Below are 57829 nucleotides of genomic sequence, written 5' to 3'. Positions count from 1 at the left end.
TTAAGGACACATGACGTGTGTGGCATGTCATGATTCTTTTATTCCAGAAGTTTGGTCCTTAAGGGGTTAAAAGACTTGGCTCAGACAGTTGGAACATCATCATTGGCAATGCCGAATAATGCCTACCTCTGTTTCAGTGTGTTATGTAAATACTGGAATGTCCCTTAAAGTATGTAGCCGTTACTATATCCTCTGTTTCTTTGTTAACTTTCTGTAGGACTTGAGCGTCTGTGTGTGTCATCATTCTTAAGTGTTATTTATCTAGAAACCCGAAAATGTAAGCCATTTTCTTATCCTGAAAGACTGCTCTCAGAACACTTCGAACAGACAACTGAATAGCTTGCCTTTTTAGTGGCTCCCTGTTCAGGTCTTAAACTAGTTTTAGCTCACTTGTGTTATTCTATAGAGAACAGAATGATCTGCATATTCCACTGATCCACCTAGAAGGGCAGTCCAGATCCAAAATGCTTGCAAGTTTCCTCTACACAAGAAATGCAACAACCCAAACATGATGGTTCTGGGCTTTTGTACTGAGGTGTGAGCTGTACCCCTCTGAACACAGTGAGCAAAGGATTCCATGTCTGGATTAACCTTAACTTCATCCTATTGGGGGAAGAGGAAGGCTGGGTATGTGCTTTATTTTATTTATTTTTTAAATATGTAGTTTATAAAGCTACAGCCTGGAATGTCCTTCTCTTTTTATTTTTTTATTTTTTTTGGCATTTCTCAGTTGCTGGAGCATTCAGTTTTATTTGCTTTAAGTGGAACTGGCACTACTCTGGAATTTACACCATTGAATAAAACACTGAAAATCTATAACTTGTGTTTAAATTTTTTTTTTTTTTTTTTTTTTGGTGATGCTTGTTTTCTTTTAAAACCGAAAAGATTTGGCAAGTGATAACACAATCTATTTTAGCCAGGGTTCACAAGTAACATGGGAAGAAAAATTTTTTTTTTTCAGTTTCTCATCTTCGATGAACGATTTTCAGTGGCCGACAAGGGCAATATTTATAATGCTGATGTGGAGCTAAGATGGGAGAGCCCATTTCCAGGATAGATTTATGGATTTATACCTGTAACTTCAGAACTCAAATATTTTTGTCGTTTGCTGAATATTGGATACGGAAACTGAATATTAAGAATCCTGGAAAGTGACCGTTCGCCACCTACACCTAAAAACGCAATAGTGTGTTAAAGGGGAACTCCAGAGATGGATATGTGGCTTTCTTTCTCCTACTGATCCAAAACACTTGTGATTTTTTTTCAAATGAGTCTTGTATATTTTAAGCCATTTCACCTCCTCTTATAAACCTGAATACATCTGGTAAAAATAAAGATCAGGTTTTATTCTCTTTTTAAAATTTGAATCCTTTATTTCAAGTCAAGTTCTTTTCTGTTAATAATTCTCAAATATTTGCTTCAGAGGGGATATGATAACATTATACAAATATATTCAGGGCCAGTACAAACCATTATCTGGAAATATATTCATAAATAGGACACGAGGTCACACATTTAGGCTTGAAGAAAGGAGATTTAATCTAAGGCAAAGAAAAGTGTTTTTTTTTTTGTTTGGTTTTTTTTTTAAAGTAAGAGCAATAAGGATATGGAATTCTTTGCCTGAAGAGGTGGTTTTGTCAGTCTATACAGATGTTTAAACTGCAATTGGATAAATACTTGCAAAAACATAACATACAGGGCTATAATTTGTAATTAGTGGGGTAATAGCTGCTTGATCCAAGGAGACATCTGACTGCTATTTTGGGGTCAAGAAGGAATTTTTTCCTAGTTTGTTGCAAAATTGGAAGCACTTCAGACTGGGTTTTTTTTTTTTTTTTTGCCTTCTTTTGGATCAACAGCAAAAGCATATGTGAGGAAGGCTGAACTTGATGGACGCAAGTCTCTTTTCAGCTATGTAACTATGTAATCTGATAGTTAGGAGAATTATTATTTTTTTAATCACTTCCCTTATCAATCATTTATTGGCATAATTAAAGTACACTAGTCACTCTGAGGATGGCTTTATGCTTTCCATGAACAACTCCTGTATGCAAAAGCCATTTAGGGCCAAGGTGCACAATAAAAAGACAAACTGCTAAATATTCTGAGCTGGAGATAGTGAAAGTTTACTATATGAAATTTTCCAGCGCTAGTAAAGTTCTTGGGGGGGGTAAAGGCACCAATTATAAATTTTATTCATATGGTCCAGAGAGTGACATACTAGCATCGAGCTGCAGATAATCCAGCAGACTACTTCCCTATAGTTGAAAACCATAACTTTGTATTATAAATGGGTCAATAACCAACTCACCTGCCAGTATTTTAAGTGCTATTGATACCGGAGAAACTGACGGAAGCCAAGCACAGAGAGATGGACACAGGTTTCTTCAGGAAGGAAGAGATTCTTTATTGGATCACCGATCGGGACTCAGAGGGACTAATGTCACCAAAATACAGCAAGTTCTGAGCCCCGGACAATAGTGCAGGCTCCTTATATAGGCACATAACTCCTCCCATATTAAGCTCCACCCGCACATTCTCTTAACCAATCAACACAAATAAGAATTAACTTCCTGTTTGACCGCATGGCTTGTCCAGCACAATGGAGGAGGGGGAATACTACATCCTGTATTCTTGCACATGCTCCGTACACTACTGATCGTATCTTGCCTCGTGCAACCAACTGATCGATACGTCAGCATATGCACGTACACATGCCACGTGGTAATCTCGGCCTACTAAATTTATTTTTACCGAGATTCCACCACATTCCCCCCTTTGATGCCTCTTGATATTTCACAATTACTTGAGGCATCACTTAACCTTGGTTTGCATACACCGCAAGTTACCTTGAACCAGACCAGACTTATCTTATGATGTGAATCTTCAACACTCATCTTCCTGCATTGGTTCTCCCTGATCTAGAGCCTTATACTTATAAATCGCCATTATCTGTGCAGCAGCCTTCCTCTCTGCTATATTTTCTATCAGGCTTTGCACAGACCTAACTACTAAGGGTATAAGACACGGCAGGAGTAGACACAACATTAAAATCAGTAGGACTCCACCTACCACTGCCTTAAGCCCTCCAAACCACTCATACCAGCTACCAAACCAACTACTTGGATTATACCCTTTCCATACCTGAGTAGGCACATGCGCTAGTTTAACCATATGGCTAGTAAGCTCAGCTATTGCTTGCCCTTCGTCATCTATTTGAAGACAGCAATTGCTCAGGTTAAACTTCCCACATACACCTCCCTCTACTGCCAAAAGGTAATCCAAGGCTAATCTATTTTGGTAGACTGCTGTCCTCATCCTGGTGTTATGCTTCGCTAGAAGATTGAGCGCTTGTGATGTCTCGTTGGTGATAATCTCAACCACCGCCTGTAATCTTATAATACGGTTGAGCATATAAATAGGGGTTCTGTAACCAAAGGTACCATCCTCAGCCCACGTGGCTGGCCCATAATAATCTATGATACGCTGGGGAGGCCATTCATTATCTTCCCAGGTGCCTATCTCTATGGGTCCCCTTTTCTTCCTATGATTCACATCATACACTTTAACACCTAAAGTCTCACCTGTTTCAATCGGTAACAAGAAGAAGGATGGTTTGAGCATACCCAACACACATGCCCCTTCCCAGTCCTGTGGCAACTCCGAATAGGCTTTCTTACCACAGATCCAGTACAAATTTGCTGGGGCTCTCCAGGTAGATGTGATGGATAAATCAAACCACACATCCTTTAAATTGGCGTATCTAGCAAACGGGTTAGATGGTTCTGAGACATTTGAAGCCGACCACCAAGTTGTATTCTTTGTATCATCATCATAAGCTTTTTGCCCTAGACAAGTTAATTCTCCTACAGAAGTATTATACATTATTCCTTTCCTTGCTATGCAAACATAACCTATGATGGAGGTCTTTAATCTCCACTCAGATTTACCTCTAACACTCATATGATAATCGGCTTGTGTAGATATTAGTTGGTCAACTGCCTCAGAACTGGACATTACCTCCTTTGCTTCCCAAGGCCATTGGTCTCCCATGTTAGTACCTCCACACACATAGCAGTTGGTAACATTAAGACTACCGGCAATACTTTCAGCTAAGTCAATGAACAGGTTTTTAGCATTATGGGGGATCTTATTATCTATACTCATCTCTTCATAAAAGGAATGGTATACTTGATGAGTTTGGGAGGATACCGTATCAGTCTCTATCCCTATAAACAATACTGTCCCAGGGTCTAAACCCGTCCCGTATATCTGAAACCCAAATAAATTGCCATATTTGTCTAAGAACTTATCGGGGTTATTTATAAGTATATGGATGGGATTACATTCCATAGACTTACAATATGGGCTAGTCGGCAACTTAGTCACTATCATGTCTTTGTCTACTGTCTGTCCCCAAGTCGCCCACCCCACACAAGACCAATATGGGCAAAAGTTATAGTCTTTATTTGGGCATCTAGGACTCACATATTTATTTTTACTACTGGGACAAATATATTTATCATTAGACCCATACGTCCTCTCCCATCTAAGATCCCCACATACATTCCACGGCTTTCTACCACTCGATATCGCTTTACACGCATCAAATAGCAGAACACCCGAAGAATGTACGGATTCTAACACCGTCTTATTAATTAGGGTCCCCTGAGGATCTCCATTCCTGAGAGTCAACCAAATTGTACGAGGTTGATACTCCGGACTGAAGCACTTAGGTTCTCCTACTCCTAAATTGCACACACTATAGTCTATATTTAGGTATCTACATCTCGATACATCTCCTTTACACTCGTATTGTGAATGCCAAATTAGGGTTTGGGAAATATGGTTACCTGTTCTCGTAGTCTTAATGCATACCTCACAGCTAGGAGTGTCGGTACCTCTACCTTCCTGAATATAAAAACACATGTAAATAAACACTATCAAAAACACATCTTTCGCCGTCATCCTCAGTCTTCGTCCGTGCGAAGGCACCTCAGCTTCCAGGATGTAAGGGCTGCAGGGAATGGAGTTCTGCTCGTCTTCACAGGAGTCCCTTCGAGACTTTCCCTGGCTTATAAACTATACGTCGGTGGGCGGACAGGCTTTATTATGGCCTTCTCACTCACGCACCAAATCCCAAAAATAATAAAATTTGTAATCCACAATAGTTCCTCGTTACTCCGACTGAGTAGTGCGTTTTAACCGGATCTTGCAGGGATTCTCTGGATCTGCTGTAACTTGCCAAGAATCGACTGCTGCTGGTTTAACCCTGGAGTGATGTATCCACGGAGTCACTTCGGCTACTTTTATCGCTGTAGGGGTAGACAAAAGAACAACATAAGGACCTCTCCACTTGGGCCCTAACGGTACATTATTCCACTCTTTAATCCACACTTGATCTCCTGGATGATAATTATGAACAGGGGGATAAATATTCACAGGTAATCTATCTTGTACCCATTTCTGTACCTCCTCCATAGTCTTACCCAACTCTACAACCTGCTGCCGGGTAATTCCTTCTCCCAACTGACTCAAATCCCCCCTTAAGTTACCAAGTACGGGAGGTGGTCGCCCATACATGATTTCAAAAGGAGAGAGGCCCATCCTTCTGGTAGGGGTACTGCGGATTCGCAATAGAGCTATGGGTAAGAGAACGTTCCACTTAAGTTGGGTTTCCTGACACATTTTAGCCAACTGGTTCTTAATAGTTCTATTCATTCTCTCTACCTTACCAGAGCTCTGGGGTCTATATGCAGTATGAAGCCTCCACTTTATACCAAGCATATGAGTCAGTTGTTGTAGGCACTGATGAACAAAAGCTGGACCATTGTCCGATCCTATAGAGCAGGGTAGTCCATATCGGGGTATTATTTCTCGTAGCAGGAATCTCACAACTTCTCCTGCTTTCTCTGTACGAGTAGGACATGCTTCTACCCAGCCTGAATAGGTGCACACAATTACCAACAGGTAACGATGTCCACCCGATTTAGGCATCACTGTATAGTCAATTTGTAAATCGGACATGGGGAGTCCCCCCATAAACTGGACTCCTGGTGGCTTTACTGGTCCTTGTCTTGCATTATTTTTAGCACACGTTACACATCTTCGTACAATGGCCTGAGTCAAGTTGGACAATCTTGGTATGTAGAAATGTTTTCTGAGAGATTCTTCTGTGCTGTCTCTCCCAGAATGTGTCCCGTTGTGATAATTTTGGACAATTTCTACCGCTAGTGATGCTGGTATGACTATTCTTCCATCTTCTAGCTGATACCACTTGTTCTCCAAATACTTTCCTGGTTCAGTCTTTAACCACTCCTCTTCTTGAGCTGTATAAACTGGAGTCCATTGAGACAGTGGAGTTGGTATAAGAGCAGCTATATGCCCCACATATTCCTGTCTTCCTGATTCAGCAGCACGCTTAGCTGCACTATCTGCCATCCGATTTCCTTTGGTTACATCACCATCTCCTCTCAGATGCGCTCGACAATGTATGATACCGACTTCTTTCGGCTCCCACACTGCTTCCAATAGTTGTAGGATTTCAGCTGCGTACTTGATTTCTTTGCCTTCTGAATTCAGTAGTCCTCTTTCTTTATACAAAGCTTCGTGGGCATGAGTGGTTAAAAACGCATACTTGGAGTCCGTGTAGATGTTCACTCTTAAACCTTCAGCCAATTGTAACGCTCGTGTCAGTGCTATCAATTCTGCCTTTTGTGCTGATGTTCCTTTCGCCAGTGGCCGAGCTTCTATCACCTTGTCTATTGTTGTTACTGCATATCCTGCATAGCGGATCCCTTCTTTCACATAACTACTGCCGTCGGTATAATATTGAACATCGGGGTTCTGGATGGGAAAATCACGAAGATCTGGTCTACTTGAGAATACTTCATCCATTACTTCCAAACAATCATGTTGACTTTCAGTAGGTTGTGGCAAAAGGGTAGCTGGATTTAAGGTGTTTACAGTCTCTAAATGCACTCTTGGGTTTTCACACAACATTGCTTGATACTTGGTCATACGGCTGTTACTAAACCAATGATTTCCTTTGTAATCCAACAACGTCTGTACTGCATGTGGGACTCGTACATAAAGTTCTTGACCCAGAGTGAGTTTATCGGCTTCAGCTACTAGCAGGGCGGCTGCAGCTACGGCTCTTAGACAAGGTGGAAGTCCGCTGGCCACTGCATCCAATTGCTTAGACATGTAGGCAACAGGTCTTTGCCATGATCCCAAGTACTGTGTCAATACTCCCACAGCCATTCTTCTTTGCTCGTGTACATATAAGTAGAATGGTCGTGTGTGATCAGGTAGACCTAATGCTGGGGCACTCATCAAAGCCTTCTTCACATCTTCAAATGCCGCTTGTTGTTCTTGAGTCCATAAGAAGGGGTCGTGCTCTGTACCTTTGATAGCTGCGTACAGAGGTTTTGCCAGTATCGCGTAGCTGGGAATCCATATCCTACAGAAGCCTGCTGCCCCCAAGAATTCTCGCACTTGTCTTCTATTCTTGGGTATTGGTATTTGGCAGACAGCTTCTTTTCTCTCTGGCCCCATAATTCTTTGACCTTCAGAGATATGGAATCCCAGATATTTGACGGTTGGCAAACACAACTGAGCCTTCTTTCTAGACACCTTGTATCCTGCCTTCCAGAGAATGTGTAGTAGATCGTGCGTTGCTTGCTGACAGATTTCTTTTGTAACTGCTGCTATCAACAAGTCATCTACATACTGTAACAATACACACTCTCCTGGGATGGACTCGAAATCCAGTAGATCTTGACTTAGGGCTGAACCAAATAGGGTAGGTGAATTTTTAAACCCTTGGGGCAGTCTTGTCCAAGTCATTTGGCGTTTTGAGCCCGTTACAGCGTTCTCCCATTGGAAAGCGAAAATACATTGACTTTCTGCGGCAATTCGGAGGCAAAAGAAGGCATCTTTGAGGTCTAAGACTGTAAAGTAAGTAGCCCCGCCCGGAATTAAAGCAAGCAGGTTATATGGATTGGGTACAACTGGATGTATACTAACAACCGCATCATTGACTGCTCTCAAGTCCTGCACAGGTCGATACTCATCTGTACCGGGCTTTTGAACAGGCAGCAATGGGGTGTTCCAGGGAGAAGTACAGAATTTTAGGATACCATACCGTATGAACTTATCCAGATAGGATTGGATATTCTTCTTAGCCTTCTGCGGGATATGGTATTGTCTTAGGCTCACTGGATAAACCCCAAGTTTTAGTTCAATTTTTATAGGTGGAATATTGCGGGCCAGTCCTGGTGGGTTGTTCTCTGCCCAAACTCCTGGTATGTTAAATAATGTCTCATCACTCCTAGGGTTTTGGCTAGTCAACACTGTATAAAGTCGCCACTCTTCTTCCTTTGGTACGGATAATGTCATGATACCTGAAGGTCCATTAAACTTTAAAGATGTTGTTCCATTTGGTAGGAACGTAATCTGCGCTTGTAACTTAGATAGCATATCACGTCCCAGCAATTGGACTGGACATTCAGGCATATAAAGGAATTGATGTTTTACTACGTGGCCTCCCAATGTACAGAGTCGACTTTTAAGAACCGGTTTTTCAGCACTTCTTCCAGTTGCTCCTATCACAGTAATAGTCCTTCCAGATGGAGGAGCAACTAGATTAGTCACCACTGAATGTTCAGCACCAGTGTCGATCATGAACGCACTCCTTTTCCCCCCTATTGATACCTCGACCATAGGCTCCGCTCGACCAAGGGGGATGGAGCCCGGTCGGTATCAATAGTCCTCCATGACCGTGTCAGCCAATCCTACAAAGTCCCTGCCTTCTCTATCGCGGGACCTTTGCGCTGCTGGAATATACCTGTCTTCCCTAACACTTCCTCTGTTCCCATTACTCCCTCTATTACCATTACTCCCTCCTCTACCTCTCGCTCTGCCTCTAAAGTTTCCGTAACCTGTCCTAGGTCTGTCTCTCTCACACTGTTCTCTTCGAGGACACTCATTTCTCCAATGCCCTTCTTCCCTACAGTATGCGCACTGATTTCTACTTAGAGGTTCCTCATTCCATCTACTATCGCCTCTATCTGGGCCCCGTCTATCTACGCCTGCGATCGCTACCGCTAGCATATCAGCCTTTTTACGCATCTTGCGCTCTTCCTCTTTCTTACTTTCTGTTTCCCTATTCATATAAACCTTATTCGCTACCTCCATTAGTTGGGTGATTGACATACCTGCAAACCCTTCTAACTTTTGTAGCTTGCGCTTAATATCTCCGTAAGCTTGGCTGACAAAGGCAGAGTTCACCATTCGGGAATTGTCTGCGTCTTCCGGATTAAAGGGGGTATACAAGCGGTATGCCTCCAATAATCGGTCATAAAAGACACTGGGCGCTTCATCACTTTTCTGAATCACCTCAACTGTCTTCGACATGTTAATAGCTTTCTTTCCTCCGGCTTTCATGCCAGCAATTATAGCGTCTCTATAGGCTCTGAGTTGAACCATATCAGCACCATTTACATTCCAATCGGGATCGGTGTTGGGATAATGTGTTGCGGCCCATGCTGATGGATTGGCTTGGTTTAAAGTACGGGCTTTATCCTCTAGTGCTTTAATGGCCGCTTGGTTAATCCTTGTCCTTTCCTCATTGTTGAATAAAGTCATTAATAACTGCTGGCAATCAGCCCATGTCGGGTTATGTGTCTGTACTATTGAGGTGAACAGATCAGTCATAGCTTGTGGTTTCTCAGTATACGAGGAATTGTGGGTCTTCCAATTTAAAAGATCGGTTGTCGTGAATGGGACATATACAAAGACTGGGTCAGCATGTGCCATTTGACCTGCGGCATCGATATAGGCTGACCCAGGATTCAGACGAAGAGGCATCTGATAGTGTTTTAATTGTTGGGCACCGGTCAACTGTCGGGTCTGTATGGGGCTACGTGGAGGGGCGTCAGTCATAGGTTCCAGTCGGGGAGAAATAGGGTATGGGGATATGGGAACTTGGTTTTGGGAAAAGGTTGTAAATAAAACACTTCGAGCCGAGCTAGATGAAGCTTGACCGGAAGTCTGAAGTGGCGCCAAATCAGGATATTCGTTTTTAATGGGGGTTGGTTCTGATTCCGGAAGGGGAGATTTAGTACGAGGGGGGTGGATCCTGTACTGGAGGAGGAAGCGGAAGTGGATGGGGGTAATGAGGGGAGGGTTGCAGGACTTCCTGCATTTGCGTCACTTCCTCTTAACGGAAAGTAAGGGGGCGGCAAAGGGATCTCGGACTCAGGGGGCGTGTCCAAAATGGGCCTAACACCAGTCCTAGTGGACGAACAAGTCCTAGCTACCATGAGGCGACATTGCTCCTCGTGGCATGTCTGGAGCCATTTTGGCGAGTCATTTACGGCCTGTCTCCAACAATCAATATAAGGAAACTGGCCGTAAAGTTCAGGCCTACCTGATACAGCCACGTGTAAGCGCTGTACCAGAGTTGGATACAAACTGCCACGTGGCGGCCATGCCGCAACCAAAGTAGGCCACTCCCTAGTACACAAAGTGACCAAACGTACAGGAGACATTTTAACCCCAAAATCACATGTCTTGAATCCCTTTTTAAAATTCTTCACCATACAACCTAAGGGATCCGGAATCGTTGACTGCTACGCACCCATACTTAACAATGGAACGTCGTCGACAACGAATACTATACACGCGTACTATTCAACAGTCACACCCGTTTCCTCTGGCAACAGCACCACGTGGTACGGTTACCAAGTGAAACGTACACAATAACACAATAAACACTCAGGGAATTCCCGTACACACACAGCTGTTACACCAGTCACTAGATAATCAATATTATGCCCTTTGGCGTAACTATACAGTCACCCACGCTATAATTCTCTATATACGAATTACCCGTCTATAACACACCCCAGTAACATCGTCTTTTACAAATAGCGGTTACAGTACGGTTAGCATAGGTCAAAGCACAAGTTAAGGTCACAATACAATTATTAGTGGTTATGGTGTTAAACATGCAATGGACGACAATGATTAGTACTTATATACAGTGTCAGTAAATATACAGGGTTATGGTACCGTGCACTATAATACAGCAACGCACTATTAACACTCTCGCTAGACGGCTGAGCTCACGCTATCTAACAAGATATACACTTTACTAAACAATCTTTATCACATTTACAATTCCCAACTAAACTATTGGCCAGTACCTTGAATGGACTACCTAAAAACAATCTACATACGTTTTGGTTAGCCACACTGCCCAAGCACCACATATATAGCGAGCTAGAGGACCGAATTTACACAGACGCCTCTTAGTCGCACTATCAAAAGTCTAGTGGGTTCCAAATTTACACGCCTTCCCACTTAGCCCAGATAGGATGAGAGCTAGCGAACCGAATTTACACAGACGCCGCTTAGTCTCCCGGTCCCTCCGACCTAGCGAACAAAATATACACCCTAGAACGCTAGTCTAGACAAGACACCGGTGTCCGGCTAGGGCTATTTACACCAGAGCCCCGCCTGACTAACAAAATCAAACGGTCTGACTAAAGAGCGTTCGATCGAGCGGTGCGCCTTCGCTCCTTCCCTCCGACAGAGGGGGCAGATACACAGATTCAAACCCCTTTGGGCCTACCGCACAATCGGTATACCCCTAGTGGGTCCTGCCGTCTAAAACAGCAGTTGTCTTACCTCCTCGTTCCTGAACCTGAGTTCACACTCATCGACGGGGACACCCCAGCACTTCTCACGTAGAGGCCGATGATCTCCTGGACAACAGACCAGTGGCGCCGAGACGAAGGGAGGTCCACGCAGAAGTTCAGGGGTGCAGCCGTAGAGAACGTGGGCAAAGATAGACCGTCTCACGCCTCTGCCTCTCAGCTACCGTTGAACGATGAGCTTCCCGGCCAATGCACCAAATGATACCGGAGAAACTGACGGAAGCCAAGCACAGAGAGATGGACACAGGTTTCTTCAGGAAGGAAGAGATTCTTTATTGGATCACCGATCGGGACTCAGAGGGACTAATGTCACCAAAATACAGCAAGTTCTGAGCCCCGGACAATAGTGCAGGCTCCTTATATAGGCACATAACTCCTCCCATATTAAGCTCCACCCGCACATTCTCTTAACCAATCAACACAAATAAGAATTAACTTCCTGTTTGACCGCATGGCTTGTCCAGCACAATGGAGGAGGGGGAATACTACATCCTGTATTCTTGCACATGCTCCGTACACTACTGATCGTATCTTGCCTCGTGCAACCAACTGATCGATACGTCAGCATATGCAAGTACACATGCCACGTGGTAATCTCGGCCTACTAAATTTATTTTTACCGAGATTCCACCACACTATAACTTCGGGGTCCCGAAGCCAACTAATAACAGGACCAGAGAGTCATTTTGGTCTTGACAACCTTCCTTATGTTGCTGCAAACAGCACAGTAGTTGCTTGGGCAGTTTTGTAATGAATCTTTATTAAAACTACCAAATGACAATCCTTTTGAAATAACCACATAAAAATTAGAAACTGCTTAGGCCCTTAAAAGGAAACTATAAAACTTGTTTTCCTGGCAGTATTGTGCCCCCTCCCTCACGCCTGAAGTTGCTTAAACATCTTGTAGTCCCCCCTCTATTTGCAGTCTGGTAGATGGCCACAAAAGGTGGAGTTAACCCTCCAAGGCAAATATTGCAGTTTCCCTTTACCATTGCAGGGTAAAGGGACACTGCACACAGACCACTTCAATGACCTGAAGTGGTCTGGGTGCCTCTAGTGTACCTTTAAATACTGTAGTTACTATACCATGTCAATGGGTTGAAGTGGTTAGCGTGCATAGAGTCCTTGGGCGCAGAGTAAGGCATCACTGGGAAACTATATACCAGTAGCTAGGTCCCTGGCAGACAGGCCTACAATGATATAGCAGAGGTTGAGCTGTGAGTCTACCTGCACCATAGCAATTCATACCAGGGATTGGGGCAGTGATTTGTTAATTGGCCTATCACTGCCATTTACCACTGGTATGGCACAAACCAATGCTTAGTGCTGCCTTTGTCATTTCCTTATTGAAAGATGGGCTTCTGGTGAGTAAACCGTTAAACAGATTGCAGTTCTGGTGACTAGAGTCTGTAGGTGCCAGGTTCTGATTATTGTTAAAGTGTCCCTTTTAAGTAACAAGCTGCTTATCGTACCTTCCTGATAAATGTAACTCCCACTAAATCGGGAATTATCACTTAGATATAAGACTTTCTTTCTTCTTTTTTTTTTTTGCTGGTTAAAAATACGTGTGAGATCTTCTCATGGACCAGCAGTTTCTTACAGCATACAATAAAACATAATTGCTTTTGTGCAGCTGTGAAAGCCATCTTCTCACTTTTGTGGGGTAAAAAAAAAAAATGTATTGCTTGACAAAGTGTCATTACAATTAGTCATACCGTGTTTAGCTCACAGTTTAAAATTACAATCTAATCTATTGAAGTCATGGAAGCCAATTGTTTTATAGAGCTTTTCACCCACTATCCAGTACTTTCCACCCACTGCTTCTACTTTTGTCCTTTCTTAAGAGGTTGAAAATATAGCTATGTTAAATGTGATTCCTGGATTTAACCTATAATCTGGCATCTAAGAAAACAGGCTTGTACTGAGCAAACTGTTCTACATATTCTTGGCCATTTAACTACTGTACTGCTAAAGGTGTTTGATAAAAATTAAAGCCCGATTTAAAGGGAAACAATGGTTAAAATTAACACATTATATTGAAAATATTTATTGTATAGAGCTTGTGTTTTTTTTTTAAATGCATATTTGCAAATGCAGGGGGAAAAACCAATCTATATACATTTATATTCAATGATCAGGAAACTGTTCATTTCCAGTTAGGATCAATTCTATTTTATGGGTCCTTAATTTATCACACAGGATCAGTGGAACTGCTCTATAAGCTGATAGCAGCCATTCGTTTACACACTGATTGGATTGTGTGGTTAACTAGACTGTTCTGTGGTCTGCAAAGCCACAGCTTGGCTTTCTGAGTAGTAGACTTCCTACTCTACATGTTAGCATTTGGGAGTATGCCAAACACCCTTGTTGAAGATGTGCTAAGACCCGTTAAAGGGACACTCCAGGCACCCAGACCACTTCTGCTCATTGGAGTGGTCTGGGTGCCAACTCCCACTACTCCTAACCCTGCAACTGTAATTATTGCAGTTTTTTATAAACTGCAATAATTACATTGCAGGGTTAACTCCACCTCTAGTGGTTGTCTACTAGACAGCCACTAGAGGTCACTTCCTGATTTCTAGCAAGGATTTTTCTTGCTAGAGCATCGCTGGACGTCCTCACGCTGTGTGAGGACCTCCAGCGTCGCTCATTTCCCCATAGGAAAGCATTGAAATTTGTTTTCAATGCTTTCCTATGGGAAGACCTAATGCGCATGCGCGGCATTGCCGCGCATGCGCATTAGGCCTCCTCGGCCGGTGGGCGGGATCAGTCTCGCCCACCGGCCGACAGAATCAGAAGGAGGAACATCATCGCTGCCTCAGGTAAGTGACTGAAGGGGTTTTCACCCCTTCAGTAACCGGGGATTGTTTTCCTGGCACTGGAGTTTCACTTTAAACTTTTATTTATTTGTTCATAGAAGCTTTTTCTCCTCTGAGGACTGGAAGCAGTACTATTTCTCAATTAAAGTATATTTTTGCTGATTAAGCTATGGCAGCATTAATGTATAGTTAGCACCTCCCCTCATCGCAGAAAAGGCAGGTAACAGACCTGGAATTTCTATAGTATCAAACATGTCCAATGAGGCTTTTTTAAAGGCATATGGGTCACATTTGGGAGGTTGTTCGGGAGTATTTAGGTAAGTTGTATATGTCCAATAGTATTGGAACTGGATAAGAGTGCAGCTAACGGCTATAGTTTATGGAAAGTACAGAGATGAGAGCTATAACAGGACTAAGACCTATACTTCTCTATAAGTATATAATATATATATTTTAGATGGACATTGTAGTCACCAGAGCTACAGCTTATTGTATGCTTTTTGCAACAAACACTGTCTTTTCAGAGAAAAGGCAGTTTACACTACAGCACTGGCATTCATACCGCGATCGCAGCTGCGACCGACTATGTACGCCAGTTTGCCAGCTTCCTCTCCTGAGGCCCCCCCCCCGCGGCTGGCAATGGTGTCACTTGGCGGGAGCGCTTTCTGCACAGCTACCTCGCGCACACCGCAGTGATGCCAGAGCCAGAATATGACGCCACTCCGGCATCAGTAAGCGGTGCACGAAGGAGCTGAACAGGAGGATCAGTGCTCCCTCGCCGCCTGCAGGACCGGCCGCCCAGCAGCCTCACTGGACCCCAGGGAATCCCCTCAACACTCCCAAAGGTAGGGAGGCTGGGGGATTTAAAAAAAAAAAAAAAAAAGTGTGAATTTTTGTTACTGTATGTGTCTGTTACTGAGTGTGTTAGTTGTGTTTGTGTGTGTCTGTTATTGAGTGTGTGTCTGCTAGTGTCAGTGAGTGTGTTGGTTTTTGTGTGTGTCTCTGCTAGTGAGGGTCAGTGAGTGTTACAGAGCGTGTTAGTTTGTGTGTTTGTCAATGAGAGTGTATGCTTTGTAAGTGAGTGTATGCATGTCTGTCACTGAGTGTGTGTGTGTGTGTGTGTGTGTGTTTAAAACCCCTTCAGCACTTACCTTTCTCCAGCGCCAGGCTCCCTTGGCACTGGGGATCTCTCTGCCCCCCCGATCCACCTCTCAATTTCGCATGCACTGCGGGAGCACCACTCGCATTCAAACCACCCATAGTAAAACATTACTCAATGCTTTCCTATGGACGTCCAGAGTCTTCTCACTATGCTTTTCAGTGAGAATCGCGGAAGCGCCTCTAGGGTCAGATTAACCCTCAGTGAAACATAGCAGTTTCTCTGAAACTGCTATGTTTTCAGCTGCAGCATTAAAACTAGAGGGACCAGCTGAAGTGATCTGAGTGCCTATAGTAGTCCTTTAAGTGTATGAATCTGCATGCAGTGGCGTACATATCGCAGTTGCAGCAGCCCTGCGAGCAGGTGACTGCCGCCATGTGTTGCGGGTTTGGCAGGGTCTAGCAAGCTTTTAACATAGCATGCGAGGATACAAAAATCTAACTTAACACCTTAAGGACCAAACTTCTGGAACAAAAGGGAATCATGACATGTCACACATGTCAACAGAACTTGCAATCAAGGAAGGATAAACAGATGACTCTTTACAGGAAGTGTTTATGAAGGCTGTGCAAGTCACATGCAGGGAGGTGTGACTAGGGTTCATAAACAAAGGGATTTAACTCCTAAATGGCAGAGAATTGAGCAGTGAGACTGCAGGGGCATGTTCTATACACCAAAACGGTTTCATTAAGCTAAAGTTGTTTTGGGGACTATAGTGTGCCTTTCATTTAAATCTGAGCATTACAATACCTGGTGCTGTTTTCGAATGTTCACAAACTAAGTAACATGTTTGTTTCTGAGGAAAAACCATATATTTTATAAAAAAAAAAAAATAATTTTGACATCTCAAAAGGTTTTCAAATGCAGGAATCAACTTGCACCTTTCTATTGGCTTCCATTAGTCATTTGTGTTTTAACCTGAAGTACATAGTCAGCATGCTCTGTACTTTTTATAGTAAAAGTATTTGTAGATCTTTCAAAGATTTACTTCCACATAACCTATCTGATGAATTATGGATATTCAGATTAACAAGTTCCATTTAACTTAATACAAGGATGTAATTGTCTTAAAAAGGCTGTTTCAAATAATTATTTTCAAAGGATACATTCAAGATATAGAAAATATATCACAAATCACCTGTTGAAATTAAAATGACAATTTCCACATTAGAGAAGGTCATCTTAAATTAATCTGCACAAAAAAAAATAATCAATAATAAAAAAAAAAAAAACACGTATATATATTTTTATTAACCCCTCAACTCCGCAGGACGTACTATTACACCCTGCAGGAGCCGGCTCTAAATGCCGGCAAACGTAATAGTACGCCCTCGCTGTAATGGCTGCCCACGTGGCCGGCGCTAATCGCCCGCTGCAGATCGCGGTCGGGGGGGATGCCCGGCTCCCCAGGCAGCCCCCCCCTGTGGCCGGTGACCGCGATCTGCAGTCTCTGATCGCAGTGACAGGCTGTCACTGCGATCAGTATTTTCCGTGTGTCAGCCGATTTCAAACACGTGGCCAGCGGCTCTCCCCTTCTGCAGGTCGCGGTCGGGGGACATACCTGGCCCCCCAGGCAGTCCCCCTGGGGTTAGTGACCGCGATCTGCACTGTCTGAGATCGCAGTGACAAGCTCTCACTGCGATCTCAAAGCGCTCTGATCGCAGTGACAGCCTGTCACTGCGATCAGTGTTACATGTGTCAGCCTATTGGCTGACACATGTAACTGGCACAATGATCCCCCTGCAGATTGAAAGGGGGGAGTGCTTGTACCACCCAGGCACTCCCCCCTGTGGTCAATTACCCAATCTGCAGGAGGTGATCACAGTGACAGGCAGTCACTGTGATCACTGATCCTGTGTGTCAGCCAGTGATGTGAAATCACTGGCTGACACTGTCTCTGCCCCCTGTCCTGTAATAAAAAATTAGTAAAAAAATAAATAAAATTAGTTACAAATAAAATATACTTAGATCATTATATATATATATATATATACACATACATACATACATATATATACACACACACACACACGAAGTGTATTTAAATATTAATATCAAATTACACGTAGACTGATACTGATTAAATATATATATATATACACACATATAATTATTGTTATATATATTTATATATAATGTAAAAAAATATGTAAATATGTAAAAAAAAAATTAAAAAAAAAAATTAAATAAATAGATGTGTGTTATTTCGTTCTAACTGTATTGTGATATTAATATATACACACACACATATATTTATGTAATATTTTTACATAATTGGGTATCTAATTAATTACAATTAGTGGGACCTGCCTAACAACCCATGCCGAAAGTATAGGGAACTTAATTTGCTAGCACTATATTTAACCCTATAACTTTCCAAGACACCATAAAACCTGTACATGAGGGGTACTGTTTTACTCGGGAGACTTCGCTGAACACAAATATTAGTGTTTCAAAACAGTAAAATGTATAACAACGATGATATCGCCAGTAAAAGTGAAGTTTTTTGAATTTTTCACGCACAAACAGCACTTACACGGACGATATTATTGCTGTGATACTTTTTACTGTTTTTAAATAGTATATTTGTGTTCAGCAAAGTCTCCCGAGTACAACAGTACCCCTCATGTACAGGTGTTATGGTGTTTTCAAAAGTTACAGCGTCAAATATAAGGCTTGTGTTTCATTTTTTTCACATTAAAATTCGCCAGATTGCTTACGTTGCCTTTGTGACCCTATGGTAGCCCAAGAATGAAAATTACCCCTATGATGGCATACCATTTGCAATAGTAGACAACCCAAGGTATTGCAAATGGGGTATGTCCAGTCTTTTTTAGTAGCCACTTAGTCACAAACACTGGCCAAAATTGGCGTGTTTTGCATTTTTCACACACAAACAAATACGAACGCTAACTTTGGCCAGTGTTTGTGACCAAATGGCTACTAAAAAAGACTGGACATACCCCATTTGCAATACCTTGGGTTGTCTACTATTGCAAATGGTATGCCATTATAGGTGTAAATTTATTTCCTGGGCTACTATACAGTCTCAAAGGCAACGTAACCAATCTGGCGAATTTCAAATGTAACGTGCTATATTTGACCCTGTAACTTCCCAAAACAAGATAAAACCTGTACATAGGGGGTACTGTTTTACACGTGAGACTTTGCTGAATACAAATGTGTATTTTATTGCAGTAAAAACAAACAGTATTATGACATTGACAGTTAAAATGTCATGTAGAACTAAAAAAATAACATCTTATTTTCTCCCATTTTTTTCATATTAAATTATGTTTCATAGCTAAATATTTGACATTAAATGAAAGCCCTGTTTCCCCTGAAAAAAATGATATATAATAAGGGGGGGGGTGCATTTAATATGAAAGAGGTGAATTACGGTTGGACAGACATATAGCGCAAATGCCAGGTTTTGTTTACGTTTTTTTCTGTTCACAACGTGTACATTTGGCTGCGGTCTTAAGGGGTTAAAACCCTATTGTGATTCATCCATCTTCTCTACCTTCAAAATTTCAAAAAGGAAACTTGATGGTTGATAAAACTGGATAAACTACTCAAACTGAGCTCTTAACAAGAATTCGATTGAACTCCACATTTTGAGACACTGCAGCAATAGATACATAGTACCCAAAACTGATCAAGAGATAATGTCACATGTTAAAGGAAGATAATACAAAAATATTAGGCACAAATGCAAACAAAAGCGAAAGATAATACCCGCGATTCTCTGCCAGACTCCCAACAGTTGCATTGCAATCATTAAATAATATGCTGTCAAAATTTTAGTACAGTTCTAAACCAACATTTGGAATGCCACCCAGGTACTATACAAGTCCAGAGAAAATGCGAAAATAAAGGTGCAGTTTGATACAGAACGGTTTAATGTAGCAAAGCTTCACAATTTAAAAACCCACTATTACAAAGCTGTAATCAAATTAGTCTGGAACCAAGTGTACACAGTGGTATTGCCTGATTTCTACACAAATCCTTATGAAAAGAAGGCTTGATGTGATTCCACCCTCTTCCTTGGAATCTCACAGTTAATATGTTAGAAAGCTGCAGATTATATATAATGTGTCGCTGGAACAACCGATTCAATTGTAAACGTGGTTTCCAATTCGGATTCACTTTCGGAATTTCTTCTTTTTTCTGTTCTTCTTTCCTTCTGCCTGAGCTCTCTTTTCTGCCATAATCTCTGTGAATTTCTTTTTGTTATATCTAAAAAAAAAAGTAAAAAAATAAAAATAAGAATAGAAACAAGAATAAAAAAAAAAAATAAAAAAAAAAAAAACCAGATACAAGAGAGAATATGAAGGGGAGATACAAAAGAAGCAACATTTGATGTGACTAAGACTTAAAGTCCATATATGTTTTAAGAATTAATAAAATCAATGCTGCTTACAGGACAGCTATGGAGTATTAACACTACAACCGCCACATCATGCGTGTTTACTGGTTGTAAGTTTAGTGACAACATAGCTCGCAGATCATAGTTAGCCAACCTGCTAGTTAAAGCATCCCCTCCTTCCCATCTTGGCAACATTTTTCCACATCTCTGCAATGTCTTTCTCTGTAGTAGTTTGAAATGAGAAATGGCAAGGATATTATGTTTAGATGATACCCACATCAGTTTATGTAGTTTTGATACTTAGAGGACTCTTTCAGTCTATGCATTTGCTTAAGATTCACTCTGTATAAATTTGGTCTAAACTTACCTGAAGTTGAAGATGTCCATCCACATAATTTGTGGATGACAGGTTCACTTTAAATAGAAATGTATTAAAGCAAATCTGTAATTTTTTTATTTATGAATATTTGCAAAATGATACGCAAGGAAAAGTAGGGACTATTTTTCTGTATGTATAACTTGAAGATGGACAAAGGGTGAAGCTTTAGTCAAACACCACGATATTTGTCAATTGCCGATTTTTCTTCCCCATACTCACCTCCTTCCAGCGGCACATCACTTCTTGAAGTGGCGCATCCGTGATCCTCATTGTTGACTCTCACGCTATTATGAGAGTCCATGTTGAGATCAGTAAAAGCCGCGGATCACCAGGGCACGTGCTTGATGTCACACGCTTACACAGGAAAGGGCAGAAGATATTTCAGGCAACCTCTATCTTTATCTAAGGATGGTGGCACCGAGAAAGAGGCAGCCGAGGGATCTCTCCAGGTACAAAGAGACTTTAAATAGGGTATTTGTGGGGATAGCTAGAACCACATGGACCATGAAGAACAAATGTTAAGATTGCATTACCTTCTAAATTCTGAGTCTGCCAAAAGTTCTTCCACAATTGTTCTCTTTCTTTCTTTCTTTGGGATTCGGGAGTGATAGAAGTCTATAGAGTTGTCCACCACAGTGCCAACCTAGATAGAAAAAGAAAAATCATAATTTGTAACATAAAAGTTGACATCTATGGTAACATTTAGAACCAACATGTTTGGTTCATTTGAAGTGAGTTGGGATCAATAGGGCTGCCAATTAAACAACGAGAAGACTAAAAAGTAATAAATAAGGACTTCAACCACCAAGTGCCAGAATCAATCAATCAATACATACACAATATGGTATATAGTGGAAAAGTGCCAGGAAAGTCCTTTTAACCATACATGCTTAAAAAGAACAGAAATGAGATAATAATGGCTCTGATTCAGAGGTCAGGTAAAGTGGCCAATGAATCAGTGCCAGGGAGCCTTCAGAATTACTCTCCCAAAATAGGGAATAACCATCAGATAATGGTAAGAGAAAAGGAGAGAGAAAGGGCTAAAGGAAGCCCAAGTGGAGAGTAATGAGGGAAGGGGGGGTCCCTACCTTTTAATAATCCTAAAGGAAAACACAAGTAAATAAAATAGATAGGCAGGGGAATAGTACTAGACCAATCCTAGGGGAATTATACAAAGACAGCTGCTCACTAGACAAGGAAACAAACTGATCATTGTCCTAATTAAAAGGAATCCCCCATACGGATAAAAAGTCTCACAGTAACTTAATACAGAGTGGTAAAGAGGACTTGAAAAGGTAGGGCTAGAGGAAAGGCAGTCTTATGAGAGAGACCCTACTAAACCCCAAGATTGCTAAGCCCAAAACAGAGACTCCTTTGGTAGGTAGACTGTCCCTAAATACCTCAGCACAGTGGATAATCCACTCGTGCCTACCAAGGTCCAAGTCCCTGCCTGTCTAAATAATTTAAGTTAAATTAAACAAAAATCATAAGTGCTACCTATAAAGTGCAAAATCGATAAGAAAATAAAGAGGCTAGCTCGACGCGCGTTTCAGCACGCCGTCGTCAGGAGCAATGAGCTTGTGATGGTCCTTGTAGCCGTTTAAATACCTTTACATATCATGTTAGTTGGTGCCGGCTGTGTGCGGTCACGTGTGTTCGTGCGTCATCCGTCACTCACTGGGTACCGCCTCCCCGCTGGTCGCGTCATATGACGCGGACCGGGAGGCGGTGTCCGGGGTGGGGAGTGTGTGCGAGCGTGTCTCTAACCACGCCCCTGGTCAGTCACGTCACTAATATGCGGTAACTGACGTGGGCGGAGAGGCACGTCCACACACAGTTGCGGAATAGTATCCGCCCCCATGAGAGAGGACGAAAGCGAGCACGGTACCTGGAATTGCAGGCAAAGACCTATGATTAATGTGTAATGCCCCAGTGTCATAAAGGGACACAGTCATCAATGTTAATAGGTCTGCTTGTGGTACCAATTATTATGATGGATGCAAGATCCTGCATGACAAAGAAGCAGGACTTGGTCCATAACGGTGGCAAAAAAGAGAAGAAGAAAAAGAAACCCATGGTTACTGTATACTGCCCCAATGTCATTAAGGGACATAAATCATCAGTATTGATAGGTGTACTTATGGTGCCGGTTGGTCCGAAGGATGCACGCTCAGGTGACTCATATATGACCAAAGAAACAGGACCACGTCCTTAATAATGACAAAAGGACACCTATAATAAGTGTATCTTGCCCCAGTGTCGTTAGGGGACATATGCCCCAGTGTCATTAGGGGACATATTCATCAATATTAATGGATGTACTTATGGTACCAGTTAATTCAAGGGATATAAGGTCATGCGGCCCGTATGTAAAAGGAAAAGGAAAGAAGGAGGAACTGGTTCACATTAATGGCATAAAGAACCCTAAGGTTAATCTATAATGCCCCAGTGTCATTAAAAGACATGGGCATCAGTAGTACCAGGTATACTCATGGTGCCAGTTAGTCTGAAGGACACAAGAACATGCAGCCCCTATATAGAACTCTAATAATGTCATGTTAGTCGCATGGTACCTGATTAAAGGTATAAACTTGCGAACGGACATTACAAAACATAAGATAAATATATACATATAAATATAAATGCAAAAAGTAGTGTATTTACAGTGTGATGTATTCAAATTGCAGGACTAGTAAGGACGTCCCTCTAATTTATTAACATCCTGAGTGAGTATAGAAAAATTAAATTAAGGCACTTTTTAAAGAAAGGCTGAAAAGGAGAAGCCCTCATTTAGGCCTGCAGGAGATAAGGTTTTGAGTTTGTAAATCCAATACAATTCGCGTTGTCTCAATTTTTTATCCCAATCTCCCCTCCGTATGGTTTGTGGGATATATTCAATCCCTATGAATTTCAATTTGTCCGCAGAATTTTGATGGTGAATTTTGAGATGGCGCGAGATCGGAGTCTCTAAAGGTCTCCTGACCGAGTTGACATGTTCTCTTATTCGTAGTTTAAAAGGTCTGAAGGTTTTGCCAACATATTTTTGGCCGCATGAAAAGGTGAGTAGGTATATTACGCCCTCTGTCCTACAGTTAAAGAAGGAGCGTATCGGGAAAGATTCCCTATTCTCACGGTCAGTGAATTCCTTCGTTTTTTGGTCTATGAACTCGCATGCACTACAGTGTCCACACTTATATGTTCCCTTTGGTAAATAATCTTTGCCTCCTCTTTTTAGGGGGGCTAGATGACTGTGTACCAAAGTGTCCCGCAGGTTCTTACCTCTCCGTGCGGTCACGGAGGGGAATGTAGTGACTACTTGTTTAACATCTGGGTCCGATGTCAGGATCGGCCAGTAGCGTTTAAGGGTTCCCATCATGAAGTCCCAACCTGCATCAAAAGTGGCAATACACCGAATTAATTTCTCATCTTGTTTCTTTGTTGTGTCATCGGTAAGGAGACATTCACGCTCAGTACTGATTGCTCTGGTGTAGGCTCTCCATAAGACCCTGTTGGGGTAGCCCTTATCCTTGAAGGCGCGTCTGAGTTCCCATGCTTTAATTTTAAAGTCCTCTAGGGAAGAGCAGTTGCGTCTTAATCTTAGATACTGTCCTATTGGTATGCCAGCTTTTAAAGGGTGAGGGTGGTGACTCTGCCAATTCAAAAGGCTATTCGTAGCCATTTGTTTCTTGAAGAGGGTTGTTGAGACACCTCCTCCCGGCTGGATGGTTATTGATATGTCCAAAAAATTTAGTTTTTTGCCACCCATCTCGCTAGTGAATCTTAGATTCAGATCATTTATATTGAGAAGGTTTTCAAAAGACTCAAAGTCTTTTTCATTGCCGGTCCAGATGATCAGTACATCATCAATGTACCGTTTCCAACAAAAAATCATCCCCATATAGTGACTCAAATGGGGGGCTGATCTAATATATTTTTCCCAGGTACCCAAATACAGGTTTGCGTAGGATGGGGCACACGATGTCCCCATCGCAGTCCCCCTGATTTGCTGGTATAAAGTGCCATTAAAGAGAAAAATGTTTTTGGTGAGGACAGTTCTAAGGACGTTAGAGACAAATTCAGTGTATGCAGCTGGGAACTGTAATTCTTGTTCCAGTATAGTCTTGATGTTATTAATTCCCTGTGTGTGGGGTATAGAACTATAAAGGGACTGCACATCTAGACTACATAGTGATGCCTGATCTGGTGTGGGGATGTCCTTCAGGAAATTGAGCATTTGTTTCGTATCTCTTATATACGATGGTAACTTAGAGACAATAGGTGATCTTATCCAGAAAAATACTCAAGTTCTGGGTCAGGTTTCCACATCCTGATACAATCGGTCTACCTGATGGTTGGTCAAGGGACTTATGAACTTTTGGTAGACTATAGAAGGTGGAAAGTATAGGCTGTCTTACCAGCATAAAATCAAATTCATTTATTTACTTGTGTTTTCCTTTAGGATTATTAAAAGGTAGGGACCCCCCTTCCCTCATTACTCTCCACTTGGGCTTCCTTTACCCCTTTCTCTCTCATTTTCTCTTATGCTTAAAAAGAAGTAAGCATTTTTCTCTATTTTGGTGTCAACTTGTCATCTTGACCTGCAAGGTATAACTTCTTAGTCAGATGTCCCTTACCTGGAAATATTTAGGAAAACCATCCCTGTCATTTTTCTTGTAGAATCGTTTTGGGTCCATTGCGGATCTCATTTTTAGAGCCTTGAGGTCATTCTTCAGCTCATCAGTTAGCTCTGGAGCTTTCATGTCAAACCAGCCACAGCCACTTGACTTGTCCCGTTCTTCCTACATAAGGGGAAAGATGAGAAATGGAGAAAAAAAAAAAAGTTTTATCATCCTTGATCAGACCTCATAATGAATTTGGACAACACTAGACAACTGGAAGTAGGGAATACTGCATGATACCATTAATGCAACAGCTAGAAAGTTCAACATGGCTTAGAATTCCTAAATGTTTCTCAGCAAAACAGTGGTGCAAGTCACACCGTAGCTGTGCTGATAACCGTGGCTTCACTTCATGTCACTGGTAGGTGCTTTTAAAACCTTCAGGAGCAAAAAAGCGTAAACTAAAAATCCAAACCCCTTATTTACTAGAATGTTTATTGTTCTTGTTCTATTAAACATCATTGTCATACAACGTAAGTTGCATTTTGAAAAAAAAAACCAAAAAAAAAAAAAAAAAGGAAACCAATAATTCACGTTAAATTGTTTTGGAAATGTCAGTTGTTAAAACAAAGTCCTGTGATTCTCCTACTAGGACTGTGAGGTCTCCAAATTTAAGTAGAAGCCGACTGTCAGGTGTTCTTAGTTTTCTCCACTAGAACCATGCATGTTCCGTAACCTGGCCCATTAGGTGTTTGTTGGATATATAGTTCAATTTATCTGATGAATAGAACCGCTGGAGAATGCAGAATAAAACTACTACCGAAACGGACAGCAGCTGCCACATGACAACAGAAAGCTCTATTCATGGAGCCAGCATTCCCATTTGGCGAATATGAGGACTTGTACTATTATTCAAGTAACCAGACAGGCAAGGGAAAGCATAAACGTCCACCTTGACATTTGTTGGTGGGTTGTACTGTCCACATTTTTTAATTCTTTGCAATAATTGTAGTCCTAAAACACTGTGAACAGGTGCAGGAAGATAGGTCTTTATAGTTTAAATACATTACACAGACAGTATTTAACACTAACCTTTCTCGCTTTCTTCAGTTGTTTAATTTGTTCTTTATGTGATGGGACACATTCCTTCTTTTCAAAGTCAGGAGTTATGACACTATTCTTCAGAAGCTGAAAAAAAAGAAAAAGAAAAAAAAAGGGGGGGTGGGGACCAGGAATCATTAAGCAGTAATACAATTATAAATATAGAGCAGTATAGGTAGTGACATGGATACACACTTGCAAGGACTGGCTTGCCACAGTTAATCAAATTTGTTGCATAACAAAACATCTACCTATATAGTATATAGTATATAGTATATACTGTCCTGTGGCACAAAACGGTCTATCCTGTATGTACACACTTTCTACCCTTACAAATATTCCTTCATTGAGATAGCTCAGTGGGCTAATGCATCATCAGTAGAATCTGTTCAACCGTTGGGTCGCATCCTGGCAGGGTTGACTCAGTCCTTCATCCTTCTGAGGTAGATAAAATGAGTACCGTTAAATTGGGCAATGGTAACAACACCTGGATGTTGGGCTAAGGTAACATCCTCAGGACGTACTTGAAAACCAGAGTAATCTAAATGTGCTTCTCCTGGTAAAAGGATCACTATAGGGTCAGGAACAAAAAACATGTATTCCAACCCTTTATGAGGAAACCCACCATTTAGGTGGCTTGCCCCCTCCCATGGTGAAATCACAGTACTGGAGACCATATCTTCAGAAGGATATTGATACCTTAGAGAGAGTTCAAAGAAGGGCTACTAAACTGGTTCATGGATTTCAGGATAAAACTTACCAGGAAAGGTTAAAGGATCTTAACATGTATAGCTTGGTGGAAAGACGAGACAGGGGGATATGATAGAAACATTTAAATACATAAAGGGAATAAACACAGTAAAGGAGGAGACTATATTTAAAAGAAGAAAAACTACCACAACCAGAGGACAAAGTCTAAAATTAGAGGGACAAAGGTTTAAAAATAATATCAGGAAGTATTACTTTACTGAGAGGGTAGTGGATGCATGGAATAGCCTTCCAGCTGAAGTGGTAGAGGTTAACACAGTAAAGGAGTTTAAGCATGCGTGGGATAGGCATAAGGCTATCCTAACTATAAGATAAGGCCAGGGACTAATGAAAGTATTTAGAAAACTGGGCAGACTAGATGGGCCAAATGGTTCTTATCTGCCGTCACATTCTATGTTTCTATCATTGGGCGGGGCCAAACACCGATTTGGCCAATCAGCACCATCTCATAGAATCAATGCATCTCTATGAGGAAAATTCAGCGTCTCCATGCAGAGCGTGGGGACGCTGAACGTCAGGGCAGCTTACTGTGCAGCCCTGAGCCAGGAAGCCCCTCCAGTGGCCATCTGAGGAGTCCCTAGGGGCAATGTAAACACTGCCTTTTCTCTGAAAAGGCAGTGTGTTTACATGAAAATGCCTGAAGGGAGTTATTAAGTTGATCTGGTGACTATAGTGTCCCTTTAAGTACTTTGTTATTATTATTCAAAAGAGTAGCACAATAGACATGGTGGTTTCAGAACCAGAGTAATGGATAAAGTGCCATTTACATTGCTTAGTGCAGGGTTCGACAAATCCCAGGTGCCAGGTCGACTAAGAATTTTGTCCTGGCACCTGGGATTTGTCAGCCCGTTCAGACATAAATGTGGCCGGCTAAGAGACCAGATGAGGATGGCCAGCCTGTTCAGGGAGCATTCTCCTACTCTCTTGTCTTACGCCCTCCAGTGATTCTGGTAGCCAGGATGAAGTCACTCCGCCCCAGGCATGACTAAACAGTGCACTGGAGAGCAGAGCTTGGAGAGGACGACTGGATCACAGGGAAACTGATCCACTCCAGCTTTCCCAAAAGGTAGTGAGGCTGGGTGGAAACATTGAAATAAAACAAATAATGTGAGTGTGTGAGAAAATGTGTGTGCGTCAAATCAGTGAGTGTGTGACTGTATGTGTTTGTCAGTGAGTGTCTGTTTAGGTGACCGGCCCCCTCCAAATCACATGGGAAAGGAGATGGCAGAGATCATCAATCCAACAATTTCCCCATGGGAAAGTATTGGGACTCTATTGCGCAGGTGCAGCAAAACGCTGCGCTGCACCAGAAAGTGCGGAGCATTAAGTGTCTCCATGCAGAGTGTGTAGGCGCTGCATATTGTGTCGCACTGACCCAGGATGCACCTCTAGAAGAAATCTGAGTGGCTGCCACTAGAGGTATTACTGGGCAGCAATGTAAACACTGCCTTTTCTTGGGTTTACATTGAAAAGTGTGCAGGGACTGGCTATACAAACCAGAACAACTACATTAAGCTATATTGGTTTTGTTGACTGTAGTGTCCCTTTAACCCCTTAAGGACACGACATGTGTGACATGTCACGATTCTCTATTATTCCAGAAGTTTGGTCCTTAAGGGGTTAAAAATAGCATTTTTTGACGTTGAAAAACCTGGCTCCTAACTTTTTTAGCTGGCTCCTAGATTCCAAGCAAATTTGTCAAGCCGTGGCTTAGTCTATTAGACTAGAATTTAATGAACTAGACCAGCTGATGTAAAACTAAATATAGTCAAATAAATTTACCTCATCCGTCTTCTTGTACTCCTTTTTCATTTTCTGAAGCAAACTTGGGCCAGGGTCTGGCTTTTCAGCATTAAAGCTTATATATAAGCCTCCTAAATCCTTAAGTTTCAGCCCAGTGTCTATGTTGGTTGATAGTGACCTATAAAAACAGAACATGATTAAACATGTATGTATAAAAAGTGTAGTGTTCATTTTACATGCAGTTTCAGTTTTTCCTGTTTGCATCATCTAACCATAACAACTTGCTACGCGGTTGCACCTACTGTATGGACCTTGAATGTATTCTATATATCAAACATTTCCAAAATATAAACAAGGATACTCAATAAAGTGAGAATTATCAAAGAAAAAAAAAAAAAATCATAGTGAATTACAACTTTCAACCAAACTAGTCAAACTGAAAACAAGGTGGTTTCCAATTCAGCTACTTTGTTCTATACTTTAAAATTCACAAAAATATACACTTGAGTAAATGATTAATAAAATATATATAGCCAGAGAGACTGTTGACTGTTTTTTTTTTTTTTTAGAAAGAATTTAGACACATACAAGCCATGTTTCGGTTTGTTCAACAGTGCATCATCTTCATCTTCATCAATAAAATCTTCATCAGATTCATCTGGTTCCTCCTCTTCGCTCGTTCCATCTTTTTCAACATCGCCACCACCATCATCTTTTTGTTCAATAAAATACTTTTTACTAGAATCTGATCCAGGTTTGGTGTCAATAACAAAAAAGCCATCTTCCATTAAATCCCCTGAAGGCTGTTTAACATTCTGTCTTACATCCCTTTCTACAAGTGGTGTGTCGATCTCTATTTCATCATCTGTTTCATCTTCTTCCACATCGTCTTGTTCAGATTCTGAACTGTCATCACTTTCAAGTAACAACAGTATTTCATTTTCTTTAACAGATGATTTACTTGAAATCTCTGGACTCATTATGTTAGCCTCACCAAATCTTTTTTCCGAACCTGGACTTTGATCATCATCATCATCATCATCATCAATGATGAATGTGGAGATGGTCTCCTTCGTGTTACTTGATTCTGGAGGATCTTGTTCAACATCCACCAATTCTACATCTGATTTGCCGGTCAGATCAATCTGTTCTGATACATTCCCGCTTACTGCAGAAGACAATGTATTTTTTGTTGAAGGCGATGCAACAATATTTTTAGCGGTAAAAACTATTTCATCTTCTTTTATGGATGTTTCTGGGTGCTCCACATCAGAAGCCTTGTTGGATGTCTGCTTAGTTTGTTCTTTCACCTGTAGTTCAGTAACAGAAGTATTCATGATATCAATCTTCAGATCAATTTGCCTATTCCTTAATATTCTGCGTGGTGATATGTTGGGGTCTGCTTCAGGACTTCTCTCTACTGGCATAGGTGAACTAGATGTTTTCTTTAAAAGAGTTTCCACTACCTCAACAGTATCATTGTTTGTTTCCTTTAAACGTTCGTCATGAACTTCTTTCTGTGATTTACATACATTTCTTCTGCTTACTCGCCTTGCAAGGGGCTGGGAAGAAATACCAGAACTACAAGATTCGGCATCAGATATTGCAATTACTTGTGATTCCTTGACAGGAGACTGTATGCGATTTGTCATTCTTTGTCTACTCCTTGTCACTCGGGTTCTTCTAACATTTTGCACCCCTGAAACAGAGGAACAGTTTGATTCTACCTCTGAAATATCTTCATCTTCCTTAATGACAATCGCAGACTCAGAAACTACAACAGACCTACAGCTTCTTCTGAGTGTATTGGAAATAGTTGAAGACCGTCTGTTTGAGGCTCTCATAGAAACTGAAGAACAATTTGATTCTGCTTCAGACAACTCACTATCTTCCTTGGACTCCTTAATTGGTTCAGTTGTCAAACGAGACCTGTGACTTCTTAGTTTCCTTGAAGATTCTGTTAGATGTCTATTCTTTCCCGTTGAGTGACTTGAAGTAGTAGAGTCGGCTTCAGAAACATTCCCATCTGGTTGTCCACTTCTACGTCTGCTTCTGGTAACAATCTGTACATCTGGCTTAAGTGACTCTGATGGATCTGTGCTATCATTAGCATCATCTTTTGATTCAGAGGTCCTCTTTACTCGGTTCCGTGTTTGAACTTGGGATGCAGGAGTGCCGACTTCCATGAGGGGCTGAAAAAAAAATAAAATAAAAAAAATTTACAGGTAAATTCAAGAATAGATTCAATGACACTGGGGGTGGACAGTTGCATACCCATTTATGAAAAACAGATGGATGTTTTGAGCGCCACATCCAATATCCATTGCAAAAGGATGCCAGGGGAGGAACTTGTAACTTACCAGCAACTAGCCAGAATCAGGAAACTGAGGAAGTAAACAACGTGGTTGTGACCAATATAATGGGCTAACTATTGATTCTGGTTTTACACTAATGGCACAAGTGAATACCACCCATCTGTTCTGAATTTGGTGCGACAGTCTAAATTTAAAACTTATGTTCTGGTTGTCCAGAAGCAGGACACAAGTGAACAATGCCCATAAATCAGAGGGCAGTGCTGCAACATGCTTGCAACTGAATAAAAGTCATTCCAGGATGATTCCACCCGTACAAGAGTGCTTAGTTTGCTTTAATTGGCAGACTGTTAATATTGTGTGCATGCATTCTAAGATGGCATGCCCTCTTTATGGTCAAAAAGTAAACTGGAGCTCTTGCACAAAAGCATTCTGACCCTGCCTGTCAAAATTGCCAAAGCGGAAAAATTGTCAGCTATGTTTCCAGTTTGGAAAAAAGGGCTAAAATGTTAAATCCACTAAAGTGAACATCACCAGGAATTCAAAGTGAATTTCAATATTTAGGTCAAAATGGCAAACACTCAATTTTAGTGTTCAGTTTGGCTACTTTGGCCTTACATTTGCTATTTACTTTGAATACCCACCAATTCTCACTTTAATAAATAACCCATTTACACTGCTGGCGATTCACACTTCTGTAAATAATGCTGGTGGACCCTTTTCCTCACTAAGCTGAACTATCAGCTGAACTTCACTGAAACGATCATCTGGGATTGCTATATTAATGTCAGAGAGAAGACCTGGCAAGTATTTTGATTCTGAAATGCTTCTCTGGGTGAATTCAGTCACATATATAGTAATGATAGGGATGCAGCTGTATAATCTGAAAAAAATATATCAACAGAACATAGTGTGATATTGTTAGAAATAAAGTGACACACTTTTTTCAATTGCACTCACAAGATATAGAATTTAAAGGACCACTCTAGTGCCAGGAAAGCATACTCGCTTTCCTGGCACTAGAGTGCCCTGAGGGTGCCCCCACCCTCAGGGACCCCCTCCCGCCCGCCTCTGGAAAGGGGAAAGGGGTTAAATCTTACCTTTTTCCAGCGCTGGGCGGAGAGGTTTCCTCCTGCTCTCCTCCTCCGATCCTGCTCTTCTCCTCCCCGTCGGCTGAATGCGCACGCGCGGCAAGAGCTGCGCGCGCATTCAGCCGGTCACATAGAAAAGCATTCATAATGCTTTCCTATGGACGCTGGCGTGCTCTCACTGTGAAAATCACAGTGAGAAGCACGCAAGCGCCTCTAGTGGCTGTCAATGAGACAGCCACTAGAGGACATAGGGGGAAGGCTTAACCCATTCATAAACATAGCAGTTTCTCTGAAACTGCTATTTTTATGAAAAAATGGGTTAACCCTAGAAGGACCTGGCACCCAGACCACCTCATTAAGTTGAAGTGGTCCGGGTGCCTAGAGTTGTCCTTTAAGATTGCCTTGAGGGTGGCTCTCCTGATTATGAGGCTTTATCGACCTCCTCAGTGTCACTGATTTTTATTTTTTTTTCAATCCAGGAACTGAGAGAAGTCAGGAACCCAGTAAAAGATTAAAAAAAGTGATTATACCACCAAAAACAAAATTATTTAAAATAACGTGAATAAAAAGTATATCATTAACCTGCCTGTGCCTACCGTCGTGGCTCCACAGGCCCGTCTGTAAATCATTTGCACCAAAAAAAAAAAAAAAGAATTAAAAAAAAAAAAAAAAAAAAGAATTAAAAAAAAAAAAAAAAAGTATATCATTAATCCCAGGTCCTATGCGTTTCGTTCATTCAAGAACTTCCTCAGGCAGGGCCGGCCTTAGGCATTTAGACGCCCTGTGCGAAAAATCTTCACAGCGCCCCCCCCCCCCCCCCCGTCATCCATGTATGCTGTAATGTTTGTGTTGTCTGTGTATGTGATAGAAGGTGTGATGACTGTGTGTGATATGTATGCTATGTGTGATATTTGTAATGGGTGTATTAACAGTGTGTGATATGCGTGTATTGGTTGTATGTGACACACACAGAGTCAGACGGCCATACACACACACACACACAGACACACAAAGGCAGACAGTCTCACACACACACACACACAGACAGTAATACACACAGACACACACAGAGGCAGACAGTAATACACACAGACACACACACAGTCATACACACAGACACACACAGAGGCAGACAGTCATACACACACACACAGGCAGACATAGGCGTGCGCAGCCTATTGCATTAGGGTGTGCACCCTAAAGCACAAACACACGCCGCATGTATATGTATGTGTGTATATATATATATATATATATATTTATTTATACACACACACACACTGCTGTGTGTGTGTGTGTGTGCGTGTAAGGGCGCTGTGTGTGTGTGTGCTGTATGTGTGTGGGTGCTGTATGTGGGTGTGGGTGCTGTGTGTGCTGTATGTGTGCTGTGTGTGTGGGGGTGCTATATGTGTGTGTAGGTGCTGTATGTGTGTGTGTGCTGTATGTGTGTAGGTGCTGTGTGTGGGTGCTGTATGTGTGTGTGTGCGCGCTGTGTGAGGGTGCTGTGTGTGTGTAGGTGCTGTGTGTGTGGGTGCTGTATTTGTGTGTGGGTGCTGTATGTGTATAGGTGCTGTGTGTGTGGGTGCTGTATGTGTGTAGGTCCTGTGTGTGTGTGCTGTATGTGTGAAGGTGCTGTATGTGTGTGTGTGCTGTGTGAGGGTGCTGTATGTGTGAAGGTGCTGTGTGAGGGTGCTGTATGTGTGTAGGTGCGTGTGCTGTATGTGTGTGGGTGATTGTGGGGGGTGGATGTGGGGGTACATGACTCAATATCCCCCCTCCCTTCTTACCTTATGTAGGGAGGGGGGATTCTTGTTCCTGCTGCCTTCCCTGGTGGTCCAGTGGAGGTGAGGTGAGGTGCCGTTTAGTTAATATCCCCCCTCCCTTGTTACCTTATGTAGGGAGGGGGGACCATGCTACCGCCATCCCTGGTGGTCCAGTGGAGAGTGAACTCTACCCTGCGGGGCTAGAGTTCACTCTTGCGAGATTTGAGCGTTGCTGCGGCAACGCTCAAATCTCGCGAGAGGAACCCGGCGGAGCTGCTGGCAGGAGCTCCGCCGGTCCTCTCCTGCCTCCCTCCCTGCCTGTGGGTCGGTGGGGAGGGAGGCTGAGAGCAGAGCCGGCGCTCGGATAGCACCGGCTCTGCATGAGCCGACAGCGGAGATCCTGAGATCTCCCCTGCCGGTCTCAATACATAGGCGTGCTGCGGGGATTAGGGTGTGCCCAGGCACACCCGGCACACCCCGTGCGCACGCCTATGCAGGCAGACAGTCATACACACAGACACACAGAGGCAGACAGTCATACACACACACACAGACAGTAATACACACATAGAGGCAGACAGTCATACACACAGACAGACAGTCATACACACAGACACACACACACAGGCAGACAGTCATACACACAGACACACACACACAGGCAGACAGTCATACACACAGACACACACACACAGGCAGACAGTCATACACACAGACACACACACACAGGCAGACAGTCATACACACAGACACACACAGGCAGACAGTCATACACAGACACACACAGGCAGACAGTCATACACAGACACACAGAGGCAGACAGTCATACACACAGACACACACAGGCAGACAGTCATACACAGACACACAGAGGCAGACAGTCATACACACACACACACAGACAGTAATACACACACAGAGGCAGACAGTCATACATACACACACACACACACACACACACAGACAGTAATACACACAGGCAGAGAGTCACACTCACCTGACAATCACAGTTACCTGTGGAGGCAGTGCAGCTCCTGGTGACTGTTTGGTGGGGAAGCAGGGACTCCTTCCTGCTTCCCCTGCATCAGTTTTCCGGCGCTTTTAGCTCCGCCCCCGCCGCACGTTAAGCTCCGCCCCCGCTGCAAATTTAAAAAAAAAAAAAAAAAAAAAAAAAATTTTTTTTTTTTTAAATCCCGGCCGGCTGTGCGGCCGCACGGCGCCCCCTACTCCATGGCGCCCTGTGCGGCCGCACAGCTCGCACACCCCTAAGGCCGGCCCTGTCCTCAGGGACATCAAATGATGTAAACCAAGCACAGTCAAAAATATCAATATACAATAAAAACTGTGGTTTCTGCACAGAGTCTATGCATTAGAAGTGATTAAAAAGTAGAGAATTACCTATTTTAATTTTTTTCCCCACTTTGTATATTTACTAACAAATCTGCTAGCACAATGAAAGGAAGGCTTTCATTATATCTCAAAAGAGTGCAAGTTCCGATGAAGTTGTTACGGTGACCTGAAAATTCCACATCTCTTATTTTTTTTTTTACATTTATTTTGCATACAGAGAGTTGGTTTGCTCCCCCAGGTAGCATGTAAACATAAAGTACAGTGCCAGAAAACACTAACATAATACACACAAACAAACAAACATACTGGTTTTCTGCAGACGAATGAATACACTTCAGCTACAAAACTATGTAGCACTTTGTCAAGGTGCATCCCATGTGCTCAGTTACATGGACTCACCGCAGTTGGCACACATTGAAACCCTATTTGTTGGCACAGTTAACACTTTGTAGTTCACATTTACCTGCCCGGTGGTGTCCTCCTCCTTTCCTTCCCTCTCCTCTGGCGGATCTACCGCCATGCCTCTTCTGGTGGCTACCATCTTCCTATCAGGACCCCCTATATGCCGTCAATACACTAAACATGCGCAGGACAGGCACCGGAACCACATGGTTAACTGAAGACGATGCGTTTCCCTATGGTCCGGTTCAAAAAAAGATCCGAATGGAAACTAACTTCGAGAACAAAGGTTCCACAACCGCATTCAACAGTTGTCAAATGACATCACCGTGCAGTACAGTCTTGTTAAAAATTGCACCAACATCTTACTCTAATAAAATAAAATAAAACATTATAGGAACATGTTATAAAAAAACACCTAGGATTAATTCACTAAATCTAGAATTTAGCTAACTTTACAGGAAATAATAATAAAAAAAATGTTTAAGCAAAGGAAAACAAAAGTCAACTTAGATAATTATTCAATTCAACAATTTTGTAACTCAACAATTTTGCCTTAAAATTTGCAAAATTTACTATTATTTTAGTTATTAGTCTATAATTATAGTTAATAAGCCAAAAGGGGGAGGTATGGAATTCGGCACCACTGAAGGGTTGTGACAGCATGGCAAGATCTTGCCAAGCTAACAAACAAACAAACGCAAAGGATGAACATTTTACTCACACAATTGAGTGTGGATGTTTTGGGTTTTTATCCAGCACATAACTAAGTATAAACTCAAGACAGAAGGTTGGCTGGCCTAAAAGGGCATGGCATTGGCACCACTAACAATTCCCAATAAGGGCAGCCCTGCCTGGCAAGAGGTGGGGCCACCAAAAAAGAGCGCATCTCAGCCTGGCGTGAATGCATATCAGGCTGATGATAGACTGCCCCACTCAAGGCAGACCATGTACGGAGCGCTGCTGAAATACTCTCTGTATAGTCATTGTGTTCTCACCACAGTAGCCCTCCCAACCCTTCCACTTTCAGCAGGACTGTCCCAATTTCAGGGACCTATTCTGCTTTCCCAACTTTCTTCCCTGGTGTCACACTTTTGGTGACACCAGGAATCTGTCCCCAAAAAGTGTAGCAGCAGTGGGACTCTTACACCAAACCTGAGACTAATGAGTTGCATATGATTTGAAAAGTCCAAAGTACAGTATGGGTATGTGAAAAACGTGCTCTCACACTGCACTTTGCCCTAGCCTCATGATACCATGTGACTGAGCTACTCTGACGAGTGTTCTCTTGATTTTCTTCCTTAAAGGGAAACTATAGTCATCAAAAAAACTTTAGCTTAACCTCTTAAGGACCGTGGACGTACTAGGTACGTACGACAAAAAAATGGTCCTTAAGGACCGCGGACGTACCTAGTATGTCTGTGGCAAATATGAGCACTGGAAGTGATCGTGATCGCTCCCAGCCGCTCTAAGGGTATTGCAGCGATGCCTCAATGTTGAGGCATCCTGTAATACCTCTCCTGATTACTGGGACACCGAGTGATCACTCCCCAGGAACAAACACTTCCGGGTTGCCCTACTACGTGGTGCCCGGCAGTGTAGCAGAGCGTCGAAAGCCATCGGGCAGGATTCTAATGTTCTGCCTGTGTGCTGAGTACCTCGAGAGGTCAAGGCACTCAGTGAAGACTTAACATGAATTTATTAAAATTGCTACACATAAAAGTGAGCCAATCTGAAGTATAAAGAATGTAAAGTGAATTTAAAAGGTTAGGCATCATAGCTTGATTGAAAAAAAACTGTTTTTTCAGTTGGTCTATTTTGACCCAGAAATTTGCTTTTAATTCCTGAGAATTCACACTTCTTTGCATAATTCTTAAATTGTTTAAGAATTGCTGGTAAAAAAAAATGTATCCAAGAAAATATGTTTAATGAAGCTGTTTTAGTGTATAGGTCATGCCTCTGACTTCTCACTGCTCAATTATCTGCCATTTAGGAGTTTAATCACTTTTGTTTCTGTTTATGCAGCCCTAGTCACCCACTCCCCTCCTGCTGTGCCTACATAAAAAAAAAAAATGGTTTCATTTTCAATCACATCAACTTACTGTTACTCACATACAGAAGGCTACTGCAGGGTCTAGCAAGCTATTAACAGAGCAGGAGATTAGAAATTCAAAATTAAACAGAATTAGCAATTAAGGAAGTGTAAATTAGCTGACTCTTTGCAGGAAGTGTTTAGGAAGGCTGTTCAAGTCACATGCAGGGAGTTGTGACTACTATTGCATGAACAAAGTGATTTAATTCCGAAATGGCAGAGAATTTAGCAGTGAAACTGCAGGGGCAAGATCTATACACCAAAACTGCTTCATTAAGCTGAAGTTGCTTTGGTGACTATAGTATCCCTTTAACCCAGGGGTTCTCAACCTTGTCCTCAAGGACCCCCTACCAGTCCAGGGTTTAGGGATTTTAATCTTAGGTGTTTAGAAAAAGGGAAAAAAAACACCTTAGAGTCTAAGGTGTTTTTTCCCCTTTTTCTAAACACCTTAGACACACCCAGATAATCCCCAAATCCTGGACTGGTAGGGGGTCCTGAGGACTGGGTTGAGAACCCCTGCTTTAAGGATTTCAACTGTTCAGATTGCAGGATGTTAATTGTCTTGTACTGCCCTTCTTCATTTATATGTAATATATGTCTAGGAAAACATCATGCCTCTGAAAACCTTGCATGCATTGCCTATAGAATAAACCTGTGACATTTTTGCTGTACTGTTCGGATGGTTAATGATCACAGTCTACCATTATACGTTGTTGTTAACTGCTTTTAACAGTTTGGTACAACAGGGATTTTAACTGATGGTTGCCGCACATATATGGGAACATCCATTGTACTGTCTTTAAATATCAGATGATTCCCCCACGCCCAAATCCTGAGTGTCCCTTTTAATGTACACTGTCCATTCCTTTGCACGTATCAATTGCAGTCGAAAAGAGATTATTCATACGTTACAGTTATATTGGATTTTACCCACAGATCTTCATTTAAAAAAACAATGTACATTAATTATTGTATTATTTTATCAAATACGGTTTCATTACAAATGATCATCCACAGATATTGAGTACCTGGCCCCAATGTCCAATGTCATGAGGTACAATGTCCATTCATTTACATGTACTCACTGCAGTCAAAAACAGAGATTATTCATGTATTTCAATAATATTATATTTACCCACTGATCTTCATTAAAGAAATATATCCATGAATTATTTTATTAATTTTTATTTTTTTTAATTCATAACCATTTTCCTATATGATATATATACAATTTGTTTTCTATAGCATTGAGTTTCACTCCTACTAGACACTATCAGTACTGATTCTCAATGCCTTGCTGTCCCTATCCATACAGTACTACCAGTAACAGTCTTTGTGTTACTCGGCCCTGATTGGTTGATAGTTCTATTCGCGTTCTAAGTTCTATAGCTGTTGTTTCACCCGGAACCTTATAGTCGCGCTCTAAGGAAAGAAAGGCAGGAGGGGAAGCGCACTCCCGGCATGCCTTGGGGCCGGAAGTTGAAGTCAAAGTGGGACTTGGTGAACGCGTTACTCTGACAGCCATGGTCTCCATCCTGTCTCGTGGATTTGGCCACCTTGTGAGGTCCTTGGCCGAGCTGAGCTTCACACCGAGAACAAGGTGGCCGCCATACTGCTCCTCCATTTATACAGTGTGACCCCTGATACTGCTAGACATCCTCACACCCCCTGTACTGGGCTGCTCATTTATCCCACTCACTAACACTGCAGGAATATCCCATAAACCCACACCTAATGGCTAATTCAAGGGTCTCCAAACTCTGGCCCTCTGTATGGTGCTGAACTACCACTCCCATGATTCTCTACATGAAATACATAGCCAGAGGATCGTGGGAGTTGTTGTTCAGCAATATTTGGAGGGTCAGAGTTTGGGGGAAACCTGTTCTGATCTAATTTTTATTATTTATGTCCATAAATTCAATTCACTCTTATTCTGCTCAATACTCATATAGTACTCAGATTTACATTATGTTCCACAAATAATGTCTGGCTTTAGTGTTTTGGGTTTGGTTTTTTTGTAAAGAAAATTTCTAGATAGCCTTTCCTGTCCTAGTAAATGTCGTCATGGTGTGTGCATTATGTAGTGTTATTTACAAAAGTTTATATTTTTTTAATTCTTTATTTTTGTCTTGACATATCAGGCGTTACATCGACATTGGTCTGCTTACACAGGTGCCGAGATTCTAGCATATTACTTTTAATAAACAAAAGCAAACTTAATAAATGCTTTACATATTGTGCACTATATATGTACTTGAAGGATAAAGTTGTCCGTGCAGAATAACTAGCGATTGTATGGTACACAGCTGCAAAGAGCAATCTTTGACCCAAATTAAAAAAAGGTTGTTTTCAGTAGTATGTGTTCTTAGGAATACAAAGAGAATTTCATGTTTTAGGCAGAAATGGCTGAACTTAAAACACAGCTGAGTTGGAGAATTTTTTTCAGTTTACCATTCACTAAAATGAGAATTCAAAGTAAATTCCAAATGTAACTTAACCCCTTAAGGACACATGATGGAAATATTCCGTCATGATTCCCTTTTATTCCAGAAGTTGTGTCCTTAAGGGGTTAAAGGACCACTATAGTGCCAGGAAAACAAACTTGTTTTCCTGGCACTATAGCGTTATTAGGTCCCCCTCCCGCTGGGCTGAAGCAGTTAAAACCCCCTTAGCCATTTACCTTTATCCAGCGCCGGGCTCCCTCGGCGCTGGTGACCTCTCCTCCCCCGCTGGCATCAGCTCCTGAGTGGAGCCGCGCGTGCATTTAAACCGCCCATAGGAAAGCATTACTCAATGCTTTCCTATGGACGTTCAGTGTGCTCAATGCGATTTTTGCATTGAGGATCGCAGAAGCGCCTCTGGTGGATGTCTCCCGGATTAACCATCAATGTAAACATATCAGTTTTTTCATGACATTATTCATGGCAGCATTTACTCATGGGTTAGCTCCTCCCCTCACAGCAGAAAGGACAGGAAATAGAACTCTGAAACTGGTATATATAGATCCTCCCCCTTCCCATCAGGCAGTCCAATTTATTCACAGCCTTGGTAGATTTAATATATACAAATGATCTAAGGTCTGTTTTGCGCTGAAATGTAATACAGCCCAATTCTAGCAAATGCACTGTTGTACTGGGTAAGTAACTAGTGACTACTGTGGATTCTCTATTTCAGTTTTTTAATAAAGTAGATAAGGAAACATGCTGCTTTGTAATAGATTCCTTCTACCACAGGTGTTTCAGGATAAGCAATTAACACATTTTACCACTTCAGATGGATTACAGGTGTTTCTGAACCTGTCTGAGTGCCTCTCCCAGGAGAGGAGACCTGAATTTCCAAAATGGAGCATGGTACTGTTTAACAAATTTAAGGCCTTTTTGTGTGCACTCCTATGTATTTATACATGAGACCATTTCTCAAAAGTTTTTCTATTGCCAGATATCCTTTCCTCTCTTATCCCTTAATTACATCCGAGAAGTAATTGGATTCTCAGTGTAATTCTCCCCGTGTTGAAAAGCATGGTGTGTTGTTCTCATCCAACATTCTGTTATGCCTTTGTCAAGGTTCTGATCTGATGAGGTCATCAATTTGGTTTTAAATTTTATATCAAAATGGCATTATCCTTATATAACGTAGGCTATCATGGCCTTAAGTCCTTTCGGACTCTATCATTATTCAGGATATTTCAGATATTGAATGCCAGGAGGTTGCTGACCTGGCAGCCTCTAGGTTAATTTACTTGTCTGAGCAGAATGTATGACAATATCCTATGGATGTCTTGTTTGGCTTTTTTAAAGTCTTCTAAGATTTATGCAGCTCAAGAATGGTTTTATAGCTATTAGCTGTTTTTGAACTCTGTCCCTCCCTCTATATATATTGCTTGGGTATTCCCCATGAGTAAATGCTGCCATGAATGTCAGGAAAAAAGGAAAATTTGCTTCATACTTACCGTAATTTTCTTTTTCTGATCATTATTCATGGCAGCATTACGGTCCCACCCATATACTATAAGATGTGATGCTAGTTACTAAGACTGCCTGATGGGAAGGGGGAGGATCTATATATACCAGTTTCAGAGTTCTATTTCCTGTCCTTTCTGCTGTGAGGGGAGGAGCTAACCCATGAGTAAATTCTGCCATGAATAATGATCAGAAAAAGAAAATTACGGTAAGTATGAAGCAAATTTTCCTTTTTCTGAAACTGCTATGTTTTCAGCTGCAGGGTTACAACTATGGGGACCTGGCACCCAGATCACTTCATTGAGCTGAAGTGGTCTGGGCGCCTATAGTGGTCCTTTAACGGAAAGCATAACTGACAGGGAGAATTTTTCCAGTTTGACTACCTTGACTGTAAATTTGAAATTTACCTTGAATTCTCCCTTTAGGGAATAACACAATTAATGAATAAACTTGTAAAATGTTTAGACAACGTACCCGAAGAACCCTCTCATGACATGTCATTTTTTTAATAGATTTTAAAAAAAAATGGTTTTTTGCTAGTTTTCATTATGTGCCGCTTGCACGGTTTTGGGGTTTTCATTAAACTCCAAATTGTATACAATTTATATTCAAATAGCTGGAAATAAACAACTCTGCTATAGTCATATCTTCACAGGTTTTGTATCAATTCTTTAGCTTAAAGGCGCACTATATTGCCAGGAGAACGAATTTTTCTGGCACTGTAGGGTTATTAGGTCCCCCCTCCCGCTGGGCTGAAGGGGTTGAAACCAGAACGGCGCTCGCATTCAAACTGCCCATAGGAAAGCATTACTCAATGCTTTCCCATGGGGATCTGAACTCAAGCTGCGAGAGTTCAATGTGATTGTCACACTGAGAATCGCGGAAGCGGCCTAGAGGCTGGATTAACCCTATCATGTAAACATAGCAGTTTCTCTGAAACTGTTATGTTTTCAGCTGCAGGGTTAAAACTAGGGGGACCTGGCACCCAGACCACTCCATTGAGCTGTGAAGGGTGCTTATAGCGGTTCTTTAAATTATAGTTTGCTATATGATTTTACTGAATGGCCCTGTGTGAGATCAGTGTCTCATCACTCCATGTTAGTATTTGAATGTGTTATTTTTATCCTTAAGTTGCAACAACCTTCTCTGCGGAGTCTCAGCTGTACAGTGCTCAGCAACCAGGTGGTTTTCCAAAACCCATAAAAGTGATGACCATCTAAAGCGACCCTTAACAGGATACATTCGTTATTCCATTCAGCAACAACCCCTACTAAGCAAAAAATACCCAGGTAAGAGTTTAATGATGAAAATGGCCAAACCCGTGTTGATTGAGTTTCGTTAAACAGCTATCCACTCTGTTTTCTCAGAAATTGCGGCCATTAACTTATTTTCCTTTCAGCAAAGTAAGTAAAAATGAAACTCCTAGAATAGTCTAGGGCTTAAAATGTCTAGTGCTATGCTACTAGCCCAGCTTTAAAAGTTGCTTGCCATTCCAAGCCATAGTATAAAAATTCTAATCTCTATGGCTAAATTATCACTCGCCAATGGACAGTGGAAAGCCCATACTAATAATTATGTATGCGTGGCTTTTACCTTTACTGCCTTAGTGACTCCTATAATTGTTTTGACATTTGAATGCTGAAATGCAGTCTGTGTAGATATTTGATATCTTTCAGTTTATTGTCAGATGGGATAAAAATGATAAGATCTTTCCGTTTACCTTTTAACAGGTGCAAAAATTACGGAACTTGCAAAGATGATAGCTCAGGAATGGAGAGGACTTCCTGCTTCCGTCAAAGAAGTAAGTAAACAATATGAAAAGAGAGTATTTTTTCCAGACTAAAGTTCCAACAGAATTTACTTCTAAAAGTTTATCTTTTAGTGCGCAATAACCCTCTGCTTAATTGTTTTGACATAAATAATTTTGTAGTTGTTTATTCTTTGATATTGACACATAAAAATAAATTTTTTGTTTTCTACAAAACGAGTCAAAATGTATTAATAATGTATGTTATATACATGTTTTTATTTTCCTACTACCCTGCCCTCGACACATATCTGCTTAACTAATTGCATTATCTAATATATATTGTTCTTTTCTTCATTAGTATCCTACCTTTTGTGATGCCAGAATAAATAAGATGCTCTAAATAGGAGCTTATCATTCTGGTTAATGGTGGCTGATATGCCACTACCTCCTGTCCAGTAGATAATTATGGAGTAAGTTCTTTATCCCCAAGGAGGAGTTTCGATCATCACATAGGACGATTGGATATGCAGTTTAAAGTGATAGCAGCCATACTATGACAGCTTTCCGTTTTATAAGGACCTGTGAGGAAAACACTGTTAAATTAACTTAACTATAAGTGCCTGGAAATCTACACTTTTATAATTTGACGCAGAAATGCCTCTGTGGCTGTCACTCAGACAGCTAGATTGAGGTATGCTTCCGTAAGCTGAGCTAACAAGTGGTAGGTGCCCTGGGCCCAGAGCGTACCTGCCTTCCCTCCTCTTAATAAGCTGTACTACATTCATTGAGACGCATTTGAAAGCCACAGTCAAATGTGTGTGTGGCTCCAGCACACAGGCTTCCTATAGAGAAGTTCCAGACTGATCATTTCCCTAGGACAGACTGAAAAGGGGGAGGGAGACTTGCAAAGGCTGCAGACAGTAGGTCTGCAGCTTTTGCAAAATGATTTTTTTTTTTTTTTTTCCATATAGCTCCAAAGAAAACATGTAAGAATACATGCATGTTTTCTTCTGGGGTATATCTACTAAATAGTTAAAAATATACAATAATTGCAATGTGTTTCTTTTAACATATGGCAATCCATTAAATAGACATGTGCAGCACAATACAAGTGCATAGGAGCACTGACAGAATAATTGTGTGAATGTCACTGATCTGACTCATTAACGGATTTCCCTAGTAAATGGGCTGATCTCATAAGAGCAAGGTTGCTAGGTTAGGACCTACCAAAAAAGGGTATATTGGTGTTGTGCCAGGCGAAGTCAATGTATACTCATATACTGTAGCTAAACCCCCATTATTTTTGCCTAAGTCAGTTGTTTTTTTTTTATTTTGTTTTTCAACTAGCGAATGTTGTGAGCCTTAAAAATGCTGTGTAGTGATTGCGTGAGTCTGCTGGATCTTGTGTGTTGTATTAAAGAACTCCAGCAGCATCCTTAAAATGTATGCATGTTAGTGCAGCCCTCTTGGTTTCAAATATATATTTGGGAGTCCAAGCCAACTCCTGTGGCTTTGCACCCCTTCCTGTCACAGGTTCCTAATTCCAGGTCCCTATTTAACCTTGTCCCACAGAGAGCATAAGGAGGAAGCATTTCTCAAGTAAGTAGATTAATCTTATAAAAGCAGGCATTAGGTTGTTAGAATAGGACCTGGAAAAAAATAGAGTAAATTGGCATTGAGGCAGGCTTATGCAATGTATGATTGTATACTGTAACCAAGTCTCCATTGTTTTTGCTTATGTCAGGTGTTTTTGAAAAAATGTTTTGTGAGTGCTCCAGATCTTGTATGTTGTATTCATTGGCCCCAGCAGGACCCTTATAATTTATGCATGTTAAAGTGAGAGCATTCCTCTTGTTTATATAAAACATACCTATTGCCTATATTTAGCCCTATCTGGAAGCTGCGAAATCTGACCTGAAAATATACGTAGCTGACGTGAAAAAATATAAAGCAACGTTGTCTCCAGTGGAATTACAAGCATTGAGAGAAGAAAGGAAACACAAGCGAAGCAAAAGAATTGCCATACGCAAAAAAAGGGTAGGATTCTTCTTCTATGCATAAGTTATATTTTTATCTTTTGACTAAAGATGCTCTTCTCAACATTCAATTTTAATCCAGAAACCAGATTTTTATATTTTACTAGCTATTGTGTGTGTGTGTGTGTATATAGTGCGGCAGATTAGATTTAAAAACATGAGAAATATCCAATGTATACATGCAGGGTAGCCACAGAGAGGTTCCTGCTTTTCCTCATACTTGCATCTGTTTATGGAAGCTTTCCTTTTTGGACAGGTTACAGGTGGGTGTCTGTGTGCGACAAATATTCAACTTCACAATCAACAAGTCTATGAGATAATCAATTGGTTTGCTTTTTCTGTTTGTGGATGTATTATGCATTCGGCCTGCATAACGTACAGATTACTTGCAGTTTAAAATGGTCCTGTTTATCCCTGTAAGCTGCTCAGTATACCATAGTGAAGTTTGGAGATGTAAGTTTGCAATATTGAAGTCATGGGATATAGTATAGACAAAATATAACATTTTGGATATCATCGTTTAATTTATTTGACACTAATTGGGAAAGTTGGTGATCTCCAGCTCATTACAAACACATCGGCTCTACTTATAGTTCTCACTCACCACAATCCACACCTTGTTACTCCAATCCTTCCTCTGGTCCCCATTACTTTAATGAAATGTATTGTCATGACCCTAGTCTGCAGTGCTATCAATACAACTGCACTCCCACTGTATCTAAACACCTCATACACACCCCAACCATCAGATAACACACAAATAGAGCAGAACTAGCATATGCCCAATTATCATTAGTTATACAAATATTGTTATTTTTGGGTTGAATTGACATATACTGGAGTCTTTGCTGACTGCAAATGGTAGAGCACTAGATTATTTTATAAAACACTATATTCCACAGTTCTGTACGATGGATATGTGTTTATGCCTTCATCTCTGTCCAGTTCTTTGCTGTTGAGCAGAAAGGAACAAAAAAAATCAAGATCTGGGGATTGCACATCATAAAAGCTTAGAGCATTCATTTAATCTCACTTCTTCCTGCAAATACTGAATCCTAATCTATTCCCAAAGCACCCATCTGTTATTTTTTACAACCTGTTACCTACTGTGAGGACCCTTTAAATATTATTCTATTTTTCTTCACTATCTTGATCCTAACGAAAATCTTTTAGCCTCCTATAAGGTACTAATGTAAGAAGTCCTGTGAGCTTGTTATCTAGAGGGCAAATGTGCATTGAGACAAAAGATTGTGTGCAAAAAAACAATAATTCAAGTAAGATAAATCTATCCAGAATTGTTCCACTAGAAGGAGCACTGTTTTACAATCAATATACTGTACACAGTAATCATGTAAAAATATAAATAAAAGCAGTGTTTTTCACTACACATTGAATTTGGAGTCAATATAATTGAGTATACATTAAGCAAAATTGTATTTTGAGCTGAGTTGTATGTACATGTGGACATTTCTGTTCTGATTTTTCTTTTATCTAACAGGAGTTGTCATCACTGGGAAAACCAAAGAGACCACGCTCTGCATTTAACATCTTCATGTCTGAACACTTTCACGAAGCTAAAGGGGCCTCAGTACCGGTATGTAAGAGACTATTTGTTTTTTGAAACTGAAAATGTTTATGATGAATGTTAAGAAAAAGGCTATTAGAGTCAACTAACTTAAATACATTTTTTTTTTTATAGTCAAAGTTGAAGAATGTGCGTGAAGACTGGAGATGTCTGAATGATTCACAAAAGCAGGTGTGTATTCAAATGTGCATTGCAGTTATTTAATTGTACATTTTAAAAAGAGGTTTTTTTTTTTTTTTATGTTTATTTTATCTTTTCAAAGAGTCAATATAATTTCTCATATATTGTAGAACCAAGTAAAATTGTAATGTCGTAAGAAACTTATACTAAACCAGGATACTGGATTATTTACACCTCTCATACACTTACAGATGGCAACTATATTATGTATTTTTTATTTTGCCTCAATAAAAATTTGCTTGAAATCTTATTTAATCTGATTTATACAGAGATTAAAGGGAAACTATAGTCACCAAAGCAACTTCAGATTAATGCAGCTGTTCTGGTGTCTACAGCCTGTCCCTGCATGCTTTTTAATGTAATTTTATCATGCAAAAGGCAGTGTTTACATTTCTGCCTAGACGGCCACTAGATGTGCTTCCTGTGCCCGTGCAGCACTGGTGTTCAGCGTCTCCACGCGCTGCATGGTGAATCTGCATGTAATGCATCTCTATGAGGAAATGCTGATGCAGCCCGGTTTGTAAGCCAGCAATGTATTCACTTGCTGAATAATACAGTAGATTTAGTGAGAACTGCTAGGAAGGATTACATTCAATTACGTTTCTCAAATCAATGTACACTAATTGCATCCATTAGTCAACACTAATGTCTTTGCAGGCATATATTCAGCTAGCAGAAGATGACAAGATTCGATATGAAAATGAGATGAAGTCTTGGGAGGACCAGATGATTGAGATTGGACGTGAAGATCTTGTTCGACGTAAGAAGAAACTGCAGTTGGCAAAATTGAAAGCAGAATCTAAAATGCAAAACTTTAAAGGGACACTGAAACATACGGACAAGTCTAACAAATTCAAAGAAGGGAAGAACGCAAGTAGTATCACGATAGAGAATGAGGAATAAGAAATTACTTAATCACTCTTTGTATGGCCTCTTAATGTTGAACACAAGAAGTATGAGATGCTCAGTGTACAACAGAATCTGGTTATGCCAAATGTAAGACAGAATGTCTGTTCACAACACCAACGGCATAGTCCTGCAAGCATTTCTTCTGTGACATATTTTTGTCAGAAAGCACTGGTTTGAGTGAATTATGAAGGTAAATTTTACTGTAAAGATCTTGTTTTTTCATATTACATGTTTCAGTAAAACCATTTCACCATGAATAATTAATAGAACTCCCTCCATTTTGATTACAATGCTTTTTATATAATTTTTCTTTAGTCTGTGGTCTTTCTTTTAACATTTAATTAACCAAAATTCTGATTCCTCTAGGTTTAGTTAGGTAGTCGAAATAAGTAGACAAAGCTTGTTGGAATTGGATAAAAGACTTACTGTTATCTTTATCAAAATAGCTACAACAGGGCTGGCCTAACCACTAAACATAATTATTTATTTAAATGTACGGATTCAAATGTTATTCATATAAATGTACAGAAGAAAATGTGATCGTCTATGTTCTCTGCTGACTACGATGTAAATGGGGTAGACAAATGGTGGATTGTGATCAACCAGTCATTCTCCGTGTAGGGCCACTCTCCACACACAGAAACATTTGCATTTACAGCAACAATGTACAGATCACCTGTCTGGAAATATATATGGAAAAGTGTAACTCTGTGTGCACATGGCCACCTGTTTGTGTGTATGTATATACAAGCACATTCCCCAATACCTAGGTACACTCAGTCATACCCATACGTATGGATATGAGTAGGATGGGAGCTGTAGCGACTGCTGTAGATTGTGGGATCATTATAAATGATAATAAGCTATTTATACTGTGGATGGGAGAGAGTTTTCTAACTGAGCAACTGCTATAGCTAGTATGAATAGCACAGACCCAATACCAGCATGAAGACGGGACTGATTTACACATGTATGCTTGTGTAAAATGCAGTGCTGATACTGTGGTAGAGCATTTTAAATTTAATCTTCCAAGTTCCACAATCATTACAGTGCATTGTAGTGGTTATGGTGTCAGTAGTGCCCTGGCACCAACCAATGTAAGAAGTCAACCTGTTTGCTTAACGGTTTGCCATCTGTGCTGGGGACCACCAAGTGCCCCTCCCTGCCTCTTTTCTTCCAGGCCTGGAGAGCTCCAATTACAAAAAAAAACTAAGATATACTCTAATAGGAAAATATGAATGTGATTTTGTTTTCTATGGGGTTATATGAAATCCTTGCTGTAGATCCAGTTTGCAAGCCCTCCCCTTCTTCCCCAACAGTCCAATCACAGTCTTATCTATGAGCTGTGTTTACAGCTCATTGACCAGTATTTGCAAGACAGGTGCTCTGGGCAATTGTGCCTGCCTCTTTAGTTTAGCTCCACAGAACCAAACTACCAGGGAGGTGTAAAATGTTCAATTATAAAACTGCAGATTTCTACATATCTTTTCGGTCCTTACAAACATAGAAGTGAGTGAGTAAACATAATAAACATATGACCCATAACAACTTCAACTCAATGACGTTGTTATAGGGGCAGGAGTGTGTGGGCTCTGTCTTAACTTTAGGCCTTAACCCCTTAAAGACCAAACTTCTGGAATAAAAGGGAATCATGACATGTCACACATGTCATGTGTCCTTAAGGGGTTAAACCATTTAATCCTGAAGTTAGTGCCTGCTAGGTGCTGCAGCATCAGGAAGGTTTATCTAGAGGCTGGTGATAAGTGGAAAGCTTTAGCTGATACTGTATTTCTCTCAATAGGTGGCCAATGATAGATGACAATATGACTATATTGCGTTTAAGCCTACCACTGCTTACAAAGTGCACCGATACTAGTGGGTCCAAGCCTACTTTTTTTATTTTAATTATTCTATTCTGTTCAAAATGCCACTAAATTGTAGGACAGTAGCTTGGAACTTGTAGACGGTGATGCATTTGTCAGCATATATTTCTCTCAGTCATAGCTTGGCTATGTTTTTATTTATTATTTATTCATTTTATAAAATACAGACATTACATTAATAGACAATGGTATAGTATAAGTGATCTTAAGGTACAGTTCACGTATTAAAACTGCATACTTTATATATCAACAACAATAAGCACACGTGCAGAACGGGTCACTGACCAGCTGTGGGTATTATTTAGAAGTAGAGGAGTTATACTAACTCATATTTAAGTATCAGGACTGTTCAATTAATTATTGTATGCTGTTTAAGATAAATGTTTCCATCCAGGGTTGCCATCTCTTTTCATACCAATCTTTATAATTATTATTTATAAAGCGCCAACAAGTTCTGTAGCGCTGTACAATGGGTGGACTAACAGACACGTATTTGTAACCAGACGCACAGGAACGCACAGGAACAGCGGGATTGAGGGCCCTGCTCAATGAGCTTACATGCTAGAGGGAGTGGGGTACAGTGACACATAATGTAAGGGTTGGTGGGTAGAAAAGTAGGTTGCTAGGATAGTATTCATTGAGGGCTTAGTGTTTTGTTTTGATGACAGTTTCAGGAGAGAAATCTGGGTGTGGAAAGCTGTTCACAGTTTAATTGATATGCTTTCCTAAAGAAGTAAGTTTTCAAAGAAAATTACCGTAATATATACCTTTTTCCATGATATATTGATATTTGAGTTGATTTAGAATAAATTCCCAGGTAGGAGTTTATTGTTTCAACCAGAATCTAGATATTGCAACTTTAGCAGCCATAGTCAATTGGATTAATAAATATCTTTTTGAAGCAGTATAGCAGATAAAAGTAGAACACAGCTTGGCTATTTTAACCTGAATTTTCAAACGTTTTTACTTTTAAACAATTCAAAGTTTAGGATAGATCTAGGATAGGATTGTGGGACTCTGCATGCAGTATTTAGGAGCAAGCAGGGGGATTAAAACCCACTAGCAAAGGCCATAAAAGGAATAATAGTCTGTAAAATTCTTCAATACATTTTACTGCTTGACATGTTCTCATAGCCTTGGCATATTGATATAGCATGAAGTTTAGGTATGTACCAAAATGGTGTTCCTAAACTTCCATGTCTAAAAATGGCTGACAAGTGACAAAAACAGCAGCATACTTCCATTCTTTCTTGACATTTTGCACACAGTAAAATGCTATAAAATGTCCTAACCTTGCGGAGAAAATAGCCATTGTTGAGTCTACACGCACATTATGAGTCTTGTGAAGGTAATTTATAATAAAGGCTATTATTCATCTTGAAGCAATGTAACATGTTAAAGCTTCCTTAGGTGCAAAACAGCTATCAGTTGTAAGGGCTTGGCAAGTAGTTTAATAGGACCTGAAAGCTTTTATAATGTTATATCCCTGTCCACTTATTTCAATTAGCAATAATTACTACTGCTTATGTGGCATGGTGAATGTATGTGTTGGTCGTTTAGACAACAGCGACCTAAAATTCTGTTATGGTTTTAAATGTGAGTCAGAGATGTGATTTCCTACAATACTTATTCCAAGCACCCGAATAGGACCCAAAATTAAGTCATTTTTGTTTTATTGATGCAATACACCTGGACTTTGGAGTGCATTGTGTTCAAAAACCAACGGGAGTATCATGCGTGCTAGTATGCAATTTGTTAAAAAAAAATAAAGAGGGTTATTAACTAAACAGCAGATTTTTTGAAAATGGATAAAATTCAGTGAAAGTGAACAAATTTCGACTGCAATGGTAATTCTCAAATTTACTAAAGTCGAATAGAGTTGGATAAAAGGTAATCGTCAAAAGATGGAAACCAGGACACAGACAATATACATAAAAAGTGATTAAACAAATGTATAATGTTGAAATCTGGATATTTTGTGTTATGTGTACAATAATACAGTGCTAAAGGAGAAAACAATCCTAGCAAATATGAGAATTCCTATTAATTGGAAATACAAGTATATGATGGGTCCCTATAGTCAATCTTACCACACAAGAAAATGCAATCCGTTTCATGTTTCAGTGAAATTTTGCTGAGACCATTTGGAAATTTGATGTGATTTATTATCAAATGATGGCATTAAAGTGTGTACACTGAATTCTAGGAAACCTAGATACAGAACTTGTGAAGCGAAGAATTAATTGATGCATGGTCCTTTTTGATCTTTGAGTGTGATGTTGAATGTTAACCTCGCTGGTTACAACAAATCCGTATATATTCAATTAAAACCTATGATCTGCAAAAGCAATGATATTTCACTCCTTAGTTCCATCAATTAAAAGCTTGTGTAAAATTGCATTGATGGAGATTGTGGCCCATGCCCACTGTGATAGCTTGTCATATTCAGAGCCCTAGGTGTCACTGTGCATATTTTCCAGATATGCATATAGCTTTATACTGTAAATATTCAAGAATAGTTTTTAAAAAGGGAAACGCTGACTGTAGTCTATACCAATTTATGGTATATAAGGTTTTTTACATTTGAGGTACAGGGTGGAACAAAATTCAGAGTAGGATTTGACCATTTAATTACTTATTTGTTAGTTACAGTAGTTGGAGGTACATATTGTAATTGAGACTTGAAAGATTCATCATGGGTAATTTCACGTAGCAGTGAGTAAATATAGTGGAATTTTATCAGTGTGAGATATCTGGATGTGATTGAATATTTTTTACGTCCTGTAGTGTAAAGTCGTATTCTTGACCCTATAGTGCAAAACCCACCATTAAGGTGGCTTGCCCTCCTCCCCTACCCCCCTTTAAAATAATTTAAAACACACCTTTTTCCAGCGCCGGTCGGGTCTGCTGGCACTGGCCCTGCCCCCATGGTGACTTCATCAGAATTGACTTTTTTTAGCCAATCCAATGCTTTCACATGGAAAAAGCATTGGATTGGCTAAAATCAGCAAGGGGGCAGGGGCCAACCACCGTTTTGTCCAATCAGCACCTCCTCATAGAGATGCATTGAATCAATGCATCTCTAGGAGGAAAATTTAGCATGGGGACGCTGAACGGCAGAGCTGCCTACTGTGCAGCATTGAGCCAGGAAGCACCTCCAGTGGCCATCTGAGGAGTGGCCACTTGGAGGTGTCCATAGGGGCAATGTAAACACTGTTTTTTTTTCTCTGAAAATGCCTGCATATAATGATTATACTCATCAGAACAACTACATTAAGCTGGAGTTGTTCTGGTGACTATAGTGTCCCTTTTAATCATTCATTTAATATAACTGTAATTGGTTCTTTAAGAAAAAAGTTATTGACTCCTCAAACCTTACTATCAATTTTGGCCCACCCGGTATAATATCCCTTTTATCTGATGCTTTTTTTTTAGGACACCTGAATTTCGGCCATATCGCTGTTCAGCTCGGCAGAATTTCAGTACCAAAAACCCAGTTTGGAAATTGAATCTGACAAAACAAAAAGGTGCTAAAATGGACCTATCAGTGCACTGCAGAATATAAACATGATATTATGTATGTATTTAGCAGTACATCGAGAAGAGCTTTTTCCTGCCATTTGGTTCACAGATCCAGAAAGAAAAAGTAATCAATAGGTGGAGCAATGAAAGCAAAACTATATATTTATTAAATAGATAATATATGTAAATATAGATTTTTATTTTTACCACACATTTTTGCCTCTCTATTGTTCACTTCTCACTAGATCTGTAAATAAAATAAACATTTAATGACTGTCCCCATGACCCCATTTTTTTTTTTTTTGGTCAATCATCTTAGAGGAATTGCAGTTCAAGCTGAATCGAAATTACAAGTCCAATAAATAGCCCTGTTTGTCTGTTTTTAACCCCTACAGCAACTTATGGGGGTGTGAGGGAGAGGGGCACTAGAGAGTCGCTTTAAGTCATCCACATGGACAAGCATTGGAGACACATGGTTTATGCATGGCAATGAAAAGCATTAGCTGCATTTGACTTCATCCTGCTGTGCATGTTGATGCCGAATGTGATGTCTTTCAAAAATCTGAAGATGGAAGTGGCTCTCTTGCAGCTATATAGGGGAGTATTTTCATTCAAATCTAAGCATTACAATCTCTGAGAAATGGCAATGTTTTACGCTCTCAGACAAAAGGAGCATCATCTATCGATCAAAACTGCTACATTAAAATGCATTGGTTTTGGTACTTAGTGTCCATTTAAGGAACATCTCTATGTACAGTTGTGCAACAAATCCTAAAACAAGATCATTCTTACAGTTTACATCATTTTGTCTGCATATGAAAGCAAGCATGTGACCACAGTAAGGTAATACGTTTAAGGCCGCAAGGTCTGTATTTGTGGGAGGAGTTAGTGATCCTATATAAACGCTACTCCCCCCTTCCTACCTTGCCGTACGCACGCTGTTCACCCCACCCACCTCTCCCTCTTATACAATTAATTCGGGGAGGCCCTCTTTTACAGGCCTACCCCCTACGTCGGTTCCGGCACACCACACCGACTTAATTCCAATCACAAGGTATTTCACTATACGATATTAACCCACCACAAGTACAATATAATAAAGATCTTTCATGAAGCCAAAAACTCCATTAACTCATGTTATCTTATCTGCCTGCAGGTGGTGCTATCAGCCATCAAAACAGCAAAACATAAACTGCATGAGTTCTAGTTGCATGTTAACGTTCTTTCATTATTCCATTTCCAAATACATTAACCATAATTTTGTGTATACTGTGCCCATCAGATCAGCCCCTCAACTTCAATGAGGAAGCCTGTGTAGATATCACTAGCTTCACACACAGTTTTCTCAGTGGGAAGCTAGTGATAGCTCATTTAAGCTGAGGGCTTCGCTCGAAGAAGAATGGAAAACCTGACAGTAACAAAACAACTTAATTGATCTAAAGTTGTGATGGTTTCTAGAGTTTTCCTTTTACAATCACTCGGATTTAAGGTCTGCTTTAGTTAACATTTTAAAGCTGCTAGATGAAAATGGATTTCCTTGAACAATGGCATAGAATGCTACACATGTTTATTACTAAATTTGGATGCAATTAACCCCTTAAGGACACATGACATGCGTGACATGTCATGATTCCCTTTTATTCCAGAAGTTTGGTCCTTATGGGGTTAAAGGGACACACCACTGCCCAAATAAAAATAATTTCATGCATTTTTTTCATTGGAGGTATCCCTAGTTAAAGCTCCAGATCTCTTGGTTGAAGCCTTTGCAAGCCCTCTCCTTCTAACCCATCACAGACTACATTCACAGACTTCCCAATGCAGCTTAATAAGTCTTTGCAAAGCAGGTGCTCTGAGCAATTTCCTGTCACTTGAGTTTGGCTTCCCTGAGCTAAACAAACCAGGAAGTAACATGACCTGTTGTCTGATTGACAGCCAGGGAGTGTTACAAAGTTAATTTATAAAAGTGCCAATTTCTATTGAAATCTGCATTTTTTGCAAAATGAAAAAAATAAAAGAGGACCCAATCATCACACATAAAGCACTTCAGTAAGCTAAATTGCTTTAGAAGTTCTGGGATGTCCCTTTACGTTTTCATAATTTTGGCAGCCTCTTGATGTGGACCAAGACCCCCACAATGTCAAAACTGAAGGTCATTTAAGACAAGAGCATCAAAGTCCCCAATATGTATGAGTAAAAGTGAAATATTGATTTTACTGTATATTATTGAGGTACAAGCAAGCGATGTATCAAATGACACCTAATAAGATACTAAAAAAAGAAAGAAGTGAGGTCTAAATAAATGCCTAGCTTTCACACATTCTCCATATAATCTCAGTATCTTCCTATGTTCAGAGTGTTATACCCTTACAAAGTGTGATGTGCTTGCAGCTATGATATTCATCACTAAGTGGTTGTACACTTTTATTTTTTTAATGTTTTATAAGGTTCTTGAATTAAAAGAAACGAGAAAGTAGCACTAGCAGAGAAAAAGCGCCAGTGCATAAATATCAAAAACTGGGAATCAGACGTGAATGAGGGATGCGGGAGTAGTTGTACTTTCGCCTGGCCAAGAAAAAGGAGGATCAAATCAATCTTTCCTCCTGCCTACAGGATATCCAGTCGTGGATGGGAGCCAATTATCTAAAACTCAATGGCTCCAAAACTGAATGTATCATCTTCAGTAACCAGGAGGTGAATAGTATCTTTCCCTCATGGTGTCATGATCTGCACTGCTCTGTTCTATGTCTGGACTTGGCTTCTGGTATCCAGTACTCCTGTTACTATTCTTGTTTAGTATTTCTTGGTTTTTGGTTTTCTATTCTGTGTCTGGTTTTCCTTATTGCTGGGTTTCTGGGTTCATTCTTATATTCCGTCCCTGGATTTCCCAGTCTCTTGGTTTCATTTAAATGTTTGTTTTTTGCCACACCTGTTGTTTTCCATTTTCCCTTTGGTTCCAGAGTTCCTGATGGCAGCTGCTCAAGACTTCTGCTCTTTCTTTCAGGTAAGTACTATTGGTCTAGTATGGTTCTTTTAGTGAACATTAGGCAGTGTAGGACCTGCCGAATATGGGGTACATTGGCGTTGTGGCAGGCTTATGCAATGTATGATCATATAATGTAACTAAATCCCCATACTTTTCTCATTAGTGCTTAGTTATGCCTCCTCTTGTTTTGCCTTTGTTATCTTGTCTTGTTTTAGTTTGTATACCCAGTCCATGTACAGTCCTGTCTAGTCTTGCCCATGTTATGTTCTTGTTTTCCTCATGTCTTGTGTATATGTTCTGGGTTTAGCTTACTATCCTTCTCTGGTTCTGGGTTCTACTAGTTTTGTCTTGTTTTCTTGCTTGGTGTCTATCCTAGCTTTATCTTGTTTTTAGTTCTGGATACATCTCAGCATATGTCTGCTCTGGCTTCCACTAAGCTGCTACAGGGTCTTGGTTTGTGGCCGCACAAACGCTGGTGCTCAACACCAGGGGGCTTGCGGTTACCCTGCTAATCCACCTCCACGCTGTGACTCCTACTCGGATCATCAGGCATATTGGGTCCCGGTCCACGCACCGCCGCCCAGACAGTGTCTGGGTCCCGGTCACCGGACCGCCACCCTGACACATGGCCGGACTTGTTTTCTCCATCTCTGAGTCCTGCCGCCAAGGTCAGAGATCTGGGAGTCATCCTCGACTCCAGGTTGACACTGAAGCCCCAGATTAATCAGGTGGTAAGTTCTTGCCACTACCACCTGAAACTTCTGAGGTCTACTTTTAGATTCATTGCTCCCTCCGATCAAATCTCGGTGGTCAACGCCATCATCGGTAGTCGATTGGACTACTGCAATGCTCTGTACTTTGGACTGCCCCAGAACATCATACACAAGCTCCAGTTGATACAGAACGCAGCTGCAAGGCTACTTACGGGTGTGGCCCGCAATGACCATATCACTCCATCATTAAGAGCCTTGCACTGGCTGCCTGTTCGTGAACGGGTTCTGTTTAAAACTGGTTGTTTGGTATACAAGGCTATCCATGGTATGGGACCAGACTATCTGAAGGATAAATTCACACGCTATGCTCCCAGTCGATCCTTGAGATCGGCTGATTTGGACTTATTGAAGATTCCAAATTTCAAAAAGAAAAAGTGCGGAGGGAGGACGAGTGATGTTCAGGGAGCGCAACTTTGGAACTCCCTGCCCCTGACATTAAGACTTGAGAATGATCTACTGAAGTTCCGCCGGAGCTTAAAAACAGTCTTATTTGCTCAGGCGTACGGGATTACATGAAAATTTTAACCCTGGTTTTAAATGCACCTGATTTTAATGCTGTTGT

The 57829-nt window shown here is 40.8% G+C and overlaps 2 protein-coding genes across 2 annotated transcripts; one reads left to right on the top strand and one right to left on the bottom strand.

The window, feature by feature from the left end:
* Positions 1-19580: 19580 nt before the first annotated feature.
* DNTTIP2 (deoxynucleotidyltransferase terminal interacting protein 2) lies at positions 19581-35831 on the bottom strand. The gene is made up of 7 exons (XM_063433761.1): positions 35660-35831; positions 29269-30872; positions 28720-28858; positions 26161-26256; positions 25084-25248; positions 20983-21092; positions 19581-19940 (listed from the first exon to the last, which is right to left on the bottom strand). Exons 1-7 carry the CDS (start codon positions 35735-35737, stop codon positions 19847-19849), a joined length of 2286 nt encoding a protein of 761 aa, XP_063289831.1. The 5' UTR covers positions 35738-35831; the 3' UTR covers positions 19581-19846.
* A 3320-nt stretch (positions 35832-39151) lies between these two features.
* TFAM (transcription factor A, mitochondrial) lies at positions 39152-48410 on the top strand. Its single transcript, XM_063435021.1, has 7 exons — positions 39152-39287; positions 42778-42935; positions 43377-43447; positions 45284-45433; positions 46931-47026; positions 47132-47188; positions 47855-48410. The coding sequence occupies exons 1-7, from the start codon at positions 39211-39213 to the stop codon at positions 48098-48100; spliced, it is 855 nt and encodes a 284-aa protein (XP_063291091.1). The 5' UTR covers positions 39152-39210; the 3' UTR covers positions 48101-48410.
* The last annotated feature ends 9419 nt before the right edge of the window (positions 48411-57829 follow it).

This window comes from Pelobates fuscus, chromosome 10 (genome assembly GCF_036172605.1).
Source record: "Pelobates fuscus isolate aPelFus1 chromosome 10, aPelFus1.pri, whole genome shotgun sequence".
In the NCBI taxonomy this organism is placed as follows: Eukaryota; Metazoa; Chordata; class Amphibia; order Anura; family Pelobatidae; genus Pelobates; species Pelobates fuscus.
The sequence above is the reverse complement of the archived record's forward strand: the minus strand, read 5'-3'. Positions and strand labels throughout refer to the sequence as shown.

Bases quoted from the DNA above. Each gene is read 5' to 3' on its own strand.
- TFAM (XM_063435021.1), top strand. From the start codon at position 39,211: ATGGTCTCCATCCTGTCTCGTGGATTTGGCCACCTTGTGAGGTCCTTG. The intron at 42,936-43,376 runs GTAAGAGTTTAA...ACCTTTTAACAG, and splicing joins ACTAAGCAAAAAATACCCAG to GTGCAAAAATTACGGAACTT. The intron at 45,434-46,930 runs GTAGGATTCTTC...TTTATCTAACAG, and splicing joins TTGCCATACGCAAAAAAAGG to GAGTTGTCATCACTGGGAAA.
- DNTTIP2 (XM_063433761.1), bottom strand. From the start codon at position 35,737: ATGGTAGCCACCAGAAGAGGCATGGCGGTAGATCCGCCAGAGGAGAGG. The intron at 28,859-29,268 runs GTATGTGTCTAA...CTGTTTTTATAG, and splicing joins AACAAACCGAAACATGGCTT to GTCACTATCAACCAACATAG. The intron at 26,257-28,719 runs GTAAATTTATTT...CTTTTTTTTCAG, and splicing joins AGTACAAGAAGACGGATGAG to CTTCTGAAGAATAGTGTCAT.